The sequence below is a fragment of the Phyllostomus hastatus genome, unplaced genomic scaffold (genome assembly GCF_019186645.2).
Source record: "Phyllostomus hastatus isolate PE091 unplaced genomic scaffold, TTU_PhHast_1.1 phas_scaffold_39, whole genome shotgun sequence".
NCBI lineage: Eukaryota > Metazoa > Chordata > Mammalia > Chiroptera > Phyllostomidae > Phyllostomus > Phyllostomus hastatus.
Genome location: NW_025334028.1, coordinates 2,507,665 through 2,571,180, shown reverse-complemented (window position 1 = coordinate 2,571,180; position 63,516 = coordinate 2,507,665). Strand labels below are relative to the sequence as shown.

At 40.9% G+C, this 63,516-nt stretch overlaps 2 protein-coding genes and 1 pseudogene across 2 annotated transcripts; 1 reads left to right on the top strand and 2 right to left on the bottom strand.

Moving 5' to 3' along the window:
- The first annotated feature begins 3,306 nt into the window (after positions 1-3,306).
- Positions 3,307-6,042, top strand: GJD4 (gap junction protein delta 4). The gene is made up of 2 exons (XM_045819960.1): positions 3,307-3,370; positions 5,036-6,042. Exons 1-2 carry the CDS (start codon positions 3,307-3,309, stop codon positions 6,040-6,042), a joined length of 1,071 nt encoding a protein of 356 aa, XP_045675916.1.
- A 1,816-nt stretch (positions 6,043-7,858) lies between these two features.
- On the bottom strand, positions 7,859-9,435 carry LOC123806917 (annotated as a pseudogene).
- Positions 9,436-28,740: 19,305 nt separating this feature from the next.
- FZD8 (frizzled class receptor 8) lies at positions 28,741-31,651 on the bottom strand. The gene has a single exon (XM_045820383.1). It carries the CDS (start codon positions 31,515-31,517, stop codon positions 29,460-29,462), a length of 2,058 nt encoding a protein of 685 aa, XP_045676339.1. The 5' UTR covers positions 31,518-31,651; the 3' UTR covers positions 28,741-29,459.
- Between the last annotated feature and the right edge of the window lie 31,865 nt (positions 31,652-63,516).

The window sequence follows — 63,516 nt, the reverse complement described above, 5'->3', positions numbered from 1 at the left end:
TACCCATCCTCTGGAGGAAAAGCCACTCCTAGCTTTTCACCTTTACTGCTACTTTATTCTTGGCAGGTAATAAGAATGAGGACTGGACACTGTTTTATGTGCTTTACATATTTTCTCATTTGTTCTTCACAATTATTGTAGGGTAGGGGTTGGGCACTATGATTTTACAACAAGGAAACTGAGTAAAACAATTCTAAAGGTTAAGAAGCTAGAATTTTAATCTAGGACCTCAGATTCAAGAGCTTGGCTACTTTACCTTCATATACTAGGCTGCCTCCCACAATTACGTTCACAAATGCAGATGTTTCTAACATTTCTTCTTTGGATACAGACTCCTTTATTCAAATTGAGTCTTCGCCAAAGCATAAAAAAATGCAGCTAGAAGTGGAGATGTGTGACTGAAGTAGACTGAGAGTGGGTCAGGTCTGAAGCCTTGATTCTTTCCTCCCCTTTAAATAACTCTCTAGTTCCCAGGACTCCTAGGAACACAGTCCTCTTGTGATTTGATCCTCATCAGTCTCAGTTTTTCTTCCCTCTATAAAACATGCAATATCTGACTATTTAGTCAGGGGTACTGACCTCTTTTCCTTGTCAAATAAAAAAATGACAACAGCCAACACAATAATCATCATCCAGCATGAACACCCTGTTTTGAACCATAAATATATAGGTCATATAATAGAGTTGCATCTTACTGGTCACATTGCATAGTAATTCTTGATACTGTCACAGAACACACACACACACACACACACAGGGCCAAGAGGGGTACAATATACTATTACTGAAATGAACCCCTGCTAGGTTCAATTGTCCGTCACCTTAGGAAAGATGTTTCTCAATGCCAGAGATTTGTGAAAAGGAAAGGAAATATTTATTTAAAGCTATACATACTTAAAGTAGTGACCTAATGTCTCTGTTAAAATATCAAAGTCCTTTTGGATACCCATAGACACCCACAGTGCTTCCTTCTCCCCCTGCCCTAATTTGGGGTACTGTATCTCAGGAAAAGAAGCAAATGTCCATGATTCAGGCTGTTGGCACCATCACTGTGTTGCCATCCAGGTAGGATCTCTAATTAATCCAAAGCCATGTGGCACCTTCTCATGGCCAACTGGCAAGTGTTCTTTCACCCTTCTTCCAGGCAAAGTCTCTCCTGCTTCCCAGGCCAGGTGGCCACAGGGAGCACCCCAAAGCCATGTGGTCCTCTCCTACCAAAGCTGCAGAGGTCCCCACTCTGGCCAAAACCACAAGGTTCTTCTTGGCAAAGCTGCAGGGTGGTGGGGAGAGGGGGTGGTTGCCACTCTGGCAAAACCATGTGGTTCTCTCTCCACCCTAGCTGCAGGGGGTCTGCACTCTGGCTAAAGCCGTGTGGTTCTCCCCTTAATGGCTGCCTCATCTGGATTTAAATACCAGCACCAATCCTCTGTATTTCTGACTCCTCGCACAATTGGCTACACTTGCCAGCATTCCCCATATCCTTCCAGCTTTATTGGGCTGCCATAGTGAGTCTGGGCAGGTGTGGCCCCATGGCATGGAGCCAATGTTCTCCAAGCTCTCACACAGGCACTGTAACCAGGGGGAGTTGCCTCCCAGTTACATCTTGGGTGGAAATGACTTCCATCTGCCTGGCTCCAAACATGGCCACCTCTATTTAACATATCTATGTAAACCAGTTAGATATATTAAATGACCGTGCCATGGGTTATCTGCAAAGCTATTGCTGTACAAAACAGCTCTCAATGTTCCTCCTCCATGTGTCCCTTTCCCTAACTCACACCTGTCAGGGGAAGGGATGAGGACATCCTAATATTTCCTGGACACCTTGTGTTCTGGACCCCATTCCAAATCCCTATTTGGGCCCCCCCTCTCGTCTGCACCCTGTTACAACACCAGAAATCCTTATATGCACATATAGGCATCTGATTTTTTTCAAAGTCACTTACTACTATTATTTGTTTTTGTAAATCAATCAAAATCATACTTATTTGTTGTCAGATTGGTAAAACACAATTTTTCGTTGTGCTGCAGAATTTTAGTAATTAGTTTATGTGTGCTATGAGATCAAAATGTTGAAAATTGCTGGTCAAGTAGATCAGCATTGTTAAAAAGTCAATCCTTATTATTCATGGATTTCATATTTACAAATTCACCGACTTGCTAAAATTTATTTGTAACCCCTAAATCAATACTCTGAGTTTTCACAATCATTTTTGGACACACAGAACACTGAATCTTTGAGTCACCTTATGCCATGTTCAAGAAAATACACCGGTATTTGTGCTGCCTGTCACATACTGAACCCAATAAGCAGAGACAGGGACTGAATTTTTATGGATGCTTTTATTTAGATGGCCAGCACTCTGAGAAGATGGTGGGTTCATACCCTAACAGACCATCTTACATTTTCTTTCTAAGACAGCCTTTTTATAACAGAGAAAGAAATGTGATGAAGGGTTTTGAAGTTCAGGAAAAATTAGATTAAAAAAAACAAAAACACTGCAGTATTTTTGCCCTGGCATTTAGCTGTTCCCAGGGGCAGGCAGTTGTTTGTCTCTCCCTGGAACAGATGGACTGGATGCCTCCAATTGTCCCCCAGGCAGTAATTTTTAGCTGTCCCAGGAGGTTGGCTGTCTCTCCAGGGAGTGGTGGGCCTTATCTGCAGTTCCTGAAATAGCTTTAACATATGCATTACTTACTAGGCTTATAACTATTTACCTTAAAATAAAATTTTCTAACTCTTGAGTCCCCTATCTTGAGGACAAGAGCCTTTCGGGTTATAATGAGTCATACTTCATAGAGAAGACAGAATTTGAACATTTTAGTGTTTCTTTAACAAGTGAAGTGGTATGGAATTGTTTTCAAGGAGAAAACACTTTTATTTCATAAAGAATTTACTTGGCTAGTTAACAAAACTGTTCTTTCTTGTGCTAAATATAATCACTTCTATTATATATCTTGAAGCCTCTGTCTCTCCTGGCTGAGACATGTGAGCACTGCCAGGAACCTGGAATGTCCCAGGAGGGTAAGAATAGCCCACAATGAGAAATGACTCCTGCTGTCTTCTGGTCACTGCAGTTGTCAGGAACTCTGCCTTAGAGGTGAACAGCTTGGGGGCATCTCAATTTGGAGACAAAAACTGACCTCTTGCTCCTGGGCTCAATTCTTTCCTTTTATATTTCCAGCTCTCATTTTTTAAGCCTCTTATAGCTAACATACATTTATTTCTGCAAAGATTTACCACCTCCTTGGAGATCACAGGCTTTTGATATCCCAGCAGCCTTGAGTCTATGACATTTTGGAAGCATGGACCATTGGGACTTGCTAGGGTTCCTCATTATCACGTTAAACTGCAATGTGACCATTGTGGGTGAGTACAAGAAATACCCCCAAAGCTTTTATTTTGTTTTTGTTTTGTTTTGTTTTGTTTTGTTTTGTTTAAAGATTTTAGATATTTATAGAGAGGGGAAGGGTGGGAGAAAAAGAGAGAGAAATACATGAACGTGTGGTTGCCTCTCTCACCCTCTACTGGGGAATTAGCCCACAACCCAGGCATGTGTTGTACACTGAGAATCAAACCAGTGACCCTTTGGTTCACAGGTTAGCACTCAATCCACTGAGCCACACCAGCCAGGCTGTTTGTTTTTTCTTTTTTTTTTTTTAAATTGGTTTGTCTTGTCTAGCCCCAAGACAAAGGCCTATGAACTACTGGAGCAAAGAGGACTATGGATTCAAGCTTCTGACTGTACCATAGTTCCAACAATCATTTAAGGAAGTCTGGATGTGAGTGTTGCTTCTCTCCTTGGGCCTCTTCTTGCTGACATTCTGGTGCTGAGTCTGAAGAATGAAGCAGGTGGAAGGAATGTTTTTGTGTAACTCTTTTCTGGTTGCCTTACCATAAAAAGAAGCAATACAGTAAAAGTGAAAGAGAAATTAATGCCTCAATTATACTTTCTTCTTGTTCATTTTTTTAGAGTTTAATCTCGAAGCTTAATTTGTAAAGATTATCAATTTCTCTTGTGCTTTAAGCCAAATCCCATTTTAGTTTAGTTATTTTTTTAACAAAGAAAGTGATAAGGATTTCTGAGTTTAGTGCAGGTAAGGCAATTTTTTAGAGAAGTATGGGTGTCCTAGGAAAAGAAACTGAGACAAGAACTAATCATTGATGTTTTTCTTATTCATTATTTTGTAGAACTTAAACAAAATCATCTTGGTCTTTAAAAGTTTGAGTCAATCTCATCACATAATAATATTCTTTAATTGCCTTCATTTTAATAGAGTTTTGTTTTTCTGCTCTCAGGTGATGTTTTCTCTATCTTATCACAAAACAAAATATTTACAAATTATTTTGTCCAAGTCTTAAACATGTTCCAAAATAGTTGACTCATGATATGAAAAGAAGACTTTTGAAGTTATTTTGAGTCCCCAGCTTGGCCATATGTATTCATGATAAGTTGAAAAAGACAAAGTTCATTGATTCATAAAATTGAAATAAGGGAAAAGGAATTCTGAATTACTGAAAAATCTGAAAAATTGAATGTTCATAGAGACATTTGATTCAAAAGTCATAGAGCAATTTAAATATAAGCCCTGCTATTACAAGATGTTCTTTCAAACCATTATCATAAATAAAAAATTAACTGAGATTAACAGTTGTATTATATAGTTGTTATACACAGTAACAAGAATGCATTAACATTCTTTAAGAAGCTTAATCTCCTAAACTTTCATTCTAAATCTTTCAGTCCAGGAGATATTAACAAAAGTTTGAACTAGTGGAGTCAAATATTCTTAGTATTTATGCTTCTTTAAAATCTATTATTCTCAAAAGGATTTTATAAACAAGTAGTTCAAACAGTGTCTGACACATAAGTGCTCCATAAGTATTTGTCACATGTGCTAACTCGCTGATACTGTTGCTGTGACTGAAATACATGTGTGTGTATTTCACATTTCACTCTCAGTCCCAGTACACACTTAAACATTATTGTTAGGAGAAAGCATGGTGGTGCTCACCCTACCTCCTCTTTTTCAGGGAAGATCTGGCTTATCTTCATGATCCTGCTGAGGATGGTGGTCATCATTGTGGCGGGGTCCCCTGTCTACCAGGATGAGCAGGAGAGGTTTGTGTGCAACACCCTGCAGCCAGGGTGTGCCAATGTCTGTTATGACATCTTCTCTCCCGTGTCCCACCTGCGCTTCTGGCTAGTCCAAAGCGCGTCTGCCCTCCTCCCTTCTGCGGTTTTCGGTATTTACGTCCTGCACAAAGTATCCGAGCTCGCTGTCTGGGGCCCCTGCAGGCCAGGTGGCAGTCCCGGGAACCAGAATCCCGCTGACCTGAGCCCCGAGGATCGGCGCTGCTCGCTGCCCTGCAGGGAGGGGCGCAGCCTGGTGGTGCCAGATTTCTCCTCGGGCTATATTGTGCAGCTCTGTCTGCGGACTTTGGCAGAAATAGCTTTCGGGGCCTTGCATTACCTCCTCTTCGGATTCTCGGTCCCCAATAGATTCTCCTGCACCCATGTTTCCTGCTCTGGCACGGTGGACTGCTACGTCTCTCGGCCCACGGAGAAGTCCACCCTGATGCTCTTCCTCTGGGCACTCAGCGCTCTCTCGGTGCTGCTCAGCGTGACTGACCTGCTCTGCAGTCTGCGCCGAAGAACGCGCAGGTGGCGGGGCACAGCTGGGGGCCGCCGGGGATCCGGGGAAGAGAGTGCGGCTCTTGAGCACCCTGGCCAGTGGACCCGAGGGCACGATGCCCACAGCCCCGGTAGTCAGTCCGCTGTGTCAGGGCGGGTGGAGCTTCCAGATGAGGATGAGACTGAGGGGTTATCCTTAGCTAACGACAAGCTGCCCAGGGCTTGCACAGAGCCTGGGGTCAGACCCCGCACAGAAGCCCCTCAGAAGCCCCAAAGTGAAGATCCCTTAATGCTCCTCAGCCTGCTGGCCCGGCCCCGCCCATCCATTCCGCAGCAACCCCCCGCCCTCCGGGCTGGCTCTGGAAGGGCCCCTCTCCTGGAGACCAGAAGGTCTGAGTGGGTGTGAAGAGGTCAGCTGGGCAGTGCAGTGACTGAGAGAAGATGCAGACCCGAATGTGCAGCATTACTTTGGCACATGGGAAACCTTAAAGTTCCTGGAGAATATCGACAGTCAAGAAGGCCATCTTGCCTGCCACAAATGGCTTCAGACTGAAAGCTACAATGATTAATTGACGAGGATCAGGTTACTACTATCATCGTATGCTCTTGATTGGTCTATTGTCTTATTCTTTACCGTGGTATGTGCTTTATGTAAAGCATGTACCTTACATTAGTAGAGCTCATTACTGTTCTAATGTTTTCTGGTGAATTATTATGAGGGTTCGTTTTGCTTGTTTTTTTTTTTTTTTTTCTGCTTTGATAAAACAGGTATCTTATGCATGTAATCAATAGAGTCAGTAGGGAGACATTAGTTTAACTTTTCCAACCCCCTTTAATAAAATTAATGCTGATAGTGATATCCCACTACATACTTCATTGTGTTATGGGAGAAATGACAAATGCAGAAAATATGACTGGTAAACAATTGGGGCCTTTTGGGCATCTTTGATGGTTATTGCATTCAGGTGGAAGTTGCATAGGCTATGGGTGGACCCTGACTTGTTTGTTGTTTCTGAGTGTGTCTCTGAGTAGTTGTCTTCACTGAGGAAAGGGAAGTGAGTGGCCCTAGAGCTATCCAATGCTTTCCAGTCTGGGTTTTGCCTGTGTCCTTGAGAGAGTTGTACAGTTCAGGTTGCCCTGAGAGACCTCATACTCCAGTGGAGAGGAGAAACTCCAGGAATTCTGTGGTTTCACAGTCTGAGCTCCTGCTTTCTGTGTGTGCAATGGAAAGAGCTGCCACTCTCCTGGAAATAGGCTTCCACAGGTCCTGGCTGCACTTATTTGAATTGTCCTGCTTTGCAAGACCTGTTAGAACTTTAATGCTGCCTTTTAGTGCTGGATAGGAGGACACAGTGCAGCAGGAAGAGCCACTGTGGATCAGGACATACCTGCTCACCTGCAGCAAGAGAAGAGCCATCTGGAATTGATGAATATCCTCTCGTCTACAAACACAAAGTGTCCGAGAAAGAGAATTTCCCTCACCCATTCAAATAATTAAAAAGGTGAACAAATATACTCATGGAACCAATGGACACTTTTAACTGTTCTAAAGAAGATTTTGACAATGAAATATCTGCCAGAATGGAGAATAACATCCTACTTGATGTATCTACAGGATGTCAAAACAATTGATTAAAACTTAAAAAAAATCCACAATTGTTTTGGCATAAAGATATTTGAATGAATGTGCTTATATTTAACATGCAGTAAATCAATTTCTTTCTCTCTTGCTCCTCATTCATTGAAACCTGTAAGCCATGACTCAGACGTCTTTCTTTAATACTTAGGTCAATGTCTGCACATAGCAAATAAATGTGATTTTTGAGTCTAATATTCCTAAACCATTCAGGGGCAAATCTGGTTTTTGACTCCTGCCACATACAATTCTAAGGTTGGAAAAATATAAGAATTCTCTAGGGCTTCATTACTATTTGTTTTCCCAAATCAATTCATGGCTTTTATTGCATCTTTTTTGGGGTGAAATTTAATCTCTGCTTACAAGACACTGTAAGATAGAAAATTCTACATAGAAATAAGAAACTCATTGAAAGGAGAAGTTTCATACAGTATATATAGTTTCGAAATGTTCAAGTATAGTTTCATTGTAAAAAGTGCTGCAACAACAACCACATTTAAAAAGAGCTCTAAGTAGAGAAATGGTAAGACAAACTTACAGCAAACATAGTACAAAACAACAACATTTTATGCTTCAGCTGTATAATCTAAAAGTTAAAGGTCCCAGAAGTACTATCCTGAACTTGGAACATACAGCTGCCAGAGGTAGTTTCTGGCACATTTTGATCTTCCTCTTCCTCTACAGGGAAATAATCAAGTTTAATGAAACTTTGTATACAGATTCATTTTCATAGTTTTGTAGAGCTTCAATTTTGTCTAAACCTCCACATTCCTCAATCATTATGCCAAGTTTCTCAGTTTCACCTAGTTTCTTAACAGCCTGGAAGATATTTGAAATGGCATCTAGAATAACCAGAATAATTTTGGTATCTTTTACAGTTAAGAGGTTCACCAATGGTTCTATTATACCATAGTGAACAAGGTATATAATCTGTTCAACTGTTCCACCACTTGTATAGGTGGTTACAGCCTATACAGCTTCCTTTTGTGTCTTAAAGTCTGCCATAAGAGAAGAACAATGAGGAATGGGACTAATCCATGATTCATAACTTGTTGTACCTCATCTTGGCAGCCAGCTGTAATGTTTGACATTGCCCATGTAGCTTCCTTCGGAATATTAGTCTTAGAGTTCATTAACAGGCTGGGAAACATGGCAAATGCTCCCGCATTTATTACAACCTAAGTCTGTTCATCTGTTCCAGTGACAATATTTCCTATGGCTCTTAGTGCAGGAGTCACAATTGGCAATTCAGTAGCTCCCAGGATCTTCACAAACTGGGGCACAACTCCAGTTTTCACAACCATTTCAATCCACTCATTTGGACCATCAGTAAGGTAGGAGATGGCCCAGCAGATATCTGCTAATCCTTCTGGGTCATCATGATGTAGGAGATGAACTAAAGTAGGAAGAATCTGCTCAACAGCATCTAATGGGGGTGCAGGATTCTTGTTGCAACAAAGGTTTGAGTGTCCAGGTAAGATTATGTAAGTAACCACATGCTAAAGATGACATATCAGGAACTGCAAGAAGAGCCAACAGTGGATCAACTGCACCGTACTTGATAACCAAGTCTCGGAAAGCTGAACCATCACCTGTGATGTTTCCCAGAGCCCATAGAGCTTGTTCATTGATGTGAGCATGGGAAGATGTCAACACAGAAATGAATGTTGGGATAGCACCTCCATCTACTACAATCTTGGCTTGTTCTGATGTCCCAGAAAAAAGTGTTAGTGAAGGCCCAGGCAGATTCAAACTGAATGGGACTACAATCAGTTCTGTCCAAGAAGGACACAAATTTTGGAATCAAACCAGCCTGTAATATGCTGTCTATTGGTGGCAGTTTTTCCCTAGAAAGCCATTTCCTTGCAGCCGGAGTAGCTTGAAGCTGGCTTTCCAAATTGTTGCTATTATGCCTTTGATAATGTCTTCAACAGACCAATTTATAGTGCTCTGGTTGTTGTGGCTTTCCTACAGTGGAGAAGTAGCATCATCAGGAAATGAGCTTACATTTCTTCTTTTCAGCATCTGTTCATCCTCCTTAGCTTTTCTCAGCTCTACATTAACTTTTATTTGATGACGCTTCATTTCTGTACTGTCTTTCCCCTTGTTCTTACATCTGTTAAGGTGGGCAACTGGTGAGTTAACATTCTCATTGGTGGACATGGTTATGAGACAGAGGGAGATAGCTGCACAACTGGGTTAGTCTATTCACAGCAGACAGTGCGAGGTGGACGTGCTGTGGTTTGGTTGCTCTGAAAACACCCAACACTGATCAGCACAAAGACTGTGTGTCACATCTTTAAAATATCACAGATAAGTCTGAGGAATCATCTGACATCTTGCCATTTCTATAGCTGGACAACTTAGATCTTATCAGCCTACTCAACTGTTCCTTTTTCAGAAACAGATATTATCCAAAATTTTTCTGATATTCTTGTTTTTAACTGTTGTGGCTTACTGAATCAAAGCAGCTGAATTTGATACATTTTCAATGTTGTTTCCTTCAAGAACTCGTCTTTCTGAACTCGAGACACTGAACAAGCAATGCCTGAACTCATCTGAACCCTGTGGATTTTTTCCTCCTCAAAATTTCTGATTTCAAGAGAACCATTTTTATAACAGAAGCCTAATGTAACACCCTTGATAATGTTCTGTACAGGACTGCAGATAATGTGAACAGTGGCCAGTTCCTTTCTATTTCCCCACCAATTTTCAACTTAGAGCTTCTTCTTTTTGTCTCAAAGGAGACTGGGTTCTACATTGATGTCATTAAAGTCCCTCTGTAGGGTGCCTCTGGGGGGCCCTTCACAACAACTGTATCCCTTCAGAAGGATGTCAACAGTCTGATTGCTGAGAATGGTCTTCATCTTTGCAGTAGATGCTACAAAGAGCTTCATTGCTATTTTAAAAGTAAGATCCACAGGCCCTTCAAACACCCCAGTACTAGTATTGATAATGTTGAGTGCTGAAATCAACTCAATATTGGTGGTGTGCACTCAGTTAGGGTGACTGAATAATAGCTGGGAGAAGAAGGTGGAAAATGCTGAGTTGGACTTCTTTCTCAGCCAGGGTCTGAGTGAGATCTGGACAGAGCATGTCTGTGCCCTTCTCCTGCTGGAGTCCATGCTGAGGTTTGGGTTTATAAATAAGTGTGACTTTATTTGGGTGGCACAGCAAAGGGCTGCTGTGGCCTCTCTGCTGATGTCCACAATCCCACCATCAGAGACTCAGAGATTTTAGTTTGATTCATGGAAAAATGTACATACTATTCAGAACAATGGGTGCTAAGAAGGAAGAGGAGAGATAAGGAGTCAAAGGTAGGATTCTGTTTTTTTATCCTATGTCAACCATTACTTAACAGGCAACTTCATTCCCCTGGTCCTGTTTTCTTCTTTGAGTGACAAGGTACCCAGACTGAATGGTTCCTTATTACTCTACAAGTTTAGGAATCCATCAATGAAGTATGCAACTATTAGTCATTTTACCCTAATAGGGTCAATTCTTTAGGTCTTTCCATCCTACTATCTGCTTCAGCATAGGGTTTTGTTGTTGTTGTTTTTCCTAGAAGAGAAAGGAAGGGAAGGAGAGAGCAACATTGATTGGTTGCCTCCCATATGCACCCCAGCTGGGAATGAACCCACAACCTTAGGTATGTGCCCTGATTGGGGATCGAGCATGTAACCTTTTGATGTACAGGGCAATGCTGCAACCAACTGAACTACCCAACCAGGGCTCAGCACATGTTTTGATGAGATGAATATGGGAAGAACAAGAGAGGCCCATGTGTCCTGGGAAGGACTGTCATGGAAGAGGGATAGGGACCCCTGGAGAGCAGGAGGGGTTGAAGACAATTTGTTGACTTCATGCTCTATTGAGTGAAGGCAGAGGGCTTAGTGGACAGACAGACACTAGGCTCACCTGATGTGACCCCACCCTGTGAAGTGCAAGCTTACAGTGTCCTGGAACCTGACTGGCTATATTAGTATGAGTGGGAATGCATCGTTGGAACATGCAGATAGAGGAGACCCTCATCCACTCTTTGCTGTAACATAGGACACCTAGTTTTGTAATTTAGGTTTTGAAATCTTTAAAGATCATTTTTCAAGTATATTTTATTGATGTTGATATTACAGTTGTCCCAATTTTCTCTTTCCTTTATCCCCCCTCTGTCCTGCAATCCATCACCCTCCAGCATTCCTCCCACCTTTAGTTCATGTACATGGGTCATACATATAACTTCTTTGGCTTCTCTGTTTCCTATACCATTTTTAACCTCTCCCCATCTATTTTATGCTTACCAATTACACTTCTTATTCCCTATAACCTCCCCCCATTCTTCCCTTCCCTTTCTTCCCTACTAAAAACCCTCCATGTGGTCTCCATTTCTCTGATTCTGTTCCTATTCTAGTTGTTTGCTTACTTTTTGTTTTCATTGTTTTTCTTTTTTTTAGGTTCAGTTGTTGATAGTTGTGAGTCTGTTGTCATTTTACTATTCATAGTTTTTTATGATCTTCTATTTCTTAGTTAAGTCCCTTTAACATTTCATATAATAAGGGCTTGGTAATGATGAACTCCTTGAACTTGACCTTAACTGGGAAGCACTTCATCTGTCCATCCATCCTAAATGATAGCTTTGCTGCATGGAGTAATCTTGGATATGGGTCCTTGCCTTTCATGACTTCAAATACTTCTTTCTAGTCCCTTCTTGCCTGCAAGGTTTCTTTTGAGAAATCAGCTGATGGCATTATGGGTACTCCTTTGTAGGTAACTCTTTCTTTTCCTCTTGCTGCTTTTAAGATTCTTTCTTTATCTTTAATATTGGGTAACTTAATGATGATGTGCCTTGCTGTGTTCCTCTTTGGGTCCAATTGCTTTGGAACTCTCTGCGCTTCCTGGACTTACTGGAAGTCTATTTCCTTCACCAGATTGGGGAAGTTTTCCTTCATTATTTGTTCAAATAAGTTTTCAACTTCCTGCTCTAGTTCTTCTCCTTCTGGCACCCCTATGATTCAGATATTGGACTGTTTAAGGTTGTCCCAGAGGTTCCTAAGCCTCTCCTCATTTTTTTGAATTCTTGTTTCTTCATTCTGTTCCAGGTGGATGTTTATTTCTTCCATTTGTTCCAAATTGTTGATTGGAGCCCTGGTTTCCTTCTCTTCACTGTTGGTTCCCTGAATATTTTGCTTTATTTCACTTTGTGTAGCCTTCATTTGAGACTGAGCTCAATCAATTTTGTGAGTATCTTGATTACCAGTGTTTTGAACTCTGCATCAGACAAATTGGCTATCTCCTCATCACTTAGCTCTTTTTCTGGAGTTTTGATCTTTTCTTTCATTTGGGCCATATTTCTTGTCTCACCACAGCTGTTATGTTATAGGGGGCCAGGGTGTTAGGTATTCTCCAGAGCAAGGCAACCCCCTTTGCTGCGTTGTGACACTGTCTTTGGGGAAGGGGTCAGAGAGGAAACAATGCAGCTTGCTTGCTTGGCTCTAGCCCCACTTTCCAACAAACTCTTGTGTGAAACTGGGAGTTTCTCCCACCATGGCAAATCCTGCCATAGTTTACAGCTAGCTTTGAGTCTTAGTTTCCTGTTCAGCCAGCTCTGTGTCCTCCACCATGCTGTGGGACCTCTCAGCCAGCCTCACCCTCTCAGTCCACCTCCTTGCCATGAGTCTCCTCCACCTGCCCGGCTGCCCGTCTCCTTCCTACCAGCCTGGTTGAATGTCTCTTTACTTCCTTCATTGTCAGAGTTGCAAGCAGTTTGATTTTCTGGCACTTCTGGTTGTTTATTGTTTTTAGATTGGCTGTTATCCTCCTTTTGGTTGTGCAAGGAAGTGAAGGGCTTCTATCTGTGCCTCCATCTTGGCTGGAACTCTGCATGTCTGTTTTTATGTACACTCTTGGTGGGAATGAAGACTGGTGCAGCCACTGTAGAAAACGGTATGGAATTTCCTCAGATAACTAAAAATGGAACTGCCTTTTGACCTGGCAATTCCACTGCTAGGACTGTTCTCTAAGAATCATGAAATGCAATTCAAAAGAACCTATGCACCCCTATGTTCATAGTAGTACTATTTACAATAGCCAAGTGCTGGAAACAGCCTAAGTACCCATCAGGAAATGAGTGGATCAAAAAACTGTGGTACATTTACACAGTGGAACAGTACACAGAAGAAAGAAAGAAGGAGTTCCTACCCTTCATGACAGCATGGATGGAACTAGAGAGTGTTATGCTAGGTGAAATAAGCCAGGCAGTAAAAGGAAAATACCATATGATCTCACCTATAAATGGAACCTAATCAGTAAAACAAATAAGTGAGCAAAATAGAACCAAAAACATGGAAATAAAACAAACTGACAATAAATAGAGGGGAGAGGGGAAGGCAATAATGGGAGAAAGAAGGTAAAGGGGCAAGTCAAGGAACATGTATAAATGACCCATGGACAAAGACAATGGGTGTGGGGGGCCAGGATTGAATGTGGGAGGTGGAGAGTGAGTAGGGCAAGGAAGAGTAATGGAGGGAAATGGGGACAACTATAATTGAACAACAGTAACAAATAATAATAATTTACTGAAATCAAATCAGCTTGAATTGAAAGTTGTATTGCCCTTCTCTGAGGGTGGCTTTCCAAGACCAGGTGGTCTGTTGTATTGTCCAGGAAGCAGATTGGTTGGGATCCTGAATATATGTCAATATGTGCACCTGATACTATCTTACATAATGGTAGAATTTTGCTCATGTTTAGAATTTTAGAATATTTATACAGTAGAGAAATCTATCCTTTCTCTGGGTACCCTGAAAGAAGACCCTATTATTGAGATGCACTTCCACAAAGTATACTCTGAGGTTTTCCTTACCTGACATAGCAATGACGATTTTATATCTTAACTACTACACCTTACCCTAATTCTGTAAGAAAAAATCTAAGCAAAGGGTCAGACGCCAAACCCATGAAAGAGATAAAATTTTGTGTATTACTTTCAAGAACTTCTCTTGGCTACACTTAATGGGAACCTAAAAGAAGCTTATAACTCAATTTAATAATTCTGGAAAGTATCTTTTAATGAACATTACTTTTACCTGATTAACTTAGAGAATCTCCAGTAAGCTGGAGAAAACCATGAAAACAGATAGGTTAAGATCGCAGACTCTGGACCCATGATCTTGCTCTGCTTATGTCTGATCTTTGGCAAGTGACTAAGCCTCTGTCTGCCTCAGTTCCCTCCTCCATAAAATGAGAGTAAGAATTCTGCCTGCTTTATAGGGGTTGTTGCAAAAATTAAATTCTAAAACAGATAAAATGCATTGAATGGCACCTTCCTGGAGCAGTAAAGAGCTTGTTTTATTATAGAGATGTTTTTCATGTGCATTTTTGGTTTTGTTTATATTTTTACTGTGATAAAAAAATGTATAACATAGCAGTTGGAAGATGATGGTGAGGCAGATGGGAGCTTAACACACTTGCTTGTGCACCCAGCTGGGACACCTAGACAATCTTCTGAGGAACAGGGTGAACAGCAAACTGAATCCCAGCTTATATGAAGTTTAGAAATCAAAGACTGCAGAAGACATTAAAAAATGGACCATAAGGAAATTTTGTAGGCTGATAAGAAAGTCACCAGGCCCTGTGCCTGGGGACACTGTGCAGCAGTGGTCCAAGGCCCTGGTTCTGTAGGAGTTTTGGAGGAGAGCTAGGTCAGCAATTCTAACTTTGTAGCTTCCTCCTCTTCCAGAGCAAGGAAACCAGTCCCACCTAGGTGAGACCTGGATGCTTGAAGTTGCTGGGGGGATAATGACGCAGTAGGATACACACAACAGGGGATATTCCCCAGCTTGGACTTTGGTCACTGGCTCAACAGTACCAGAGAAATCTGGGAGCAGGGAGACACCTGGAGATGGGAGAAGAGTTGGGCTGTGACTGACTATGACCCAGAGAGTCTCAGGACTGGTCAGAGAGTTGGGCTGTCTGAAAGGCTCTGCACTTTTTAAAAATGGCAGCCCCAAACCAAGGGAAACTCACTAAAAAAAATGGTGTGCAACAATGGTGTCCCTCACTATAGCCAGGCCAATGAAGAGGGAGGAGGAGGGGCACCACATGGACTGATCAGAGGAGGGCAGCAGGGGCTCAGAAAGTTAGCAGTCCACAGAGAAACTTAATTTAATAGGGGGACTAAACTGCCTGGAAGGGACTTTGAGAGTGCACAGCACTCAGGCCAGCAAAGAGAAAGGAGGAGGTGTGCAGGTAGCTCCTAATCAGTTGACCTCACAGGTGACACAATGTGGTGGACTAAAGGTGCCAACCTGGCACATATGGACAGTGGGAGCTGCCCAGCACTCAGAAGACTTGGGCTGGAAGTTGGACAACTGTGAATACTGCAGCCCAGACCTGGCCCCCATTCTCACAAAACCATAGGAACAGAGAAAAGCGAAGCCCAGCCACCCTCAGGCTGCAGCATCCAGGAAGACCAGCACAACTTGCCTGGCTGGCAGGTTTAATGTCAGTAGGAAGCTTTTTTTTTCCCCCAAGTGAGATGATAGGACCTAGAACTGTGAAAGGTCCAGAGACAGATACAAAGAGGGAACACAAGGGTAACCCCCAAAACTGAGAAACTCAGACAAATTTCAATTTGCTATCCTATAGAACTTAGATGCTATTATTTGTACTATTATTATTATTTCATTATTTTTACTTCTTTTATTTTATTAGTATTTTTTAAAATTCTCTTCTTTCTGCATTTTATTTGTTTAATTGCATTGTTTGGTTTTCCTTGTTCTCTCTTTCATATTGTATTTTAATTTTCCTTCTTTCACTTCATTTATATTCCAATATCACACTACTTACTCTTGGTTGAATACTTTCTAATCTTGTTATTCAGATCATATACTTTTTGTCATATTATTGTCATTCCAGTATTATTGTAAATAACTGTTGTTCCATATAATTGTAAATACTACACAGCACCCCTCCCTGGTCTTAACCTATTTCACTATCTTCTGGAGTTTTATTACTGTTGTGACTAACTTTATTCTCTTGCACACTATGCCTAGTTTCTATCCTTTACTCTCACTATATCTCATCATCTAACCTTGCACAAGTGCTCTGTTTTCTGTATTCAAATCTGAAGTATAAAATAACACATCCTTTCTTAAACCAAGGAGGAAAACCTCATACAACTTTACAGATACGTCATTTGACAAATACAGCCAAAGGGAATATTTGTAGCTGCTTAATATACAACTGAAAAGAAGGAATCTTAAATGAAGAGATCTTTGTGCTTTCTTGGTACCATTAGGTGGTTTCCTGAGCAGTCACACACTGTGTTTGCAACATCTACCAGGTTCTACCACAGTGTGTCTTAGGAGCCATCATTCAATACAAATCCATATCTCAAGCCAAATTTTTGCATTTTGCAGTCTGATCACACAAAGAGCCAGGGAATGGGATAAGATTAGACACTTGTGGGAAAAAATAAAAATAAGAAATAAGGGGCCCTATCTCAACCCCAAGAGGATGTTAAATTATCTCTTTGCCATAAGGCCAAATTGCCCATGATTTCTCCATTATCCCTCATTTTTCACCCCCTCTGTCATTCAAAGTAACCTAATATAATTCCTAGATCTGCTGCTGAGAGTTCTGAAATCTTGATTTTTCTGTGCAGATATAAGCAAGAAAAGAAGAGATTGGAAATGGTCAAAAAGTATCACCAAAAATAAATTAACATTCAGGTGCTTATAAATATTGCATCCTAAAATATATTCCAAGAGATTATATATCTGCTGGTGAGAAAGGATGGGGGAAGATGGTTGGGCACATTCCTAAGTCTGTAGACATCTCCCTCCTCATGCAAATGTCCTATCTTCACAAATAACTGGAGAGGCCTGTTTAGAGTGATCTGTCAAGCCTGGATGATCTCAAGGCCCAGGAAACAGGGTGTCTTCCATGTCCACTATTTCATCTGAACTTCCCAGGAAGCCCACTCACTAAGGCAGTCCTTCTATGCCCACTCCAGCACTAACAAAAATTTACAGGAATTAGAGTTGTTTCAACAGTAACACTGGAACAATACCTTGTGCTAGAACTTGTCCCACTAGTTTTCTGGCTTCTCATGTGATAAATTGATTATTATTATTATTAGCTTCATAGAAAGAAACAGAAGAGATGAAATGCCAGGTGCAGAGCCAATGCTCAGTGATACTAGTTTATTAATGTAGCTCCACTGAACTGAGATCCTATTTCTCAGGCATTGATGAAACACATACATGGGTTGTATGAAGACCCCGAAGCACCACCAGAGGAGGGGCAGGTAGAGCTGGAGGGAGAGAACTGCCCAGTGATACATGAATGATAAACTGGAGAGTCTTTCAACTTTAAGATGGCCAAGGAAGTGAATAGCAATGTCATGGCCAGTTGCACACACTCTTTACAATCACCCAATATTTTATTTTAGTTTTCAAATTATAAAAGAAAGTTTATTTAGAAAGTTACAGAGGTAGGAGGTAGCAGAAATAAGCCAGTTGGGATTCATGGACTCAGGGAACAGGTTACAGAGTCAATTTAGAGCTTAGGAAGGAAAAGGTAAAGTTAACTGCCTAGGGGATGAAGAGTGGGTGGGGAAACACAGGGGCATGCTTGAAAGAGAGAGAGTGTCCAGCCCCCCACTGTTTTAAATGTGCCCTCTACTCACCTGCTCCACCTGTCCAGAGAGGAAGGAAACCCTTCTTACTAACATTTATATTTTGCATTTGACATTTAATTTCCTGAATTCTCCATAAAACTCATTTCATCTGAGTTCAGCTTATGAGAAAATTTAGTCATTTCTTCCAGCTCTGTTTCCTGCCACTCACATATCTCTTTGGGTCACAGCACAGGAAGAAAGATTTGTTCTGTGATTGGCAGGAGGAAGGAAAAAATACATATATGTGTACATACATTCCAAATGGGGGAGAGACATCTGTTTCATTTCTAGGAAATATTTATCCCACAGCACAATGAAAATAGAGGCGGCAGGATTTACAGACTCTGCAGCTAAGCCAGCCCCTGGAAGGAGGATGCTGAAGTTATGGGTGGGAAGTATTTTCATTGCAGGAAATCCTCTGCAAGTCTGTGCTTGGGAAGCCCAGGTGTCCCCTCTCCTCATTTACAAAGCACCACCATCCTCATAATTTCTTGCCAGAAACCAAATTTACACTCAGGAAATTCAAAATAGCTTCTCACAGTACACTGCAACATCCTACAAAACAAAAATCCTATAAATAACACTTTTCTTGGCAAAGCATGAGCATAATCTTATTGATCCTCATAATCTCTCTTTTATGTTTATATCAGCAGGCAGCCAGCTGCAGTAGTGTTGGTTCAACATTTAGATTCCACCATTAGGTGACTGCCATTGCTGGACCACCTGAGGATCCACCTGGACCATAACCTGGGAAGATTTCTGAATTAAAGTTCCTGGAAAGTTAGACTTAGACAATGTCTAGTGAGCTTTTCATAGTGTGCAAAGACCAAAGGGTAAAACCAACACAGATGCCTGTGCACACGCACTGAAACCAAGACTCCTTCTTGTTTAAAACAATCATGTTTAAGAGGACAGTCTCTAAGCATAAGAGATGTGAACTTTAGTCTCAGTTTAGTTAAATCAATTATTTTCAGGTTCGTCACCTCCTCTCTTCTCTCAGCATCCAAGGACCTGAGCTAACATCTTTGCTTTAGCTTTCCCTTCTCTGAGACCAATGTGTTGGTCATTAAGGGTTTACTAAACACCTCTATGGGACAAGTGCCCAGAAAATAGTTTTCTGCCGGAGGCAAATGCTGGTGAGCTGTCACCCAGACTTTTCCTCCTTCTTTCTGGGTACATCACAGCCTCCAGAGCAGTCAGGACTGAGTTCCACTGGAGAGTGTGCCAGACAAGCTGGTGCCCTCTCCAGGCCTGACTGATAGCACTGGACTTGTTGACACAGCAATCTTGGCTTTTGTGGGTGGGAGATGATGGCACCACAGGGTAGAAGGATCCCTCAGTCACCACCCAGAGGAAAGCTGCCCACCAATTAGGAACACTCACTTTGTACTTTATGAAACTTCTACTATATTAAGTGACTAAGACTGGGGTTTATCTGTTAGAGCAACTACAATTCCTTAAATTGCCCCTGCCTCTACCTTAGACAGTAGTGAGCTAGTAACTCTCTGGAGTAGGGATATAAACCCATGAACCATCTTTTATTTATGCAGTGTGCCAAAGATGCAAAGAAGCAGGTTAAAATCTTAAAAAGGAAGATTGATAGCCACAGGATTTTCCATTTCTTTATACTTTTTAGATACAGTCTAAAATTTTTTCCCTCCCCTTAAGTAACTATGAAAGATCTTCAGGAGTTTCAGCCAAGATGGAGGTGTAGGTCAAAATGCTGTGCTTCCTCACACAACCAAAAGAAGGATAACAACCAATTTAAAAACAATAAATGTCCAGAAGTGCCAGAAAATCAAACTGCATGGAATTCTGACAACTAAGGAGTTAAAGAAACATTCATCCAGTCCAGTAAGAGGGGCAGAGACCCATAGCCAAATGAAAAGAACACAATGCAAGGCAGTGGACCACTCCAGCAAGGCGGGGCTGGCTGAACAGGAAACTAAAGACTCAAAACCTCCAGTTATAAAACACAGTGGGGCCTGTGATGCTGGTAGAAACTCCTAGTTTCACAAGAGAATTCATTGGAAAGTGGGGCTAGAAGAGAGTGAGCAGTGACATTGTTCCCTCTCTGATCCCTCCCACACAGACAACACCACAACCCAGTGATGTGGGTTACCCCACTCTGATGAATAACTAAGGTTATGCCCCCTTACAAAATAACAGGTGCACCAATAAAGAGAAATATGGCCCAAATGAAAGAAAAGATCAAAACTCCAGAAAAAGAGCTAAGTGATGAGGAGATAGCCAATTTGTCTGATGCAGAGTTCAAAACACTGGTAATCAAGATACTCACAAAATTGATTGAGCTCAGTCTCAAATGAAGGCTACACAAAGTGAAATAAAGCAAAATATTCAGGGAACCAACAGTGAAGAGAAGGAAACCAGGGCTCCAATCAACAATTTGGAACAAATGGAAGAAATAAACATCCACCTGGAACAGAATGAAGAAACAAGAATTCAAAAAAATGAGGAGAGGCTTAGGAACCTCTGGGACAACCTTAAACAGTCCAATATCTGAATCATAGGGGTGCCAGAAGGAGAAGAACTAGAGCAGGAAGTTGAAAACTTATTTGAACAAATAATGAAGGAAAACTTCCCCAATCTGGTGAAGGAAATAGACTTCCAGTAAGTCCAGGAAGCGCAGAGAGTTCCAAAGCAATTGGACCCAAAGAGGAACACAGCAAGGCACATCATCATTAAGTTACCCAATATTAAAGATAAAGAAAGAATCTTAAAAGCAGCAAGAGGAAAAGAAAGAGTTACCTACAAAGGAGTACCCATAATGCCATCAGCTGATTTCTCAAAAGAAACCTTGCAGGCAAGAAGGGACTAGAAAGAAGTATTTGAAGTCATGAAAGGCAAGGACCCATATCCAAGATTACTCCATGCAGCAAAGCTATCATTTAGGATGGATGGACAGATGAAGTGCTTCCCAGTTAAGGTCAAGTTCAAGGAGTTCATCATTACCAAGCCCTTATTATATGAAATGTTAAAGGGACTTAACTAAGAAATAGAAGATCATAAAAAAACTATGAATAGTAAAATGACAACAGACTCACAACTATCAACAACTGAACCTAAAAAAAAGAAAAACAATGAAAACAAAAAGTAAGCAAACAACTAGAATAGGAACAGAATCAGAGAAATGGAGACCACATGGAGGGTTTTTAGTAGGGAAGAAAGGGAAGGGAAGAATGGGGGGAGGTTATAGGGAATAAGAAGTGTAATTGGTAAGCATAAAATAGATGGGGAGAGGTTAAAAATGGTATAGGAAACAGAGAATTCAAAGAACTTGTATGTATACCCCATGGAATAAGGAGGAGAATGCTGGAGGGTTGGGGGTACAGGGTGGAAGGGGGATAAAGGGAGAAAAATTGGGACAACTGTAATAGCATAATCAATAAAATATACTTAAAAATAAAAAATAAAATTAAATTAAAAACATAAAAAAAGAACAGACACATAGATCACTGGAACAGAATAGAGAACCCAGAAATAACCCCATGTCTCTGTGGTCAATTAATATTCACCAACGGGGACAGAAGCACAAAATGGAATAAAAAGCCCCTTCAACAAATGGCATTTGGAGATCTGGATAGCTAGAGGCAAAAAAATGTAACTTGACCATCAACTTACATCATACACAAAAATAAACTCAAGATTAATAAAAGACTTACATATAAGTTGCAACACCATAAAAGTTGTAGAGGAGACCATAGTCAGGAAAATTTCAGATATTCCACACTGCAATATTTTCACCGATATGTTCTCTAGGGCAAAGAATATAAAGGAAGGAATAAACAAATGGGAGTACAACAAATTAAAAGGCTTCTGCACAGCTAAAGAAAGCATCAGCAAAATGAAAAGGGAACCAATCACATAGGAAAACATATTTGCCAATGATACCTCAGACAAGGATTTGATGTCCAAAATATATAAAGAACTCACACAACTCCACACCAGGAAGACAAACAATGCAATTAAAAAATGGGCCAAGTACATGGACAGACACTTCTCCAAGGAGGACATACCGAGGCCCAGAGACATATGAAAGGATGCTCAGCATCATTAGCCATCAGAGAGATGCAAATTAAAACCACAATGAGATATCACTTCACAGCGGTCAGCATGGCTATCATCAACAAATTAACAAACAAGTGTTGGTGAGGTTGTGGAGAAAAGGGGACCCTGGTTTCAGTACAGTAACATTTACTGAACAAAAAAGATAACGTTAAATATCTTTACTAATTAATACATCAACATTTCTGGTTTCTTCTAGGTTCCCAGGTTGGGTTTACTTTCTAGCTTAATAGAACCATACCAAGTGTACCCAGTTTTTGTTGGTTTTTTAGAAGTGAAAGAAAAAGCAGGGTTATACAAAATTGCTCTGTATATGTAATGAAATCTGTCCCAAACAACAAGGCATGAACTTCTCTGTTTGGACCAGGTGAGGGCACTCCTGTCTTCTTCTAAATATTTACTTACTCAAGGTGACAAAAAGAAAAAAAAATCACTTCCATTTAAATTAGGTTAGATACAATAGCTAGTTTGCTTAGTTACTTTCTATTTCTATTTGTTATTTAATTTAATTTTTTAAAGGTTTTATTTATTTTTTAGAGAGAAGGGAAAGGAGAAAGAGGAGAGAACGGTCAGTGTGTGGTTGCCTCTCACGTGGCCCCCACCAGGGACCTGACTCACAACCCAGCCATGTGCCGTGACTGGGAATCAAACCAGCGACCCTTTGGTTTGCAGCCCATGCTCAATCCACTGAGCTATACCAGCCAGGGTATATTTGTTATTTAATTTTAGATCATATCTCCACCTTCAATGACAAGCACTGGGTTCCAGTTCTGGCTACACATGAGATTCATCTGAGCCAGTTCTAGAATATGTTGAACCCTAAACATTTCATCTGAATTCCATCCCCAGGAATTCTAATTCAATTGGTCTGATGCTGACAAGACATCAGTGTTTTTCAGAAGCTTATGTGTAGACAGGGGTGAGAACTGTTGCCAGGGTTTTAGTTAATTAGAAATGAATTTGTCAAGGATTTAACATTAGCAATTATCTTTCTAATTTAAATTAGTGTAGGGTTCACCTGAGTGTTTAAGATGATATAAGTAGATACCTTTTTCCTCTGTCAACAATGGTTCTGCCCAAGGCTTGGAAAGTCATTAAAACTTGGTGTTCAGTTAAAATTTATCTTAATTTTGCTGTTGTTCTGGACAGTTCTCCTTTACTTCCATCCTTCTCTGTCATTTCCCCTTTCCAAGTACCACCCATTTCCTTAGGTTATCTTCCAGGGCCTGTTTTCTTATTTTGGAGATTTCTGTGAAGCTCCCTTGGATTCTGTAGTTCCCATCTGCTATTCCTTGTTCCCTGTCCCACCCTGGCTGTACTCACTGGGGCTATTGCCTCCTGCCTTCCTTCCTGGCCCCTGCCATGCCAGGTACCCATTGCAGGGCCTGTAGGCCTCTACTGACCAGGGCAAACGATTCTGCTCTTGGTCCCTTTCCCCAGCATGAACTCTGGTTATTGTCAATAGAGATCGCTCATTATTCCAGTCACTGCAGCCCATCACTAAGCTTGCAGACTCTGTGTCTGACTACTAGAAAAATGCTAATTTTGCCAATGATTGTATTACTGTGAATGTAGGCAGTAGAGAGATGGTAAGTTGGCCCAAGTCAGCCAGGGGCCTGAGAGGCAGAGCTTAGCTGGCAGCTCCTAAGGCCATATGCTGGATGTTCCTGTGTAGGTTGGTACCAACCACAGGGAAAGTGGTACTCTGGTGTGATTCTGGGACTAGGTAGACACAGACCTGGTTAGTGGATGTTCAGGGACAAATGTACATATTGGTGGCTGAAAGGATTTACAGAGATGGTAGGGCAGGTGGGAAAGACAGAAAAAGGAGTGACAGGTAGAATTCATGTCTTCTATGCCCTGCAGTGCTCCTGACTATATGATATTCGGCAGGTCCACTCCTCTTTGGGCTTCAGAGGAGAGCTAGCCTGTGCATGCTAAGAACTTGGGGATCTTGTTAAATATGGCTTCTGATTCAGTGAACAAGAATCTAGAGGTGACATTTCCATTATGCTGCTAGGTCTTGCCTCCCCTGCTTGTTTGTTGAGTAGTGAGCTTCTCAATGGCCCCAGAGATCTCTGTGTTTAAATTCCTTGATCATGATAGGTGACCTGAAGGATCTTTAGTCTGCATCCTCTGGACCAGTGCTTTCTCCTTCCCTCTGGTCTCCACCAGCCACCTGACCCTCAGGAAGAGGAAGTCTTTAGTCGGGGGCTGTGAGACTGCCTCTTCAACACACACACACACACACACACACACACACACACACACACGATAGAGACACCGGCCTGCAATGTCTGTGGCATCATGGATGAGACATGAGACATTTACATGGACTACGGAGTCCTGTGTGGAGGAAAAGGGATGGCACGGCTACCCTCTCAAGGGGAGGGAGTCTTGGAGTGGCCTGGCCACTTTCTCGAGGAGAGCACCCTGATCCTTCCTTCACAGGATTTTTATTGGCTTTTAATTTGCCCAGGAATACAGGTAAAGTTCATTAATCATTGTCAGGCAGTAAGGATCAAACAACAGATAACGTACCAAGGACTCTGAGGGCCTATTCTGAGTCACGGTCTGTTAGCTTAATGGGTTACAAAACTCTGGGAGGCAAACTCATTTCCTGCCTGGACCTTTATCATTTAATTAAGAGCATTCTTAGTGAAGCAGGTTTCACAAGAGTTTGTGTATTCTTTCAGGCCCGATCACCCGAGCAAACCTGCCCTTTCCAGCACAAGGCTGCACCACCCTCTGTCATTGTTTTAGGATTAAGTCAGGGGTGGGAAGTAAGGCATCCAAGAGATAGGAGACTTCTCGCAGACTGAATGAGGACTCAAGCTTTGTCAAAGCCGAGGGGTGAGGGTCCATCACCCCTTTTCTCCATAGCCCCCCAAGTTCTTCCCTGGGGCCTCCACATGATCATGCCTGTCTTAGGTCATTACCCCCTTAGGGAATCTTACCTGTCATTGGCTAACTGATCAAGCATTGGGGGCCAGTTATGAAAAGAGGAGCATGAGAGGCACTCCTGCCAGGGAGATAAGCTTTGTCTCCTTAGTGGCTTCTGGTCCATAGGTTGCTCACTCAGCCTTAGCCATGGGGGGTTACAGCTCCTGAAATTAAGCAGGGTGGTTCCCCCCACCCCGACACACACACACACCCCTGTTAGAGGCCTGTCCTTCCCATCGGGCCATGCTATGCAAATCTCCCTCCTGCAGAGCTCAAGCATTCCACAGCCCAGGCTCCCCTCTCTTCCTTTTGGTTAACCTTGTTCTGTAGCACAGTTTCTATTGCTTGGTGTGTTTCCACAAACACCTGGCTAAATATTGGGGATAGCCTGCATCCTACCCATCCCAATAGCATTCATGTGCAACACTGAAACATGTTCACTGGACCCAGCAGCTTGACTTCTTTGCAGGAAACAGTAAAATAAAACAAAACAAACCCTCTCCCCCCAGTTAAATAGGCAAATCAACTACATGCCACCTCAGACTATTCTTCATGATTCAGACTCATTCCTTCTCCCATTAAAAGATATAATGGATGTTTATGTGGCCACCCATTCTTTAAATAAAAGTAACTCAAGATAATTTTTAAAAAGATAACCCTTTGGATTTCAACACATTTTAATTATATTTTTAGTATAACCATTAACATTGAGGATTTACTTCAATTGAAGACTTGAGGTTCTGTAAATTGATGAAGTTTGGGGTTCTTGACAGAAAATTTCAAAATTATGAATACAAAATACTTGTGGGCCTTCTGGGCAGAGTCTGTGAGTGACAAGGCTTGTACCATAGGACTGTATTTCTGAATGAACCTATCTATCTCCTGGTTCTTGTGGAACTTTGTGGTACCATGAGGTGGCACTATAGTATCAAATGTGGAAAGCATACCACTGCACTTGTGATTTGTTTGGAGACTCTCAACGGAATGTGTGCCCCTGTACTTAAAATAACATGTTGTTCTCTGCAACTGCTTTTGTCTCTTTGTGTGATTTTTTTTTCTGTAGGCCAGATAATCTGATTTCCCACCTTCAAACTCAAGGATTTATAGGAACCTGCTACGCCATCAACACAGGTTAAAAAACTGTAAGGGTGACAATTTGTTTCTTAAACTTCTACAATCCCCCTCACCCACTTCTGTTTTATGGTACTTTAAATTGCATTTTTTATAAAGCAAAAAGAAAGTGTTTCACATAACTTCTCCCATAAGTAATTTTAAAGAGCTTTGGCTCTAATGGTTTTGGCCATATTAGACTTTATTTACATTGATCTAGCCACAAAGTAACCACATATTTGACAAAATTTTCAAAAACTAACACTTGTTCTGCATAGTAAGAACACACCTGCATAACACAGTGTTCTGGAAAGGAACCCATTCAGTTGTTTTATAGCCAAATACTCTTCCTTTCTTTTCCCAACCCCAAATCAAGTTTTTTTAAAAATTGCATTAATGGACACTATTTGAGTATTGGTAATTTTGCACCTCAAGTTTAGCTTTAAAGACAAAGAACCTGCACTTGTGTTTTATTATCAGTCTCTAGTGATTGTAAGTACCGGTCTTTTTACTGAGAGCTGTCCCCAATAAGGATTTTGCTTGTTTATCAACTTGCTTATTTTAAGCATGCTTACAGTCAGTTTTCAAATATGACATTTTACAAGGATATATTGAATACATTAATAAAGAAAAAGAGCTCTAAAGTTGAACAATTTCCACTATGTAACATAGCTGAAAATGTGTCTAATGAAAATATTGCTACACTAGAAAACCAACATCGTAACTTTTAGCTCTTTCCATCCCACATATGTGATAGTCTATGGGAATGCCCTCAAATCCTACTTTATAATTGCAAATGTAAAGTTTATGGATGTTTTATGTACAGTATAGTACTACCACATGGATTAGATGCAGACCACTTATTGGAACCTATATTACAAAATCGCAATTCTTTAATGAGTAAAACAGTTGAGAGGTGGATTTTAGAATGCCTTTGACTTAAAAAAATAAAATTGGCATGACAGCTAAAGTGGGTGTTCTTATAGCATATCTAATTTCAAGAATCCAATTAACTCCAAGAATGACTCTGGAAAGGATTTGCAAAATGTTTCTATTACAAAATTCTTCTTAAAAGCCTCTAACAGAAGATAAGCCAAGGAAGTAGTTTCTGTCCTATTAATTAAAAAATATTTTTTAACTACTAAATATTCCTATTAGGAAAAGTAAAGAGAACAAACATCTTAGCAGGCTGCAGAGAACAAGTCCCCACCCCACAGTTTGATGTCTCCATCATTAGCAGGATAGCTGCCCATTTCTTATCTTGATTGACAGTTTAATAAGGGACCTAGGGCTATCTTTTCAGTATGAACATACAACCTTACCAATTACTTTTAAATTATTGCTAATCTGCCAGAAAATAACAAGCATGAGAAATAAAAATATATGAAAAGCTTTACTGAAGAAGCTTTTACTTCCGGTGCTTTTTAAAGATTCAGTTCAGAGAACTTGTCAGAATTTAGTGAATAGAATTTAGGCGCTGAGGATTTTTTTTTCCCTAACATTGGTTCAATTAGGAGCAAAAAAGAAGGGAGTTGTGTAATACAATTGTCAAGCAAAGGAAAACGCTTTAAATTGGGGGATTATGTGCACAGACCACCTGTAGGGCATTCAGAGCCCTTTTCTATAATGCTTGAATCCATGCCTAGCTGCCTGCAGGCTGGCTAACAATGCTTGGAAAAACTGTTTAAAAGACTGAGCACACTTGTGCCTCAGGTCTTCACTAACTGTTACAAGTCTTCCTCTCCCTAGCTCTTTCTCCTTTTTAAAGTAAAAGTCCCACATTCCTTTAATGGAAGAACTTTAAGGCTCCATGGTGGCCAATTGGTCTGCACCAAGAGGAGCCAGGCAGCAGGGAAAGAAACTTCAGACTATACAGCACATTTGGAGAGCAGAAAAGATCAAAGTTTTTCAAACTCAAAAGACCAAGTTCCCTACAGATTAACCCTATTCATTTAGCTCCTCTTAAAGGAATGATGTGCTGGGCCACTGGGCAGACAGGTAAAAAGTTCAATTGCCAAAGCATTCTTCTTCTAATTCAACAGCCTTCTGCTCAAATAAATTAGCTGTCTTGACAGAGGAACAATAGCTTTTTCTCTAGGAAAAACAGCATGTTTGATATTAAGATGTTAACCCATTAGTTTAATCCATTAAGAATGTCTGTTCCACCACCAGAGTATCAAGTGACATACTGTATAATGTGTTTCACAGTTTAAAACACTCACCTTTACACTTCAACAGCTTGTTGCAGTCCAGGTGCTTTCAAAATCACAGACACGAGAAAAAAATAAACGTGAGATTTTGAAGCCTTTAGTGGTACTATTGAAGATAAATAACAAGGCCTGAGTGGAAAATTACTCCTTTACAATAGTCCACTTACACACACTAAAGTGAGCATTGTTATCCATGGATTGAAAAAAGAGCTATCATTAAAAACATCTTTTTGGAAGGTGCAAAATCTCAGTTTTGGTTGCAGTTCAACAGTGATATTTACTATGCTAACAACTTAAGAACTAGAGTTTAACAGGTCATTTTCTCCATGCCTAAAGTTAGTGTACAGAGAAACCAGAAAATGTCCATTCTTCCAACATGCCCTTAGCAAGCACTTTACAGGTAACAGCTTAGAAGAGGTAGGGGAAAGGGCAATGTTTCAATCATTTATCAAAAGTCATTTTATTGACAAAATAGAAAACTTAGATTTGTTCGTACAGGAGTAGCCTCTATACTTTTTACAAAAAAATGTACAGACTATATATCTCTGGATATGTACATATTTTACAATTTTTACAATTCAACAAATAATTATATAAATACATCCTTTAATGTACGAAACCCGTATTTACTTGGGGTGTATAATTAAGACATTTCTTTTTAATTCACTTAAGGCATTTGCCCGGTCATGAAGAATAGCCAAACCATACAATTCCGGTAGGTCGCAATCATCCCTCCTCTAGGATGCATAAGGAATAAGAGTTAACGTAGGAGAAAAATAGGTCTCTCAGGTGAAATCTATAGATCTGGCTTCAAGCTCAACAAACGGCAACCAATGAGGACTCCAAGCCTTGGGGTCTTGGAAAGCTGGAGAGTCCACCCTCCTCTGCCAAAATTAACGCCTCCAGGGCTCCTGCTCCTCACTTACCAATGGAGGAAAGGGGGCTGGGGCTGGGAGGTCTAGGCCAGGAACTTTGTTCTAAGCAAGACATTGAAGTTCCAGCTAATGGGTACCATTAAGAGTTCATTATCATACTAATAGCAGTCAACAAGGAGAAGGGCTGGAAACCTCAGCTCCAGCCCGTGGAGTGTCCCCTCACAGCACTTGGCTTCCTCGCTGCAGCTTCATTGTCCGGAGCAGGGAAAGCCCCACCCCCTTTACTTAAACCTGGGACAATGGCATCTGCTTTGGGTAGGACAGGGAGCTGGCCGTGCCAGATCGCCACGTCAAGCCTGTGCTGACGTCACTGTAGAGGGAGCCCGCTCCGCCGCCCCGCCCTCCTCCCGCGCCCCCGCCGGGACCAGCCGCATCTCTCAGGCCAGCAACTCCGTCCACTGCGGCGCCCTTGTTGGCCCAGCAGCAGCGAGTGCACAGGGCCCGCCACGACTCGAGCGTCTTGCCTGACCAGACCCACACGCCCGAAGTGATGCCTACCACCAGGCACATGAAGTACTTGAGCATGAAGACCGCGTAGTCCGGCCTGCGTGCCTGGTCAGGTTGCAGGTCCCGCAGGCACGGGCAGTTATGCGTGGCCTCCCAGCGCGGGCGGTTGTGCTGCTCGTAGAAGAGGCAGGCGACTACAACGGCGGCGGGCACTGTGTAGAGCACGGTGAAGAGGCCTAGGCGAATCATAAGTTTTTCCAGCTTGTGCGTCTTGGTGGGGCCGCCCTGCTGTTTTATGACCGAACGGATGCGGAAGAGCGACACGAAGCCGGCCAGCAGGAACATAGTCCCTATGAAAAGGTAGATGACGAGCGGCGCCAGCACGAAGCCGCGCAGGTTGTCGAGGCTCTGGTTGCCCACGTAGCAGATGCCTGCCACCGGATCACCGTCCACGGAGCTCAGCGCCAGCACAGCGATGGACTTGACGCTGGGTACGAGCCACGCGGCCAGGTGGAAGTACTGCGAGTAGCCGGCGATGGCCTCGTTGCCCCATTTCATGCCCGCTGCCAGGAACCACGTGAGCGACAGGATCACCCACCAGATAGAGCTGGCCATGCCGAAGAAATATACGAGCAGAAAGACCACCGTGCACAGGGCCGGGCCAGTGGTCTCGTAGCGCACATGCTGCTCAACGGCATCCAGCTCCTCGTACTCGCTGCGCCCGCCCGGGCTGCCGGCGCCCGCCGCTGCGGCGCCCGCGCCCGCCGCCGCCCCAGCTGAGCTGCCCGCGCCGCTCCCTCCGCCCGCAGCCGGAGCGCCACCACTGCACGCCACCTTCTCATGCCCCGCCACCAGGCGTACCAGGTAGCCAACCGACACGAAGAGGTAGCAGGCCGAGAGAAAGATGATGGGCCGCTCAGGGTACTTGAAGCGCTCCATGTCGATGAGGAAGGTGGACACGGTAGCGAAGGTGGACACAAAGCACAGTACAGACCATAGACCGATCCAGAAGACGGTGAAGGCCCGCTCGTCCTGGCTGAAGAAGGGGTTGTGACACGGCAGCGCGCAGTTGGCGATCTGGCCAGTCTTGACGCGGTTGTACAAAGGGTGCCGCTCGCTGGCCACGCTCACCATTGGCGCGCGACACTGGCAGCCCGGCTCACAGGGCGCCGCGCCACCGCCAGGGAGCCGCGCCTTCCCGCCGTCTCCGCTGCGGGTGGGGGGCGACGCCGCGTCCCCGCCGCCTCCCCCCCTGCCTCGAGATGGGGGCCTGGCCCCTGGCGGGCGGCCGTGGCCACTGCCTGTGGGCGGCTGTTGGCCAGGAGGCGGAGGCAGCAAGCGGCGCGGCGGGCTGGGCGCAGCCGTGGTGAGGTCAGTACGGTTGTAGTCCATGCAGAGAGTGTCTGGGTTGCCCTGTTCTGGCAGTCGATCGCAGCGCATTCGGTCTGGCCAAGCGAAGCCGTACTGGCGCATGAGGGGTGCGCATCCGGCCTTGGCTCGCTCGCACACTGAGCGGCAGGGAGGCAGGGGCTTCTTGTAGTCCTCCAGGCAGATGGGCGTGTACATGCTGCACAAGAAGAACTTGAGGTCGGGAGAGCACTGGATCTCTACCAGCGGCCAAAACTGATGCACCTCCAGGCCCGCCTCGTCTTGCGTGTCGTGGTTGAACTGGTTAGGCATGTAAGTGTAGTTGTAGCCGATGCCTTTGCATAGTGGCACTGTTATCTCTTGACAAGCCAGCTCCTTGCCTGAGGCAGCCGCAGCTCCGCTGGAACGCTGCAGCAGCGCCAAGGCGGCCAGCAAGGAGGTCACTTCCAACAGGTAACCCCACTCCATGCTGCGTGCCCCTCACGTTCCAGGCAGCACACAGAGGGGCTCCGGAGGATCCAGCGAGAGAGCCGGAGAAGGGCAGAGCGGATGCCCTGCTGGTCTTTCTCCTGCTTTTCTCGGGAGGGGATCTGCCTATAACCTTGTCTTAGTCCCCCCTCAGGACATGTCCACAGGGCGCGGTCCGCCGCTCGGGGGAAATTAGGGTGGCTGGAAGTACAGTCCGAAAGGCCTGCCCTGATCGAGTTCAGCCCTTTTGGAGCAGAGCTGCCAACCCCCAGCTCATCATCCCTCACTCGTTCGCGTTTTCTCTCGAGCGCTGGGCCGCTGGGCCACTTATCCGCGCCGCGCCGCGCCGGCGCCGGCGACTTGGCTGGGCGCAGAGGGCGGCGGCGCCGCAAGTTTCCTTTTGGGCCGCGGCGCGCAGTCAAGATGGCTGGGCCAGGCCTCTCCCGCGCGGGGTCAGCCCGTACGGCCTCCTTTCGGCTCCCCGGGGTTCATGCTCATTTCCAAAGCCGCGCTGCTGCCTCCAGAGCTGCGGACCAGCCTCCGCCGAGGCTCCCTTCCTCTCTTGCCGGCGTTGGCCTGGTAAAAGTCCCCTCCGCGCTCCAGTCAGCAATCGGCGACGTGCAGGCTGTCCCCTCCTCGCTAGACTCGCTGAACCAAATCCAGACCGGAAGGCGGAGCAGACACCTGAGTGGCCCGACCCGCGCCCACCGCCCTCTCCTCCTCCACCAGAGCTGCGCCCTTCACCCAACTTCCCGGCTGCGACCCCTCTAGCCTCCTGGCCGGCTCATGAATATTTATACCGCGCGGACTTAGTCTCCGCCCACAGCCTCTCAAGCCAATCATAGGGAATGGGGCGGAGACTCCATGATCCCAAAGCCCAGTCTTCCTTAAGGCGGTCTGAGTGTCCGCACCGCCTGGCTAGCTGTCTGAGGCTGGAGAGTTTCGGTAACCTTGGTACCGACCGCAGAGACTGGTTTTGCTACTGCAGTCCTTTCCCTCACCTCCCCGCCCCACCCTCTTTTCCGCTCTTAGTGACTCTGAAGACTCCGTTTACAAGTTTTCTCTTGGGGACTGGGTACGAGGTTTTAATGTAGCGCGCACTCTCCTAGGCCGGTTTAAAACCAATTAAGTCCCCGCTATGATTTTTCCCAAATATGGGTGACCTCCCGGTGACCGAGGCCCGTGCCCCTACCAGACACTGCGGGAGACCTGGGAAAATGTGCCCTATTTGAGATCTCAGAATAGTGATCTTTGAGACGTGGAAATGTGGGAGGAACGGGAACGATGGCAGTTTATTTTAGACGGTGGATCAGGACCAGTGGGGCAGGACCGGAGACAGACCAGGTGGAGGTGTCCCGGCGCCCAGCCGCGGGCACGGGAGGTGCACGGTGCACCAAGGCCGTCCCGGGGTTCTCCCGCCTCTGTCGAGTGACCTGGAAGAACTTCAGTATCCTGATCAGGAGGAGAGCCGGGTAACAGTACACATCACAAAGCGGGTTCTGATAAGGAGGCGAGATGAAATATATAAGGCATCCAGGAACCAGTGCTTCCTTAAGAAAAATAATTCCCTTCCTCCTTCAAAGAAAGAAAGGAAGAAAAACTTATAAATAGGATACACTAGAGATTGAGGCTGGATTCACTCTCCACCTCGTACTTTTGGAACACATATACAGGTATCCAAAGTTCACGTGTTTTTGCAAGAGTCACATCTTCCGTGAAAGGTGGTGCTGCACCCCAGCGCTGCGGTGCGGAGAAGTGTCAGTAACCTGCAGCGAACCGAGTGGGACCCCGGCTTCTTGTAGCAGCTACTTGGGACGCCTACCAGCTCTGTCCGCTCCAGCTCAGCTCCAGCTCAGCGACCACCTTAATTTGCGGGGAGGGGGAGGACGAGGGGTTGGCGGCGTGGCAAGTTCATTTACGCTTGTTAGGACATCCCAGGGGGTTGTCTTTCTGCCTAGAATAGAGTGTTTATTTTTTTTTTAAATTGATGTGCTGTTTCATTTAGCGCTTGTATGGAATTCATGCTGGGGCTATAATTACTGTAATCTCGGGAACAAGCATTTCAGTTAGCCAGAAGGGTGGCTAAAAGCGTTCTCTGTCTCCCTCTCCATTTCCTCTCCTCCCTCTTCCTCTCTTTCGTTCTCTGTCAAGATTTTTGCTATTTGTCAGCTTTCACAGTAGGAATGGTTAGGGCCTGAGAACCAAAATTGCTGAGCGTGTGGGAACAGAAGAAAAATTAAATGTACATTTGAGGCCAGTTCACTTTTCCCAGGACGGGGCGCGGGGGTGGTGGTGGTGGTGATAGTTGGTGGTTTCTGTTTAAAATCAACTCTACTCACGAAACAAAAATAACTAGTACATTTGTGTATTGCTTGAGGTAATGGAATCTATGTCTTCCTCCCTCTGTTTTCTCTAGTTTGACAATCTCAGTATGCACCTCATTCTAAACGGACAGGCAGAGCTCCCGCCTGCCACGTGTTTTTTTTTTTTTTTTTCAAGTTGTGTGCCAAAGAATGCTAGGTATACCCACCAGCCTGTAGTTATACCGCAACCCTTTCTCTTTCTCTTTTTTAAAACTGAAGCCTAGTTAGAACCTTTTTATACTGAAAAAACATTTCCTTCCCAGTTTTGTTTTGGAAAAACTGAACTTCATAGGAATTTGAAATTCATAGACTTCAGAAATATTAGCTAGTTCAGCAGAAAATGATCTATTCCAAAATGTAAAGACTCGACCTTTAATTTACTTGGTCTAATGATTCATTTCCTCTTTCCTCCTAATTAGTATTTCTCTTTATGGTTTATTGAATGTAGAAAGTCACCTTACCAATGTCACCCTAATAAATTTAATAAAAAAATTTTTTTAAAGAAAGTCATTCATTTCTTTTTTTGGTACCTTGTTCATAGAGGGCCATTCTCCAGAACATTCAACTGCAGAGTAACGACTGGCAATTCCTGGATTTAGTGTTTGGAGTGCAGTTGTGAAGGCTACCTGCCTTCCATACCCTCACAGCCCCAGGGTGCATGGCCCAGACCACAGATGGGAGGAGGGGCTGGTTTCCAAAAGCAGCACAGATAGTGAAAAGTTTCTACTGCTTTTCTTCAGCAGGGAAATATCAAATAGCAAAGTTTAGAGTTATACTATATAAATTTACTAGAATTAGGTAAAAATAAACTGACATTAAAAAAATCGAGGCTGAAAATAGTTGATTTTGGCTTTTAATTGGCATTTGAAATTTTTCCTTTTTTCTTTTGAAACAAGATGAAAGCTTTGATGATGTATAATGTAGAAATTTTTGGTAAGCATATTAAGCTTGCAGGAGGAAATAAACAGACAAAAGTTCAGAACTTTCAAATGTCATGTATAAACTAGGGGATCTAACTGATTTATGTAAGATTAAAATCACATAAAAACCATTAAATTTATTTTTAATTAAGGGAATATTAGAATAGCATTTAAAATTTACTATCAAATTAACTGCCTACTTGACCATCTTTGAGACCAGAGATTTAGGAAGCCAATTAGTGTATAAAAAGCAATGATGGGGCTGCTAGAGGCAAACCAGAGTCATTTATCAACATTGCTGGCTAAATAATGACTTTTTCTTTTGTATTTACAGCAGATTTTTTTAAGGGAAGGGACATAGCTTTAGTAGTGACATAAATAATGTAAGAAACTTTCTAGAGGGATTTCTGAATAGACATCTCGTTCCTGTATAGCCTCACAAGTTTAATAATATAAAGAGTTGAAGGCATGACTCTAAATCAGAGGAGGAGCTCTTTTACAAAACATTGGATACCAAGTTAGATAAGAGACTATCAATATATTATCTGTCTCGAACTTAAGAAATTTTAGGGTTCAGTGGATTGTAATTTAAAAATCCAACATAAAACTCTTGATATAAGAGTGGGTTTAACATATGACAATAAAATGATATGTTCCAGAGATTAATGAAAGAACTCTTTATTAACAAATGAAATTTATCAGGTGTTCTATAAAACAACAATTGTTTTTCCTAAAAGCTTATTTTTTCAGGGAAACAATCAAATACTTTATTATTAGAGAATATAAAATTCTATTGGATAACATTGGGGTTTCTTGGTGTTTTAAAATCTGTCTCTCATTCCCTGGCCAGTGTGGCTCAGTGGTTTGAATGCCAGCTTGTGAACCAAAGAGTGGCTGGTTCAATTCCTGGGCAGGGCACACACCTGGCACACACCTGGTATCTGAGAGGCAACCACACATTGATGTTTCTCTTCCTCTTTTTCTCTCTCCCTTACCCTCTCTCTAAAAATAAGTAAATAAAATCTTTTAAAAATCTGTCTTTCAAAGGATGTCTCTCTTTTTAAAAAATATTTTATTTATTTATTTTTAGAGAGAGGGGAAGGGAGTGAGAACGGGAAGAAATATCTCATATCAATGTTTCTCTCTAAGAGAGAAACATTAATCAATGGGTTGCCTCTTGCACAAGCCTTGACAGGGGACCAAACCCACAACTGAGGCATGTGCCCTGACTAGGGATCAAACCAATGACCCTTCACTTTGTGGGATGACGCCCTGCCAACTGAGCCACATAGTCAGGGCAAAGGATAATGTCTCTGAGTCACCTACTCCATGGCTGGAAGGGAAGGTAGTGATTAACTGGTCTTGCTTCGATGTCTATTAGAATTACAAAGGGTGAGATTATTTTTATATTCTTCTATATTAACAAACTCTAATAAAGACCTTTCTCTTATTTTCTGCCCCACTAGGAAAAGGATCCTGTCAAATGGAAGTACTCATTGCTGTGTCTGCTGTAACAAAGCCAAGCTGGAAATAGACGGAGATAAATTAGGCAAATATGAGCCACTGGCCAGGAATCAGATTGGCACTTTACATGCAACTGCCATTTTGAAACTAGCAAATGTACTGTCATTATTCAATTTTATAATTATTCTAATATGAATTCTAAAAATCATTTATTTTTTTTCCTCATTCACATTGTCATATTAGCCAGATGTTCAGATTCTTATGACATAGAATGCATTGTGCATTAGTATGGGAATGTTCAGATGAAATAAAGACCCCCTAAGCAAAACTGGCTTAGCCAAGGACACTTAATTAATCTTTTATCAATAAATCTAGAAGCAAGTAGGTTCACCACTGCTTTATTCTGTCTCTCAACAATGTCAGCCATGGTGGGCTTCTAGTCTCTTATCATGCCCTCTAGTTCCCCAGGGCCTTCCTCTGCTGAATTATTTCATTTCACAGGGGGGCCAACTGAGCAGTAAGAGGGACAGGATCTCCTCTTGTGCAACTCTCCTATTGGAAAAGAAAACCCTTCCCTGAAGGCCTTTGACTAACTTCCTCTGACATCTCACTGGTCTAAATCTGTCATATCACTCTTCTCTGCAAGGAAGGCAGAGAAAACTAAGATCTGTTGTGTGGCTACTGCTTTTGTAGCAAGGAAATTGAGGAGGGGAGAATAGCTAGTGAATAGGCAAACAGTGCTCACCCACATATTACTATTTGGAATTAACTTTCAAATAATATTACTTAGCCGTCATGCCTAGTCTTCCAGATTATTTTCTTCAAGAGTATGAATCATCTAGATTTAAAAAAACCTTGGCATCTAAATTTTTTCCCTTTTTAAATTTTCATCATACGGTTGTCTATGTAGTTGGTATAAAATAAATGTCAGACAACTTATTACCTATTATATTTAAGTTTGTATAAACTTCATAGTGTAACTCCTTAGTTCCTTTTTGTTAAGCACCTCCCTTCGGTTTTGGAACCTTTATTAAAAATATGAACACAAATTTGGAATTTTAGTTTTTTTTCTTTTAAGTCTTATACCATGTATCTTTTAAAACATACTTTTTAAACATTTTTTATTGTTCTTCAAGTACAGTATTCTGCCATTTAACCAAACCCTCCCCACCACTCCAGCCCTTCCCACCTCCCTCCTCTGTTTCCTCCGTCCCTTGTTATTGTCTATGTGTCATTTATAATTGTTCCTGCAAACCCTTCACCCTTTTCTTCCTTTATCTCCTGCCCTCTCCCCTTTGGTCACTGTCAGCCTGTTTTCAATTTCAGTATCTTTGGTTATATTTTGCTTGTTTGTTCATTTTGTTGATTAGGTTCCTGTTAAAGATGAGATCATATGGTGTTTGTCTTTCACCACCTGGCTTATTTCATTTAGCATAATGCTCTCCAGTTCTATCCATGCTGTCCCAAAGGGTAGGAGCTCCTTGTTTCTCTCTGTTGCATAGAATCCCATTGTGTAGATGTACCATACTTTTTAAAAATTTTATTTTAATTGTTCAGGTACAGTTTTCTGTCCTTTACTCCCATCCCATCCCAGCCCACCCTCCCATCCCTCCCCACCTCCCTCCCATTTCCACCCCCTCTAGTTTTTGTCTATGTGTCCTTTATATTTGTTCCTGTAAACCCTTCCCCCTTTCCCCTGAAATTCCCCTGAGATTCCCTCCCCTCTCCCCTCTGGTCACTGTCAGCTGTTCCCTATTTCAGTGTCTTTGGCTATATTTTGCTTGTTTCTTCATTTTCTTGTTTAGGTTTCTATTTAAAGTGAGATCATGTGGTATTTGTCTTTCACTGCCTGTTTTATTTCGCTTAGCAAAATGGTTTCCAGCTCCATCCATGCTGTCACAAAAGGTAGGAGCTCCTTCTTTCTTTCTGCTGCATAGAATTCCATTGTGTAAATGTACCACAGTTTTTCGATTCATTCATTTACTGATGGGCACCTAGGTTGCTTCCAGAGCTTGGCTATTGTAAATTGTTCTGCTATGAGCATTGGGGTGCATAGGTTCTTTTGGATTGGTGTTTCAGGGTTCTTAGGATATAATCCCAGCAGTGGAATTGCTGGGTGAAAAGGCAGATCAATTTTTAGTTTTCTGAGAAAATTCCATACTGTTTTCCATAGTGGTTGTACCAGTCTGCAATCCCACCAACAGTGCACTAGGGTCCCCTTTTCTCCACAACCTTTCCAGCACTTGTTATTTGTTGATTTGTTTATGATGGCCATTTTGACTGGTGTGAAGTGGTATCTCATTGTGGTTTTAATTTGCATCTCTCTGATAGCTAGCGATATTGAACATCATTTCATGTGTCTTTGGATTTTCTGTATGTCCTTGGAGAAGTGACTGTTCAAGTCCTTTGCCCATTTTTAATTGGGTTGCTTGTCTTCTTAGCATGCAGTTGTGTAAGTTCTTTATATATTTTGGAGATTAAACCCTTGTCTGAGGTACCATTGGCAAATATGTTTGCCCATATGGTTGGTTCTCTTTTTATTTTAATGCTGTTTTCTTTAGCTGTGCAGAAACTTTTTATTTTGATGAGATTCCATTTGTTTATTCTTTCCTTTATATCTCTTACCCTAAGGGACATAATCAGTGAAAATGTTGCTGCATGAAATATTTGAGATTTTCCTGCCTATGTTCTCCTCTAGGACTTTAATGGTGTCATGGTTTATATTTAAATTTTTTATCTACCTTGAATTTATTTTTGTGTAAGTTGTAAGCTGGTGCTCGAGTTTCATTTCTTTTTTGCACGTAGCTGTCCAGTTCTCCCAACACCATTTGTTGAAGAGGCTATTTTTATTCCATTTTATGCTGCTGCCTCCTTTGTCAAATATTAATTCACTGTAGAGAATTGGGCTTATTCTGGGCTCTCTGTTCTGTTCCACTGGTACATGTGCCTGTATTTATGCCAATACCAGCCTGTTTTGATTACAGTGGCCTTGTAATACAGTTTAATATCAGGTATTGTGATCCCTCTTACTTTACTCTTCTTTCTCAAAATTGCAGCACCTATTTGGGGTCATTTATGGTTCCATAAATTTTTTAAAGTGTTTGGTCTATGTCTGTGAAATATGTCATTGGTACTTTAATAGGTATTACACTGAATATATAACTTGCTTTGGGTAGTATGGACATTTTGATGATGTTAATTCTTCCGAACCATGGACATGGTATATGTTTCCATTTGTTTGTGTCTTCTTTGATTTCTTTCTTCAGTGTTGTGTGCTTTTCTGAATACAGGTCTTTTACTTCCTTGGTTAGGTTTATTCTATGCATATTATTTTTCTTTTTGCTATATCAAATGGGATTTTTTCTTAACTTCAGCATCTGCTGTTTCATTGTTGGTGTACAAAAATGCTTTTGATTTCTGAATATTGACTTTGTATCCAGCTGTTTTGCCAAATTCATTTATTAGTTTGAGCAGTTTTTTGGTGGAGTCTATAGGATTTTCTATGTACAGTATCATGTCATTTGCAAACAATGACAGTTTTGTTTCCTCCTTTCTGGATTGGATGCCTTTTATTTCCTTTTCTTGTCTGATTGCTGTGGCTAAAACTTCCAATACTATATTGAATAGAAGTGCTGAAAGTGGACAACCTTGTCTTGATCCTAATCTTAGTGGAAAAGATTTTAGTTTTTTCCCATTGAGTGTGATGTTGGCTGTAGGTCTCTCATATATGGCCCTTATTTTGTTGAGGAATGCTCCCTCTATTCCCACTTTGCTGAGTGTTTTGATGATAAATGGGTGCTGTACCTTATTACATGCTTTTTCTGCATCTATTGATATGCTCATGTGATTTTTGTCTTTTCTTTTGTTTATGTGATGTATTACATTTATTTATTTGCAAATATTGGATCATCCTTGCATCCCCGGGATGAATGCCACTTGTCATGGTGTGTGATCTTTTTAATGTATTGTTGGATGAGGTTTGCCAATATTCTGTTGAAGAATTTAGCGTCTGTGTTCATCAGTGATATTAGTCTGAAGTTTTTTTTTCTTTGTTGTGTCTTTATCTGGTTTTGGGATTAGGATGATGCTAGCTTCAGAAAAAGAGTTTGGGAATCTTCCATCTTTTTGGATTTTTTGGAATAGTTTGTGAAGGACAGGGGTTAGTGCTTCTTTAAATGTTTGTAGAATTCTCCTGAGAACTCATCCAGCCCAGGGCTTTTGTGTGTTGGGAGTTTTTTCTTTTTATTACTGTTTCAATTTCATCTGCTGTTATTGGTCTGTTCAGGCTTTCTGCTTCTTCTTCGTTGAGTTTTGAAAGATTATATTTTTCTAGAAATTTGTCCATTTCACCTAGGTTTTAAAATTTTTTGGCATACCGTTCTTCATAGTAATTTCTTACAATCCTTTGTATTTCTTTTTTTCTAATTTTATTTTAATCATTGTTCAAGTACAGTTTTCTATACTTTGTATTTCTGTGGTATCAGTAGTAATCTCTCCTCTTTCATTTCTGATTGTGTTTATTTAGGTCCTCTCTCTTTTTGCTTGATGAGCCTGCTTAAAGTCTTGTTGATTTTGTTTATCTCTTCGAAGAACCAGCTCTTGGATTCATTGATCCTTAGAATTGTGCTTTTAGTCTCCATGTCATTTAATTCTGCTCTGATCTTGGTCATTTCTTCCTTCTACTTGCTCTGGGCTGTCTTTGTTGTTGTTCCTCGAGTTCTTGTAGATGTAGGGTTAGGTTGTTTGTTTGAAATGTTTCTAACTTTTTTAGCTAGGCCTGTATCACTATGAACTTCCCTCTCAGAATTGTCTTAGCTGTGTCCCATAAGTTTTGGGTTGTTGTGAGTTCATTTTTGTTTGTTTCCAGAAACTTTCTGATTTCTTCCCAAATTTCGTTCTTGACCCACTCATTGTTAAATAGCTTGCTCTTAAATCTCCATGATTTTGAGTGTTTTGTTTTTTTTTCCCCTTGGGTTGGTTTGTAGTTTCAGTCCCTTGTGATCCAAGAAAATGCTTGGTATGATTTTAATTTTCTTCAATTTGTTGAGACTTGTTTTGTGTCCTATCATGTGGTCTATCTTTGAAAAGGGTCCATGTATATTTGAAAAGAATGTGTATTTAGCTTCCTTGGGATGAAGGGCTTTATATATATCAGTTAACTCCATTTGATCTAGGGCATTTTTCAATGCCACAATATCTTTGTTGATATTTTGTGTGGAAGATCTGTCCATTTTTGACAGTGGGGTGTTACAATCCTTTCGTAAAATTGTGTTGCTGTTAATATCTTTCCTTAAGTCCTTTAAGATTTCCTTTATGTGTCTGGGTGCTGCTATGTTGGGTGCATATATATTTAAAAAGTTTATGTCTTCTTGGTGGATTCTTCGAGTATTATGAAGTGACCTTGTGGGTCTCTCTTTATGGCCCTTTTTTTGAAGTCCATTTTGTCTGATATGAGTATTGCTACCCTGGCTCTTTTTCCTGTCCATTTGCTTGGAAAATTTGTTTCCAGCCCTTTACTTTCAGCCTGTGTAGGTCTTTTATCCTGAGGTGGTTGTCTTGTAGGCAGAATATGTGTGGGTCATGGATTCTTATCCACTCAGCTATTCTATGTCTTTTGATTGGAACATTTAATCCATTTATTTTTAAAAGTTATTATTGATAGGTACTTATTCATTGCCATTTTTGTACCTGTGTTCCTCTTTATCCCCGCCCCCCCAACCCTCTTCCTTCTTTTCCTCAATGCAGGCCCTTTAGCATCTCTTGCAGAGCTGGTTTGGTGGAGGTGTATTCTTTTGTTTGGGAAGCTCCTTATTTGGCCTTCTATCTTGACTGAGAGCCTTGCTGGGTAAAGTAGCCTTGGTTGCAGGCCTCTGGTTCTCATTCCTTAGAATATTCCTTTCCATTGTCTTCTGGCTTTGAGTGTTTCTTTTGAGAAGTCAGCTGCTAACCTTATTGGCGCTCCCTTGTATGTTACTTCCCATTTCTCCCTTGCTGCTTTTAAGATTCTCTCTTTGTCATGAAGTTTTGCCATTTTAATTATGATGTGTCTTGAGGTGGCCCTCTTTGGGTTCCTCTTGATTGCAACTGTCTGTGTGTCCCAGCTTTGTGTGACTTTTTTTCTCATCAAATTAGGGAAGTTTTCCATCTTTACTTTTTCAAATAGGTTTCTATCCCTTGGTCTTCTTCTTCTCCTCCTGGTATCCCTATTATATGGATGTTATTATGTTTCATGTCATCTTGCATTTCTCTTAATCCCTCTTCATTATTTTTTATAATTTTTAAAAAATATTTTATTTATTTATTTATTTTCAGAGAGGGAAGCGAGGGAGAAAGAGAGAGAGAGAGAGAAACATCAATGTGCGGTTGCTGGGAGTCATGGCCTGCAACCCAGGCATGTTCTCCAAGTGGGAATCGAACCTGCGATGCTTTGGTTCACAGCCCACGCTCAATCCACCGAGCTATGCCAGCCAGGGGCCCTCTTCATTCTTTTTGAGCCTCTTTTCCTTTTCTTGCTCTTTGTGGGTGTTTTTTTTTTTTTACTTTGTCCTCCAGCTCACTGATCTGATCTTCTGCTTCATCAATACTACTTTTGATTCCTTCTACTGTGTTCTCTAGTTCAGAAACTGCATTCTTCATTTCCTCTTGGTCTTTGTTAATAGTTTCTATTTCCTTTTTCATGTTGATGTAGTTTGCAGTGAGTTCATTGTAGTTTCTCTGTCATTTCTGGTAGCTCATTGTGAGCTCATTAAGCTGCCTGATAATCATTGCTTTGAACTCAATATCTGATAGTTGAGTTGCCTCTATTTCATTTAGCATTCTTTCTGAGGCTTCCTTCTTTCCCTTCATTTGGGGATTGTTTTTTTGTCTTCTCATTGTTTGTGAGAATCTTCTTGTTATCCTCAGCTTCTTAAATTGATCTATTCTGGCTTTTTGGATTTATGGTGTGAACTTCTGTGGCAGCATACCTGTGAGGTTCAGTGGTGCAGTCTCCTTCAGGTATCCTCGTGTTCAAAGCTTCCACCTGCTCCTTTTTTGTGATCAGTCAGAGAGGTAAGGCAAAGTGGTTTAAGACAGCAAGAGAGTATTCTATGATATTTACAGTAGTAGCTGGTAGAGAAGAGATAGGAGATCCTTTGGCTATGTATAGTGTTAACCATGATATTTCACCCAACTAGCCACTTTTCAGAAAGAGTGGAAGGAAGATAAGACTCTTGTTTGGGGAGGGAAAGCTTATGATTTAGATCTAAAAAGCAGTGAGGTTGTGGGGGGTCAGATTCTGAGGTAAGGTGAGAGTAAAGGATAGTAAATAGGTTTAGTGTGTGAGAGAATAGAGTTAACTACTGAAGTAATAGATTTTAGTAAACTGTGAAGTGGGCTAAGGTTCCAGGGTGGGAGGAGGTATTGTGTAGTATTTACAATTGTATGGAATAGGTCTTATTTACAGTAATGTTAGAGCAACAATTATTTGACAGAATCTATGAGATCTAGATAACAAGAATAGGGAGTATAGAACCTTGAGTAGTATACTAATGGAACAGAAGTGAAGTGAAGGACAGTAAATTAGCAATGCACTATGAATGAGATAATGGGGTAACCTGTCAAATGATACAATATAACCAACCCAGCAAAGAAGACTGTACAGAAAGAGAAGGAATAGAAAAATACTATTAAAATAAAAGATGTAAGAATAATGAAAAATAATAATACAAATATGCAATAGCTTTCAGGTTCTCTGAAATAGTAGAGTGAAATTTGTCCCACTGTCATAGCTATTGGGATGCCTCTTCTTTGGGTCCAACTCTGGTCTTTTCACAGTTCATTTTTTTGTGTGTCACTTGTGGGTGTTTAAAAAGAAAAAAAAAGGAAAAAACAGAAAAAAACAAAGCTGAAGAAGGAAGAAAGAAGAGATAAAATTGGAAATAAAGGAAGAAGGAATACAACTGGAATGAAAGAAAGAGAAGCAAAAGGAATTGAGAGTTATAAAAATAATAAGAATAAACAATTACTTAGAAAAAACAAAATCAAACAATCAAACAATCAAACAAACACACAAACAAACAAAAAATGTCCTCTTGTTTCAAACTGGCCAAACTAGTTTTTCTGGTCTTGCTGGCTGCAGCTGGCTAAGGGTTTGGTTTCCCTTTTCTCCCTGCCTATTCAGCACTCAGTCAGCCTTACAAGTACTCACCCCTGGGATAGCCTTGTACTCTCCCCAGAGACAGTCGGGTGGTTTCTCTGCAGGGGCCGGGGTGTGGGATCCAGGCCCTCTGAAGCATGTTCCCCCTTGGTTTACTGTTGTGAGCTCCGGGTCTTCTGCTGAGTGCGTGCTCCCCCTAGGTTTACGGTTGTGGGCTCTGGGTCTTCACAAAGCACTCTCTCCCTGGGTTGGGGGGGCTCGGGTGTGGCCAGGCTACCCTTGGTCACATGGGCTCAGATGCACACACTTTCCAGGGCTATGCATGGGTGTTCACAGCCCCTGTGTTCTTGCCACTCAGTCTTCAACCCCTCTTTGTGCCTTCAAGCAACAAGGCCTCCCTGGTGCTGCTCAATCCTTGTTTGGCCAGAGAGGGAGTAGTTGACCCAGCTCTCTCCCAATAGCTCTGTGTCAGACCAGGTGAGATCTGGGCCTGGGGCTGCAGCTTCCCTGGTCCCCAAGCTGATCCCTAGGCACTTATTGTCCTGAAGCACTCTCCTTACCATCTGGTTTTTCAATGTCTGCTACAATTTTTGATCTTCTATTTTCATATATGCTCTGGTACTGTTGGATATTTCCTCTGTTCTTCCGTAGATTGGCTAGGTTTTTTTCCCATGTGTAGGGAGAAGTGGAATCTGCTCCCTCCTACCATGCCGCCATCTTCCCTCCTCTCTAGTTTTTTGATCCATTCATTTACTGATGGGTACCTAGGTTGCTTTCAGCACTTGGCTACTGTAAAGTGTGCTGCTATAAACATTGGGGTGCATAAGTTCTTTTGGACTGGTGTTTCAGGATTCTCAGGATATAATCCTAGCAGCAGAATTGCCAGGTCAAATGGCATTTCCATTTTTAATTTTCTGAGGGAATTCCATACTGTTTTCCATAGTGGTTGTACCAGACTGCAATCCCACCAACAGTGCACTAGGGTCCCCTTTTCTCCACAACCTTTCCAGCACTTGTTGATTGTTGATTTGTTTATGATGGCGATTCTGACTGGTGTGAAGTGGTATCTCATTGTGGTTTTAATTTGCATCTCTCTGATAGTTAGTGATATTGAGCATCTTTTCATGTGTATCTGGATCCTTTATGTGTCCTCCTTGGAAAAGTGTCTTTTCAAGTCCTTTGCCCATTTTTTAATTGGGTTGCTTGTCTTCTTAGCATGCAGTTGTGTGAGTTCTTTATGTATTTTGGAGATCAAACCCTTGTCTGAGGTATCATTGGAAAATATGTTTTCCCATATGATTAGTTCTCTTTTCATTTTAATGTTGTTTTCTTTACCCATGCAGAAGCTTTTTATTTTAATGAGATCCCATTTGTTTATTCTTTCCTTTATGTCCCTTGCTCTAGGGGATATATTGGTGAAAATATTGCTGTGTGGAATATCTGGGATTTTTCTATGTTTTCCTCTAGGACTTTAATCATGTCAAGACTTATATTTAAATCTTTTATCCAGCTTGAATTTATTTTTGTGAATGGCATAAGTTGATGGTCAAGTCTCATTTTTTTGCGTGTAATTGTCCAGTTCTCCCAACACCATTTGTTGAAGAGGCTATCTTTACCCCTTTTATGCTGCTGCCCCCTTTGCCAAGTAGTAATTGACCATAGAGACTTGGGTTTATTTCTGAGCTCTCTATTCTGTTCCATTGGTCCATGTGTCTGTTCTTATGCCAGTACCAGGCTGTTTGGATTACAATGGTCTTGTAATACATTTTGATGTCAGGTATTGTGGTTCTTCCTACTTTCTCTTCTCTCTCAAAATCACTACAGCTATTCAGGGTCATTTATGGTTCCATACAAGTTTTTAAAGTGTTTGTTTTATATCTGCGAAATATGTCATTGATACTTTAATAGGTATTGCATTGAATCTATAAATTGCTTTGGGTAGTATGGACATTTTGATAATGTTAATTCTTCTGATCCATGAACATAGTATATGTTTCCATTTGTTTGTGTGTTCCTTAATTTCTTTCTTCAGTGTTGTGTAGTTTTTTAAGTACAGGTTTTTTACCTCCTTGGTTAGGTTTATTTTTGGGTATTTTATTTTTCTTTTTGCTATATCAATGAGATTTTCCCCCTGATTTCTGTTTCTGTTGTTTCATTGTTGGTATACAAAATGCCTTTGATTTCTGAATATTGACTTTGTGTCCAGCTGTTTTTACAAATTCATTTATTAGTTCAAGCAGTTTTTTTGGTGGAGTCTATAGGATTTTCTATGTACACTATCATGTCATTTGCAACAATGACAGTTTTGCTCCTATTTTCCAATTTGGATGCTTTTTATTTTTTTTTCTTGTCTGATTGCTCTGGGTAGGACTTCTAATACTATGTTGAATAAAAGTGGTGAAAGTGTATAACCTTGTCTTGTTCCTTATCTTAGTGGGAAAGATTTTAATTTTTACCCATTTTGTACAATGTTGGTTGTGGGTCTCTCATATATAGCTTTTATTATGTTGTGGATTGCTCCCTCTGTTCCCACTTTGCTGAGTGTTTTTATCATAAATGGGTGCTGTGCCTTATGAAATGCTTTTTCCACATCTACTGATATGATGATGTGTCTTTGCTTTTGTTTATGTAATGTATTACATTTATTAATTTGCAAATATTGTACCATCCTTGCATTCCTGGGATGAATCCCACTTGTTCATGGTGTATGATATTTTTATTGTAATGCTGGGTGTGGTTCGCCAATATTTTGTTGAGGTAACTTTTGAAATATTGACAACATTAAATATAATGTAGGAATTTAATAACATCTCTAAGGGCTTATGGATATGAAAGAATATTTATACCCAACAATTTTTGGTATAGGTAAGAGTTTACTCTGATAACAATGAAATGTGATCTTAAACAATAATAAAGTTTACATTAGTAATACAAATAATTATTAGGGTACTAAGGGCATAGAGGTGGTAGAGTTGACAATGGTGTTTGTATTTTATTTTTCTCTTTGACCAGATTCATATAAACAGGTGTAATTTTTTTGAGATGACAGCACTTGATTTTCTCTCTGGTATGAATCTTGCTTGCTTTTAGGAGCAAATATACGTCTTGAGGATTAACCTTATAGTTTATAAGTGTAAATTGTAGTGTAATTAATAATGAAAAATAATAAAATTTTGATTGCATTAATGTGTTGAGTTTATAGCAATAATATCACATTAATATGAAGTAAGTCCTGGTATCCTTTTTCAAACAGTCCAGTAGGGTTCAGTTTGAAAATCCTAGTTTAGAATTCTTTCAAAATATACTACTAAGTGAAATAAAGCAGGATATGCATTAAAAAATGACTAGAAGTAAGTTTTTCAAAATGTTACCTGTAGTGCCCTGACTGGTGTGGCTCAGTTGATGGATGTTGTCTCACAACCAAAAGGTTGCTTGCTTGCCCTCAACCTGGTCCAGACACATGCCTAGGTTGTGGGCCAGGATCCCAGTTGGGGGGCATGTGAGAAGCAGCTGACTGATATTTCTCTGGCACATTGATGTTTCTCTCTCTTTCTCCCTCCATTCCCTTCTCTCTGATATAAAAATAAATAAATAAAATATTTAAAAAATGTTACCTGTAGTTGTGTTTAAATTGGGTTAAGAGTAATTTTTATTTTCTTTTAAATAATGACCTGAATTTTTATTTAGAAAAAGTTATCTTGAAAGAAGTGTTAGTATTTATTATGTATTATTTTGTGCTCTTCTTGATATTATGTATTTTGTCTTTTCTTCTTACATGGATCAAAATGACCAAAGAGCATGTAGGTTATCTCTTTTTCCCTACATAGATTCTATAACATGTATGCTGTCAAAATATACTGTAGCTGATTCACAGATTGATTTCATGTCCATCTTATCTTGGTTTGGATTTTGTATTCCCAATGCTCCAGAGTTGTCCTGTTTAAGAATTCGTAGTTTTGAATGGGATGAGGCGGTGGAGAGGAGGAAAGAAGTTTGTTATTGGAGGGCCACAGAACTGGTATTAGAAATAGAACTCTAGATGGTACCTTGTCTGTCCTGGGCACCATGTCCAACTTTGTTCTAGGTCAGTAATTTTCAATTTTTTTCATCTCATGACAGACATAAACTAATTACTAAAATTCTGTGGCCACCAAAAGTATAATTTTTGCTGATTTGACAAAAAGGTAGGTATAATTTAGATTCACTCATACCAGATGGCTGTTATTGTGTTGGCTGTCATCAATTTTTTCTATTTGATGATCTAAGGGAAAAGACATCAGTGTCCCTGACTAAAGAGTCAAGAGTTGCATATTTTAAATATTTTTTGAGACACACCAGTGTGCCTCCTGCAAAACACCAGTGTGCTGTGACACACTGCTTGAAAATCCTTGCCTTAGGCTGATGTAATCTATTGTCCATGATATTAGGCCATCCTCATAGTATTATAGAGTGACATGCCAAACTATTTGAGCATTTATTTTTACTGGTTTTAGGTAAAGTAAAAGTTACTGAAGAAGATTGTGTGCAGTGGTAGAGAAAAGACAAGCTTCAGATCAGTCAGTCCTAGAGAAATTACAGTTCAGCTTTTGCTACCTATGTGGACAGCTAACCCACGTTTCTCTGAGCTTCAATTCTTCATACTTAAAGTACTGAATGATAAAATGATAATTCCTCATAGGTTGTAAGGGTTAGATGAGCTAAAAGCTAAAAAGCACTGAGTGCAATGTTTGGATTTTGATACATGAATTGAGTTTCATAAGAGTTCACTCAGTGTATAGAATGATAAGAATGTAGCTATGACCACAAAAACACTACAGAATAACAGTATCCTCATCTTTCACTTAAATTTTTTTAATGGTAGGAAGATCTGTGACATTTTATTCATAAGTTCAATATTTCAATATAAATATTGAATATTGAAGTTTTGAATATATTCAAAAGTTATTTGCTACTAATTGTTCTGGCTGCTACTGATGCACAAGAGTGACCCTAAAACTCAGTGGCTTAAAAAAATCATTTATTTTCCTCACATATTTGAGGTCATGAATTTAGGAGGAGCTCATCTAGGAAGATCTTGCTTGGGATCTCTCCTATAGTTGCAATCAGATTTCTGAAGGACTGTAGTCATCTCCACATGCTCTTTCCAGCACAGCAGCTTCAGAGGAGTTGGGCTTCTTACACTGTGGGCATCTCACGAGGGTCAGGAGAAAGCTATGTGACCGTTTGTAATGACGTAGCCACAGATTCATACAGCACTACTTCTGTGGTGCAACGTTGGTTGAAGCTATAAAAGCCAGCTTAGATTTAAGGGCAGGGGAATGGACTTTCCTCAAAGTAGAAGGAATGTCAAACATTTTGGGAGCCATATTTAAAAACTGCCATACCAGCTAAGTGCCAGGCCCTATGTTAAGTGTTAAGGCTATAAAGAAGAATAAAACAATATATTGGTCATGGTTCTTCAAAGAAACAGAATGAGTGGTCTATATATGATTTATTATGAGAAATTGGTTCACAGAATTGTGGAGCCCAAGAAGTCCCATGATCTGCCATCTGTAAATTGGAGACTCAGGAAGGCCAGTGATGTAGTTGAGTCTGCATCTGATAGCTTGAGAACCATGGAAGCTGATGGTATAATTCCCAGACTGAGGGCTGGAGAAGACTGATGTCTTAGCTTGAACAGGCAGAGAAGGGGTGAATTTTCCCTCCTCTGAATTTGTTCAGTTCATGTCCTCAATAGTTTTAATGGGGCTTATTCACATTAGGAAGAGCAATCTGCTTTACTGAGTCCATTGTTGCCAATGTTAATCTCATCCAGAAACACCTTCACAGACACACCCAAAATAATTTTAATCTGGGCACTCCATGTCCCAGTCAAGTTGAAACATCAAATTAACCACCAGCCTGAAGGACTGGGAAAGGCTTTCGCAGGGAATTTGAAGAATGATCAGGAATTTTCTAATTTGAGGAGAAACAGAATGTTCTAAGCATGTGACAAAGCATTTCAAATCATGAAGATGAAATTGCCTCTGCATTTATTACATTTGTTCATGGAACAGCAAGAGCTTTCCTTGAATAGAACCATTTTTATTTGTATTCAATCACTTGATATAATTTGCACCTTTAATGAGGTTGAATTTTGAACCACAGAGTTCAGTGTCTGTCATGTTTTTAGCTACATTACCTGGAATCTGCAAGTGGGATGGCTGCAAGGTTTGTGAATTCTGTGACTCCATGATTCTATCAAGGCTCAGATTGTGTCTATATTCTTTCTCTACCAACCTTGGTGTATTGGTTGCTTCCACTCATGGTTCCAAAGTTATTACAGATCAAGGCTCACATCTTCACACACAGAAACGGAAACAGAGGCAGAAAGAGGGACATTCTTCTCCCTGGGTCTCTTAGAAAGAGAGCTTTCCCAGAAAGCTTTTCTCATCTGATTTCTTACCTCTCATGGATCATATTGGGGGATAGGCCATATCACTAAGCCTTGGCCTGGCTGAGAAGAGATTGCCTGAATAAAATTGGGGTTTTGCTAGCCAGAAAGAATGGTTGGAGCATTGCCTTGGGTAGGTAACCAAAGGTGTGTGCTTAAACACTGGGGCCTGTTATAACATATAGTCAGAGGCTAGCATAAGTTTAAGCCTAAGTCCTATTGTCCAAGATGAGACGCTGTAGAGCCTAGTAGTCTTTGATGAAGATTCTTATACTCTTTATGTGTCAAACGGACACAAAGTTAAAGGACTTCAGCAAAATTCAAGTCCTTTTCCTCCTTCTTTCTCAATAACCATGTACAAGTTGTATCTTTTAATAAGGCTCCAGTTATTTATTTCACCAGAGCAATGGGATTTGCTTAAGGGCATAGTATATTTCTGCTTTCAGAAATCCAGTTGCTTGTCAGGCTACTTGGCCAGGTTGGAGAGTGACTCTACCTGACAAAATGAGCTGACTGGTTTGTTGTGTTTGATTACCATTCTGTCTCAGCTTCAGGGTACTTATTTGAAGGAATACCTTACTAAATGGCTCGGAAGCATGACTATTAATAACTGCCAGTAATGAAAATTTATTTTTCACCTGTGTGGTTTCTAGAGCCTTAGGGGGCTGAGTAATGAACACCTTTCACTAATCTGCAGATAACAAGGGATCCAGGGAGTTGTTTGGGTATTTTTCTCTGTTGATATGGCTACCTCCCTGCAGCTAGTGTTGCCTATGAAAGTGGTTACATTTCCCTGTCATTTGTCTTTTCTCTGGCATTTTGGTCTTTACTCAATTTCACTTAAAACTTTCAAAAATTTAATTATTGAGAAAGAGAGAGTGAGGGCGTGGGAGAGAGAGAGAAAAACAGCGATTTGTTGTTCCACTTATGCAGGCATTGGTTGATTCTTGTATATGCCCTGACTACAATTGAACCCACAACCTTGGCATATTGGGATGATACTCTAACCAACTGAGATACCCCAGCAGGGCCATAATTTCATTTTCTCTACATTATTCATTTCTTTATATTGTTCATAGTTCTCAGGAAAATGTTTGTGGCATAATGAATGAGCATTGTGTCTGTACTAATCATGGTAGTTGCCTTCTGTAGATGCTAGTCGAGAGGCTCCTTGCTTACTAAATCTTGCTTACAAACCTTTCAGTAGGATGTGATTGCTGGACTTGATGAAACAGGATTTTCTACCAGGAGATTTCCCTACCCCATCCAAGATGAACCACATTCACCTCCATGACTCTCTACATGTTTTACCTGTCAAAAATCTGAAAGGATTAATTTTCTATTAGGGTTCTGTTTGGTTGCCTTGTGGTAATAAAATATCAAGGTGTCTGATGGAAGGTCATCCATTGAAATTATACATCCTGATTTTTTTGATTACAGAAAAAAAGTAGGTATAACTAAATAAAATGAATCCTGATCTATAATTCATAATTGCAGAATGATGAATGTCAACCTTGTTCCTAAATCCTCCAAGTGAGTAATAAAAACTCACTTAGAAAATGAAGTTTGGATTCCATGCTAATAGTCACTACAGGAAATAGTCACTTCACTTAAGAATAAGAATGACCAGAATAAGGGTGGAAGGTAATTTGATCCATATTAATACATTGGTAATGTATTGGAGGGTAGTGAGAGGAGACTGCATGGGCAAGGTTAGAGTAGACTAATAATGTTAGCTACCATTTATAGCATGCTTTAATATAGGAGGCTATAGGCTTGACTTTTTTTGTTACTATTTAAGATGTTTTAGCAACTAGTAACAGTTACCCCTATCAAACTGGTTCATACAAGATGGAAATTTATTATCTCACATATCAAAAGGTATAGAAGTAGTGTAGATTCCCAGGCTGGCTGGTACAGATTTTCAAAAATATCATCAAGGATTCAGATTCTTTCTATTTCTCTGTCCTTCTTCACTTAAGGCATTTAAAAATGGTGACCTCAGGGTCTGAAGATGTTGCAACAATCTAAGGCTTCACATCCAGAGATAACATCCCATTCCTTTTCTCTTTCCCAGAAGCCTCATGGAAGACCTCATTGGCTGCACTGGGCTGAATCCCAGTCCTAAAGGGAAAAAGGAATGGGCTTACCATAATTGGCTTAAACAAATCAGGTCACTTTCTACCTTGGAGCTGGGAATTAGTTCTTTCTCTGAAGTTCCTGACCATGTGGAGGAAGGTGAAAATATGAATAAAAGTAGGGTTTATAAGAAAGAAAAAAGGGAAGTAAAAATGGATGTTATCTAGGCAATCAATATTCTGTTACATAACAGTATCCATTTCTATCTTTTATCTCCATCTCTCTATACCTTTAATATCTAAGGCTCTTGTAAAATCTGTTAGATAGATTTTAAAAGTTGTGTTTTACAGATGAGGCTCATTCTCCTACCATGTTTTGTATCACAGTGTTTTTAAACAGTGGGATCCTTTTTCCCAAGCATGTCTTGCATCAAACTACAATACATAAAAAGATAGAAGTTCCAATGATGAAATGAACAAAGATATCAATTTTAAAAACTCCAATGACTTGCTCTGGAGACCATGGCTACTGTGGGAGCACTGGAGGAGAGCCAGGTCACTGATAGCAAACTAGTAGCTCCATCCCCTCCCAGAGCAGGGAAGTCTCAGACCCATGCCAAAAGAGACCTGGATGCTAAAGTCACCAGGGGATAAAAAAGCAGTAAGTTACACAAACCTGGCAGTGTGCCCTGGTTGGAGAGGTGGTCCCTGGCTGGGACAGTACCAGAGGAATCAGGGAGCTGGGTGATACCTGGAGCTGGGAGAAGAGAGGGGCTGCGACTGGCTGTGACCCAGATAGACACTGGTCTGGTCAGAGAGTTGGAATGTGTGGAAAGTTGGGCACTTGCTTGTTAGGAGTGGCAGGCAGCACCCAAGGGGACTTTTCTCAAAAGACAATCTTAGCCACTTTGTGTGTATCTTCCCCGTAGCTATTGTGCCAGTGAAGAGAGGTGTGGGGCACAATGTGCTCCCACTCAGGGTGCCTCAGGGACTGACCGAAGGTTTGCAAAATAAGGTGGCTTATTGGGGCTGGCCTGGCACAAATGTGCAGAGTGCACAGTGCAAACCACACACTGTTCAGACCACGGAGTGTGGGCTGGAAACTGGGCACCTGTGAATATTGTAGCTCAGATTGAGCCCCTATCCTCTCAGAACCACAGGAAAGGAAAAAAAAATGTTGAGAACTGCCCTGCCTGGTTTCTGAATCTGTAACTCCCCATGGCTAAGGTTGAGTAAAGAGACCCTGGGACTACAAGCCACTAAGGAGACAAGGCTTATCTCCCTGGCAGAGACACCACCTATGGCCCCTTTTACTTTATCCTGCTTGGCCCGAGGCGGCTGACTGTTTAGCCCATGATGGGTAAGATTCCTGAAGGGAGGAATGACCTAAGATAGGCATGGCCATGAAGGGGCCCTCAGGGAAAAACTTGGGGGACTATAGAAAAAGGAGTTGATGGAACCTTGCCCCTCAGCTTTGACAGAGCCTGAGTCCTCATTCTGTTTGCAAGAAGTCTTCTAATCTCTTGGCTGCCTTACTTCCCCTGCCTGACTTAAGCCTGAAACAATGCCTTAAGCCTGAAACAATGCTGGAGGTGGTGCTACCTTGTGCTGGAAAGGGTGGTCTCCCCAGGGTGATCAGGTCTAAGAAAGAATGTATAATATTCCATGAAACCTGCTTTGCTATTACCCTCAATTTAAATAATAGGGATCCAAGCATAGAATGAGTTTGTTTCCCCAAAGCTTTATGATCCCTTAGCTGACCCTGATTCAGAATAAGCCCTCATAGTTTTTTGAGTGTTATCTATTGTTTGATCCTTACTGCCTGACCATGATTGAGCTTCATGTATATGCCCTGTATTCCTATGCAAATTAAAGCCAATAAAAGCCCATTGAAGAACAGGCTCTTGGCCCTTCTACTTTGAGAGATCTGCCACTTTTCCTCCCTAAGCAGATCATGTCTTGGTAGACTTATTCTCATCTATGGCCCATAGCGGGGCTCTGTGGGTTGAGCCCTCCCACAAAACAACAAAATATTCCTCTGCCTGCAAGATCCAGGAAGATCCGCAAAACAAGATTGGCAGGTTTGAAATCAGTAGGAAGCCTTTTTTTTTCTTTCCTTCTAGGAGTAGGACAATAAGACCTGGGGCTGTGAGAAAACCAAAGATGGATCCAGAAAGAAGTTGGTGAACACCAACAGCTGACATAAATTTCACTTTGCTATCCTTCAGAATTTGCATGTTTTTTCTATGTTTTTATTGTTTAATTTGTTTTTATTCTCCCTTTCATATTGCTTTTTAATTTTTCTCCTTTACTTTACTCATATTTGAAATAAAAAGTACTCTTGATCTTTTACTTTTTATTCATTTTTCATTCAGTTATACATTTTTTATCATACTATTGTTATACTAAATCCCACACAGCACCCTTCTCTGGTATTAATCCATCTCACCATCTTCCTGAGCTTTATTACTGTTGTGGTTAACTTTATTTTCTCTCACACTACACCAATTTTGTACTGTTTTTCCTCCATCTAACCTTGCATAAGTGCTTTGCTTTTGTAAGTCAATTCACATTCTTTTTCCCCTCTAATAGGAGTCTTACTCCTTTTTCACCTTTTATGAACAGAGTGGCTAGTTGAATGAAATATCACGGTTGTTGCTGTACTTCTCCAAAAGATCTCCTATTTGTTCACTACTTGTTTGTACTTTAAATCCCGTAGAATACTCTCCTGTTGTCTTACTCCATTTTGCCTTCACCCTGCCACTGATCAGTTGAGTAAGGAATTTTATTTCATTGTTTTCTCTCTCCCTCTCTTTCCTTCCTTAATTCCTTCCTTCCTTCCTTCCTTCCTTCCTTCCTTCCTTCCTTCCTTCCTTCCTTCCTTCCTTCCTTCTTCCTTCCTTTTTTTTTTGTAGGAAAAAGAGAGACATTTATTGAAGAAGACACAAAATACAAAAAATATTGTGCATAGGACAATGACACCTCAGCTCCCTTCAAAGTAGTGACCTCACACAGTAGTGACCTTGGGACCTCACATAATTCTTCCATTCACCATCAGCTTCCCCATCATATTTTCCCAAATCTCATTGATGGTATGAAATCTCTCCCTTTTCAAAGGTGATTTTAGTTTTGGGAAAAGCCAGAAGTTGCAGGGTGCCAAATCTGGGCTGTAGGGGGCTGAGTCACCTGGGTGGTCTTTTTCTTAATTTTTCCCCCTCTCTCACCCTGAGCTTTACTCCTTACTCTAATTAGTTTGGTTCCACCATCCTTTCAAAATTATTTTTCTTTACAGTAGATATCTCATATTCACCTTGTTTCTACAATATTCTTATTCCAGTTCCACATTTACCAAACTTTATTCAACAGTCATTACTATTGACTCTGCTGTGTTTTTCCTGCAATTTCACTCCAATTGGTCCTGTAATTTTCAATTTTACTTCCAACCTTGTAGTAAAGCCTGCCCTCTTCTTACCCCATGGTTTGCATTGCCCACATGTATCATACTTATGTTGTCAATTTTGCTCTCTCTTTTCCTTTGCCTAGGGTCTATCCCAGCTCTTATCAATTCTCCTTCCTGTTATCACTCAACAACATGTTCCCCTCTTTTAGTCATTTCACATTCCCTTTGTCATATCTCAGAATACCCCCAATCTCTCTTCACCTTTATCAATCTTAGTCAGTTGCAGTTGAGACTGCTACTGTGGTAAAGGGGTTCTTTTTGATGGTGTAGGTTTGGTTGTCTGGTAATACTGCTTTGTTAACCAGCACCTGTACAATAGAATATAAACAAGGTAGGAGCTCAGAATATCAGTAAACATGATGGAAGGGAGAATCCACCAACAAAGGAGGCACCAACAGGTAAAGCCCAGGTACAACAAGAGAACCCACACAAACAAAAGAAAATGAAACTCTAGAGCATCCAGACAAGGAGATCAAAGAGACCACACCACTGAGTCCCAAAGAAACCCTACCACAGGAGTTCAACCTACAAAGACAGCTGGCAAAGCAGAGCATCTGGATGCACAGAAACAAACAAAAAGAGTCACCTAAATTGGGGACACAAAGAAAGAACCCCTAATCAAAAAGAATGGAAGTTTACCCAGTAAAACAGCTAAATTAAATGGAGGCAATCAAACTATCAGGTATAGAATTCAAAAGAATGTTTATAATGATGGTAAAGGAACTCACAACCACAAGGAACTGAGTGAGAACAACAATAGTATGAAAAAGGAAATAGAAACTATAAACAAAAACCAGGAAGAAATGAAGAATACAATATCTGAAATAAAAAATACACTAGAAGGAATTACAAGCAGGCTGGATAAAGCCGAAGATTGAATAAATGAGCTGGAAGACAAGGTAGAAAGAAATACCCAGGTAGAGCAGATGCACAAAAAAAGACCAGAAAATGTGAAGATAGCTTAAGGGAACTGCAAGACTGTGGTGGACTCTGGCGGTAGAGTCTGCATGTTGTGGCTGAAAGATAAAATAAATGCACAGGAGACAGCAATCCTGTGGAGAAAAAGGGGATGGCATGGCTACTCTCTCAAGGGGAAAGTGCCTAGGAATGCCCTGGCCACTCCCTGAACAGGAGAGTGCCTCAACCCTTGCCTAGACAAGCTTTTATCATTTTTCTCAGGTCTTACATCAGAGAAAGATTTATTATCTATTACATAGAATATTATTGTCTACATTTTAGGTACAATCAAGGAAATGAAAATAACATGCAGAGGGGAATAGCGACGAGCTGATTAGCTCTGTCCTTGGGAAAATTCACACAAGCTTTGGAAATTATCTTGAGGATAGACAATACATATTTGTTGTTTTAGACCAGGGTGATGGAGTTTTAGCAAGAGCAAGCCATAACAGTCAGTATGCATTTTCTAGTACTGGTTCCCACGGGAAAACTTGATTTGAAGGTCTGGCTCCTGCCCAGCACCTTGCTTCTGTAGGTTTTCCATACAGAGCTGAGTCACATTTTCCAGACTAAAACAAACTGGTCCCCTACACAAGACAATATGAAACAAACAACATTTTTATCATAGACATACCAGTTGGAGAAGAAAAGGAGCAACGGATAGAAAACCTGTTTGGGAAATAATGACAGAAAACTTCCCTAACCTGGAGAGGGGAAAAGCCACTCAAGTTCAGGAAGCACAGAGGGTCCCAATCAAGGATAAACCGAAGAGGGCTACTCATAACACATCGTAAGTAAAATGGCACTTTTTTTTATTGTTGTTCAGGTACAGTTGTCTCCATTTACACTTCACCATGCCCCACTGCCCCACACATCCCCAACTGCCACCCTCAAACCTACCCCCTTTGGCTTTGTTCATGTGTCCTTTCTTATTTTTTAACTTTTTAAAATTGTTGTTCAAGTAAAGTTGTCTCCATTTTCTCCCCATCGTTCCCCGGACCCCAGCCATCTCCACTCCCCACACTTGATCCTACCTCTCTTTGGATTTGTCCATGTGTCTTTTATACATGTTCCTTATTGACCCTTCCTCTATTGCCCCTCTCCCTCCTCCTCTCTGGTTACTTTCAGTTTGTTCTTTATTTCAATGTCTCTGGTATTTTTTCTGCTTGTTTTTTATGATGATAAGTTCCATTTTTAGGTGAGATTATATGGAATTTCTATTTCACCACCTGGTTTATTTCACTTAGCATTATGCTTTCCAGTTCCATCCATGCTACAGTGAAGGGTAGGAGCTCCTTCTTTCTTTCTGCTGTATAGTATTCCATTGTCTAAATGTACCACAGGATTTTACTCATTTACTGATGGTCACTTAGGTTGCTTCCAGCACTTGGCTATTGTAAATTATGCTGCTATGAACACAGGGGTGCATAGGCTCTTTTGAATTGGTGTTCCAAGATTATTTTTAAAATATATATTTTATTGATTATGCTATTACAGTTGTCTCATTTTCCCCCTTTTATTCCCCTGTGCCTTTCATACCCACTCCCACCCACATTTCCTTCTTTCAGTTCATGTCCATGGGTAGTACATATAAGTTCTTTGGCTTCTACAGTTTCTATTCTATTCTTTTCTTTATTATTTTTGTTCAATTACAGTTGTCTGCTTTTCCCCTGCACTGTTCACCCTACCCCAGCAAATCCCCCTCCCTCCCTTGTTTCCACACTTCTCTTTGTTTTTGTCCGTGTGTCCTTTACAGTGGTCCCTGAAAAAACCATCCCCCATTATCTCCTCCCACCTCCCTTCTGGTTGCTCTCAGATTGTTGTAACTTTCAGTGTCTCTGATTATATTTTGCTTCCTTTATTCTTTTGTTGATTATGTTCCAGTTAAAGATGAGATCATATGGTATTTTTCTGTCACTGCCCAGCTTATTTCACTTAGCATAATGCTCTCCAGTTCCATCCATGCTGTCACAAATGTAGGATCTCCTCTCTCTGCTGCATAATATTCCATCGTGTAAATGTACCATAATTTTTTCATCCACTCATTTACTGATGAGCATTTAGGTTGCTCCCAGCATGTGGCTATTGTAAATTTTGTTGCTATGAACATTGGGGTGCATAGTTTCTTTTGGATTGGTGTTTCAGGGTACTTAGGATATAATCCCAGCAGTGGAATTGCTGGGTCAAAAGACAGTTCCATTTTTAGTTTTTTTGAGGAAATTCCACATTGTTTTACACTGTGGCTGCACCAGTCTGCATTATCATCATCCAGCACACCAGGGTTCCCTTTTCTCCACATACTCCCCGACACATGTTAATTGCTTTGTTTATGATGGCCATTCTGACTGATGTGAAGTGGTGTCTCATTATGGTTTTAATTTGCATCTCTCTTATGGCTAGTGATGCTGAGCACCTTTTAATATGTCTCCGGGCCCTCTGTGTGTCCTCCTTGGAGAAGTGTCTGTTCAAGTCCTTTGCCCATTGTTTTAATTGGGTTGCTTGTGTTCTTAGAGTGGAGTCATGTAAGTTCTTTATATATTTTGGAGATCAAATCCTTGTCTGAGGTATCATGGGCAAATATGTTTTCCCATACAGTTGGTTCTCTTTTAATTCTAATGCTGTTTTCCTTAGCCATGCAGAAGTTTTTTATTTTGATGAGGTCCCATTTGTTTATTCTTTCCTTTATGTCCCTTGCTCTAGGGACATATTGGTGAAAATATTGCTGCATGGAATGTCTGAGATTTTCCTGCCTATGTTCTCCTCTAGGACTTTAATGTTGTCATGACTTATATTTAGGTCTTTTATCCACCTTAGATTTTTTGTGTATGGTGTAAGTTGGTGATTGAGTTTCACTTTTTTTTCTGGCCTACAGCTATCCAGATCTCACAACACCATTTGTTGAAGAAGCTATTTTTACTCCATTTTATATTTCTTTCCCCTTTGTCAAATATTAAGTGACCATAGAAACTTAGGTTTATTCTGGGCTCTCTATTTTGTTCCATTGGTCTATGTGTCTGTTCTTCTGCCAGTACCAGGCTGCTTTGATTACAATGGCCTTGTAATACATTTTGATATCAGGTATTTTGATCCCTCTTATTTTGCTCTTCTATCTCAAAATTGCTGCAGCTATTTGGGGTCATTTATGGTTCCATATAAATTTCTGAAATGTTTGTTCTATATCTATGAAACATGTCATTGGTACATTAACAGGGACTGCATTAAGTCTATAAATTGCTTTGGGAAATATGGACATTTTGATGATGTTAATTCTTCCAATCCATGATCATGGTACTTGCTTCCATTTGTTTGTGTCTTCCTTAATTTATTTCTTCATTGTTTTGTAGGTTTTAGAGTATAAGTCTTTTACCTCCTTGGTTAGATTTATTCCTGGGTGTTTTATTTTTCTTGTTGCTATGTCAATGGGATTTCCCCCCTGATTTCTGTTTCTGATGTTTCATTGTTGGTGTACAAAAAGGCCTTTGATTTCTGAATATTGACTTTGTATCCCACAGTTTTGCCAAATGCACTTATTAGGTCTCATAGTTTCTTGATGGAGTCTATAGGATCTTCTATGTACACTATCATGTCATCTGCAACAATGACAATTTTGTTTTGTCCTTTCCAATTTGGGTGCTTTTATTTCTTTTTCTTTTCTGATTGCTGTGGCTAAGACTTCCAATACTATGTTGAATAGGAGTGGTGAAGGTGGGAATCCTTGTTCCTGGTCTCAGTGGGGAAGCTCTAAGTTTCTGCCCATTGAGTATGATGTTGGTTGTAGATCTCTCATATATGGTCTTCATTATATTGAGGAATGCTCCCTCTATTTCCACTTTGTTAAGTGTTTTTTATAATAAATGGGTGTTGTATCTTATCAAATGCTTTTTTCTCTTCTATTTATATGATCGTGTGATTTTTGCCTTTAATTTTCTTATGTGATGTATTACGCTTATTGATTTGCAAATATTGTACCACCCTTGCATTCCTGGGATGAATCTCACTTGATTATGGTGTATGATTTTTTTAACATATGATGCAGTATGCAAATATTTTGTTGAGAATTTTATTGTCTATATTCATCAGTGATATTGGCCTGAAGTTTTTTTTATTTGTTACATATTTATCTGGTTTTGGGATTAGGATGATGCTGGCTTCATAAAAAGAGTTTGAGAGTCTTCCATGTTCTTGAATTTTTTGGAATAGTCTGTGAAGAATAGGAGTTAGTTCCTCTTTAAATGCTTCATAGAATTCTCCTGTGAAACCATCTGGTTTGGGGGTTTTGTGTGTTGGAAGATTTTTGATTACTGCTTCAATTTCATCAGCTATTATTGGTCTGTTCAGGAGCTTTTCTTCATTCAGTTTTGGAAGATTATATTTTTCTAGTAATTTGTCTATTTCCCATAGGTTTTCAAATTTCTTGGTATATGGTTCATAGTAATTTCTATGATTTTTTGTATTTCTTTGGCATTAGTTGTAATCTGTCGTCTTTCATTTCTGATTTTGCTTATATGAATCCTATCTCTTTTTTTTCTTGATGAGTCTGCTTAAAGACTTGTTGATTTTTTTATCTTTTCAAAGGAACAGCTCCTGGATTTATTGATCTTTAGAACTGTGCTTTTATTTTCTATGTCATTTGATTCTGTTCTGATCTTCGTGATTTTTTTCCTTGTACATGCTCTGGGCTGTCTTTGTTGTTCCTTGAGTCCTTGTCGGCACAGGGATTGGTTGTTTATTTGAAATGTTTCTATCTTTTTTAGATAGGCCTCCATCACTATGAACTTCCCTCTCAGGAGTGCCTTCACTGTGTCCCTAAGTTTTGGATCATTGTGGGTTCATTTTCTTTTGTTTCCAGAAACTTTTTGATTTCTTCCTTAATCTCATTCTTGACTCATTCATTGTTCAATAGCATGCTATTCAATCTCCATGAGGTTGAGTGTTTTGTTTTTCCTTGAGGTTGGTATTTAGTTTCAGTCCCTTGTAATCAGAGAAAATGCTTGATATGATTTCAATTTTCTTGAATTTGTTGAGACTTGTTTTGTTTCCTATCATGTGGTCTATCTTTGAAAATGCTCCATGTGCATTTGAAAAGAATGTGTTTTTTTGCTTCTTTTGGATGAAAGCCTCTGTATATATATCAGTTAAATCCATTTGATCTAGGGCATTGTTTTCAATGCCACTATATCTTTGTTGATATTTTTTTGGAAGATCTGCCCATTTTTTTACAGTGGGGTGTTAAAATCTCATACTATAGTTGTGTTGCTGTCAATATCTTCCTTGGTGTCCTCCAGGATTTTCTTTATGTGTATGGGTGTTCCTATGTTGGGTGCATATATATTTACAATGTTTATGTCTTTTTGATGGATTCTTTTCTTGAGTATTATAAGTGATTTTCTGGGTCTCTTTATGGCTCTTTTTTATGAAGTCTATTTTGTCTAATATGAGTATTGCTATCCTGGCTTTCCCCACTCCACCCCAATGTCAATTTGCTTGGATTATTTGTTTCCAGACCTTCATTTTCAGTCTGTTTAGGTTTTTGGTTTTGAGGTGGGTCTCTTGTAGGCAGCATATGTATGGGTCATGATTTCTTATCCATTCAGCTATTCTATTTCTTTTGATTGGGGCATTTAATCCATTTATGTTTAAGGCTATTGTTTATAGGTACTTATTCATTACCATCTTTCATTCCTCTCTTCCTCTCTCTCACTGAATTTCTTCCTGTTCTTAAAGCAGACCTTTTAGCATCTCTTGCAGAGCTGGTTTGCAGGAGGCATGTTCTTTGAGTCAGGGAAGGTCCTTCTTTGCCTTCCATTTTAATTGAATGCCCTGCTGGATAGATTAGCCTTGGTTGCAGGCCCTTAGTTTTCATTACTTGGAATATATCTTGCCAGTTCCTTCTGATTTGGACCTTGAGAAGTCAGGTGCTAGTCTTATCAGGACTCGTTTGTATGTTACTTTCTGTTTTCCCCTTGCTGCCTTTAAGAATCTTCGTCTTGGAATTTTGCCATTTTAATTATGATATGTTTTGAAGTGGACCTCTTTGTGTTCCTTTTGCTTGGGACTCTCTGTTTCCTGGATTTGTGTGGCTTTTTTCTCTCATCAAATTAGGAAAGTTTTCCATCATTACTTTTTCAAACAAACTTTCTGTCCCTTGCTATTCTCCTTCTTCTATCCCTATTATATGGATATTATT

Coding starts and splice junctions, on each gene's coding strand:
- GJD4 (XM_045819960.1), top strand. CDS start 3,307: ATGGACCATTGGGACTTGCTAGGGTTCCTCATTATCACGTTAAACTGC. Junction 3,371..5,035: donor CTGCAATGTGACCATTGTGG/GTGAGTACAAGA, acceptor CCTCTTTTTCAG/GGAAGATCTGGCTTATCTTC.
- FZD8 (XM_045820383.1), bottom strand. CDS start 31,517: ATGGAGTGGGGTTACCTGTTGGAAGTGACCTCCTTGCTGGCCGCCTTG.